We start from the raw sequence: 70,454 nt of genomic DNA on the forward strand, positions 1-70,454 counted from the left end.
GCTGAGGCTCCAGCAGCAGGAGGAGCGGCGGCGGCTGCAAGAGGCCGAGCTGCGGCGGGTGGAGGAGGAGAAGGAGCGCGCGCTGGGCCTGCAGCGGAAAGAGCGGGAGCTGCGCGAGCGGCTGCTGAGCATCCTGCTGAGCAAGAAGCCGGACGACAGCCACGCACACGACGAGCTGGGCGTGGCACACGCCGACCTGCTGCAGCCCGTCCTGGACATCCTGCAGACCGTGTCGTCTGGCTGTGTGAGCGCCACCACGCTGCACCCCCTCGGGGGCCAGCCCCCTTCCAGTGCCCCCAAGGAGACCCCGGCCCACCCAGAGGCCGACAGCGCCCCCAAAAGCGTGAACGGGAGCGTGGCCGAGGAGGCCCCGTGCAAGGAGGGTCAGAGCTCCTGTCGTGTGGCCCCCGAGGATGGCTCTCCAGAGAAGAGGTGCCCAGGCGGCGTCCTCTCGTGCATTCCTGACAACAACCAACAGGCCAAGGGCATCCCTGCCTGCGAGCAGAATGTCTCCAAAAAGGACACCCGGTCGGAACAGGACAAGTGCAACCGGGAGCCCAGCAAGGGCCGGGGCCGGGCCACCGGAGACGGGCTCGATGACCGGCACACGCGGGAGAGGAGCCGGGCCAGGCAGGCCGGCAGCAGGGAGGACGGGAGGCCACGCAAGGAGCGGCGGCCCCACAAGAAGCACGCCTACAAGGATGACAGCCCCCGCCGGCGCAGCACGAGCCCGGACCACACCCGGTCCCGGAGGTCCCACAGCAAAGACAGGCACCGGAGGGAGCGGAGCCGGGAGCGGAGAGGCAGCTCCAGCAGGAAGCACAGTCGCCACCGCCGCCGAAGTGAGCGGTCGCGCTCCCGGTCCCCGAGCAGGCACCGCAGTACCTGGAACAGGTAATGACGGACACGGCCTCCCCACGGCCTGTCCGGGAAAGACCAGGACCTGCTCGAGCGTCCTGGCCGCTCCTTGGCCGCTCTCCGTCCACCCCTGCAAAGCCAAGACCCTTCTCCAGCCACGAATGTCCGAGGAGCCCGCTGGCAGGAAGGAAGACACCATGCTTTAGAGATCCATCTGTCTCCACTCACCACAGCATACTTGGCACTTCAGTTTCAAACACGTAGTCCTTTAAAACTTGATCCGATAGCTTTAATGCGGCCAGTCCTCTCTCAGTCAGGAAAATTGCACAGACCGACAGTCGTGAGGATGGCAGAGCTGCTGCATTCCCCCACACGGGGATTTCTGTGTCTGCTTGGCAACCTCCCCACGTGCACGGCCTAGGAGGTGCACGTAACGCGGCAGGGGAGACTCATCCAAAGGTGTGGGCCACCAGAGTCACACCAGCACTAAAAAGAAAAAGCGTTGCCCTGGTGATTTCCCCCCCCCCCGTTTGTAATTTTAACTGATCGGGAAATGCAGTTTGGGTGGGATGCCGAATCGTCATGCTGACATTGAGTCACGGGTGAGGGAGGTACAAGTCCTTTAAGATCAAAACTCAAACGGGCCGTTCTTTCTAAGGTGTCGGTATGTGGGGAGTGGTACAAAATGGTCTGATGCTCCTTAACTTCAAAAACATTCACTTTTTACAACTTCAAGGAATTAAGCATAAAAAAGATTGGTTAAAAGCTTTGGTTTCTAGTAAAGGTTAGTGTGTGTGGTTTTTTTAAGAAGCTGTTTTGCTAAATTATTTTTACTTGGAATGTTTCAAACAGATTTCAGGCTGCAAACTTGTTAAGTTTTATAATCGTTTGCTTCTCCAAGTGAAGCTCAGAAATACTTAAAAATAGCTGTAACGTTTGCGTTAGGAAAGATGGTGTTTATTCCAGTTTGCATTTTTATGGTGAAATAAAATCCTTTTCCAATGAACTAAAATTTTTCACGCTTACGATTTTTGTGTTTTTATGTTCCTTGGACTGCATTATTCGGCTCAGGCTAGCCAAATGCGTGTCAAACCAGTAGAAATTGTTCGCTTTTCCTAGAACTGCTGATTCAACGATCATACATCACACAGCTCTCCCGCGGCCGTACGGTAGTAACCTTCTGAGAGGAGGATCCTGGGTCTTAAGAGGCATCTAATTTGTTTGCTGAGAACATAAACTTAGCCAAATTCCCAAAACCAATCTTTTTTAAAGCCAAGGAGCTGTTTTTAAAGCAAATTTAAAACACGGTTGTTCTTTTTTTTTTTTTTGAGATGGAGTCTTGCTCTGTTGCCCAGGCTGGAGTGCAGTGGTGCGATCTCGGCTCACTGCAAGCTCCACCTCCCGGGTTCACGCCATTCTTCTGCCTCAGCCTCCCGAGTAGCTGGGACTACAGGCACCCGCCACCACGCCCGGCTAATTTTTTTGTATTTTTTAGTAGAGACAGGGTTTCTCCATGTTAGCCAGGATGGTCTGGATCTCCTGACCTCGTGATCTGCCCGCCTTGGCCTCCCAAAGTGCTGGGATTACAGGCGTGAGACACTGCGCCCAGCCAAAGACGGTTCTTTTCCCCACCTACAGTAGTGGTCACAGGTAGTGTCGGCGCTGCCTGCTTGACCCAGGTTGGAATAGTCTGTGCCTCTGTTTAATTAAAACACAAGCCTCCTTCGGGACTGGAGGGCTGGACACGTGCCTGTCCCATCCCCAAGCTCATATCACTAGCACACAGATGAGCACTACACACACACCTGTCTCTCAAATGGCTCTGTCTGGCCTGAGACCAGCAGACAAGATGTGCCCAGACACAGTGTTTGCAAACATGGGCCTCTCAGAAGTCTGCATCTGGCCGGGCGCGGTGGCTCACTGAGCGCCTGTCATCCCAGCACTTTGGGAGGCTGAGGTGGGTGAATCACGAGGTCAGGAGATCGAGACCATCCTGGCTAATATGGTGAAACCCCATCTCTGCTAAAAATACAAATTAGCCGGGCGTGGTGGCGGTCACCTGTAGTCCCAGCTACTCGGGAGGCTGAGGCAGCAGAATGGCATGAACCGGGGAGGTGGAGCTTGCAGTGAGCCGAGATCATGCCACTGCGCTCCAGCTTGGGCGACAGAGCAAGACTCCTCTCAAAAAAAAAAAAAAGTCTGTATCTGTGTCGGTCTGTCCAGCCCAGCACTGAGCTTTTTGCCTGTTCAGTAGTTACAAGAACGTTGCCAGGGCCAGGCATGGTGGCTTACACCTGTTATCCCAGCACTTTGGGAGGCCGAGGCAGGTGTATCACATGAGGTCAGGAGTTCAAGACCATCCTGGCCAACATGGTGAAACTCTGTCTCTGCTAAAAACACAAAAAATTAGGCGTGGGGATGGGCACCTGTAATCCCAGCTACTCGGGAGGCTGAGGCAAGAGAATCGCTTGAATCTGGGGAGCGGAGGTTGCAGTGAGCTGAGATCACACCACTGCACTCCAGCCTGGGCGACAGAGCGAGACTCCTCTCAAAAAAAAAAAAAAACCAAAGTTGCCAGGACCAGATGCTGCTCTGGGCACCTGGGATATGGTGCTGGAAAAGACAGCAGTCCCTGCAACGCTGAGGAATGTGTAGATAACAGGGATGAGAAGTCCCAGTGAGAGCTTCTCGAGCGAGCTGTGTGCGCAAGACAGAAGGGTGGACGTGGTGTCTGAGGTCAAGAAGTGAACGTGGCTGGGGAAAGGAGTAGGCAGAAAAGAAGCAGGAAAGGTGGACATGGAGCTGATCGCACTCACGAGGCTGACCCACTCCAGACTTTTGGGACGAGAAGCAAGAGGGCTGTTAGCTGGGAGTGTGTTGAGTGTGGCGGCTTGGTGTGCTGGTGGACTGGGCTAGGGGGTGATGGGAGAGAAGGTGGCAGAACTTGAATGCGTGTTGCCTTGTGATGTGGGTGGGCGGTCTAGGAAAGCTGGAGAGCACCACCCCCAGGCATATAGAATTGGGTATCTGTGGAAGAGATTTAGGAATCTGAACTCCCTTACTCTGTTTTCTCTTTTCTCTATCGCTCGTGCTCTCTCTCTCCTTCCTTCCTTCCCTCCCTCCCTCCCCCCTTCCTTCTCTCCCTCCCCCCTTCCTTTCTCCCTCCCTGCTTCCTTCCTTCCTCCCCACTTCCTTCCTCCCTTTCTTCCTTCCTCCTTCCTTTCCTTCCTTCTTTCCTTCCCTCCCTCCCCCCTTCCTTCCTCCCTCCCTGCTTCCTTCCTTCCTCCCCACTTCCTTCCTCCCTTTCTTCCTCCCTTCCTTCCTTCCTTCCATCCTTTCTCTTTCCTCCCTTTCCTTCCTTCTTTCCTTCCCTCCCTCCCGCCTTTTTTCTTTTCCTTTTCTTTCCTTTTCTTTTTCTTTCTTCCTTTCTTTCCTTCTTCCCTCCTTCCTATTTCTTTCTCTTTTTTTATTTTTTGAGACGAATTCAAAAATTCTAAAATTTTTGAATTTTTAAGTAGCGGCAGGATTTCTTCATCTTGGCCAGGCTGGTCTTGAACTCCTGACCTCAGGAGGTCCACCAGCCTCGGCCTCCCAAAGTGCTGGGATTACAGGCGTGAGCCACCGCACCCGGCTGAAACTTCTCTTCTTTGCTCTAGGGGTCAGTAGCAGTAAGTAGCGGCTGATAGGTGAGAATGGAGATTAATTGAAGCAAGGGTGTCACTGATTAGATTTTATCTTTACACTTGAGCCTGGAAGGAAGAAATGAAAGCATTCAACCCGAGGAATATTGCCCCACAAATTTCTGGGGTGAGCATAGGAGATTGGTGTGTGCGTGCCCTACCCTTCTCCCTCTCTCAACCCCTCTCAGACTCTCCCGTTTCTCCCTGCTGTCTCTTCTCCGTCCTGTCTCTTCTCTCGCCCAGCTTCCCCTCTGCTTGTCCTCTCTCCCAATCTCTGTTTTTGTCTCTGTCTCTCCTCCTCTCTCTTTTTTTTTTTTTTTTTTTTTGAGACGGAGTCTCACTGTTGCTCAGGCTGCAGTGCAATGGCGCGATCTCGGCTCACTGCAACCTCCGCCTCCTGGGTTCAAGCAGTTCTCTGCCTCAGCCTCCCAAGTAGCTGGGATGACAGGCACGTGCCACCATGCCTGGCAAATTTTTTGTATTTTTAATAGAGACGAGGTTTCACCATATTGGCCAAGCTGGTCTTGAACTCCTGACCTCGTGATCCACCCGCCTCGGCCTCCCAAAGTGCTGGGATGACAGGCGTGAGCCACCGCGCCCAGCCTGTCTCTCCTCCTCTCTTAATCCTTCCTTCTCTCCTCTCGCCCAGCTTTGCCTCTGCTTGCCCTCTCTCCCTATCTCTATTTTAGTCTCTCTTTGTCTCTCTCGTCTTGTGATTTAGGGCATTTTGTGTTCAGTCCCTTTCTAGTGATTCGGATTATTATCTCATGATGGGTCATTTAAAATATCCACAGTAGGCCGGGTGCAGTAGCTCAACCCTGTAGTCCCAGCACTTCAGGAGGCCGAGGCCGGTGGATCTCCTGAGGTCAGGAGTTCAAGACCAGCCTGGACAACGTGGAGAAACCCTGTCTCTACTAAAAATACAAAGTTAGCCGGGCGTGTTGGCACATGCCTGTAGTCGCAGCTACTCAGCAGGCTGAGGCAGGAGAATTGCTTGAACCCGGAGGGCGGAGGTTGTGGTGAGCCGAGATCGCACCATTGCACTCCAGCCTGGGTGACAAGAGTGAAATTCTGTCTCACAAAAAATAAAAAATAAAAATAAAAAATCCACAAGGAATTTCATTTCCACCTGGCGGAACAGAAAAATAATGGATTTATTCCAAAATAGGAGTGAGAAAGTGTGATTCTCTCATTCATACCCCTTTATGACACTTAGTTCTGAACTGATTTGCCTCATGTGTTCAGTTGTGATCTCAGGATCTCTTTTAGGCAAAAAAATCAAACTTCCCTGTTGAGTATGGCCTGTGTCACGGTGACCATCCTGGGCTCCTTCCGTTTTTTTGTTTTTTCTTTTTTTTTTTTTTGAGACGAAGTCTCGCTCTGTTGCCCAGGCTGGAGTGCAGTGGCGCGATCTTGGCTTACTGCAAGCTCCACCTCCCGGGTTCATGCCATTCTCCTGCCTCAGCCTCCTGAGTAGCTGGGGCTACAGGGGCCCGCCACCACGCCTGGCTAATTTTTTGTATTTTTAGTAGAGATCGGGTTTCACCGTCTTAGTCAGGATGGTCTTTATCTCCTGACCTCGTGATCCGCCAACCTCGGCCTCCCAAAGTGCTGGGATGACAGGTGTGAGCCACCGCGCCCGGCCTACTTGTTTTTTCTCAAGACACAGTCTCGCTCCGTCTCCCAGGCTGGAGTGCAGTGGCACAATCTCGACAGAATCTCCACAACCTCTGCCTCCCGGGTTCAAGTGATTCTCCTGCCTCAGCCTCCCGAGTAGCTGGGATTACAGCTGTCTGCCACCACTCCTGGCTATTTTTTTTTTTTTTTTAATTTTTAGTAGAGATGGGGTTTCACCATGTTGACCAGGCTGGTCTCGAACTCCTGACCTCAGGTGATCCACCTGCCTCCCAAAGTGCTGGGAATATAGGCATCAACCACCGCACCCAGCCTCACCAGGTAAACTTTCAAGTTCAAAAGTGCAGCTTGGAATTCCAGCAGGAAGGAGGATGGGGATATGGGTACGTGTGAAAAAAGCAGCGGTGTGTCTACGATTCCACTCTCTGTGTCTACTTGGACACATTATTCAGCTCCCACTCAGAAGTGAGAACACGCTGCGTTTGACTTTCTGTGTCTCCGTGATTCAATTAAAGTAACGGCCTCCAGGGTAACAAAACCACATTTCTATGCCCTAAATCTATAATATATCAAGGTAAAAAAAAAAAAAAAAAAAAAGGGCCAGGCGCGGTGGCTCACCCCTGTCATCCCAGCACTTTGGGAGGCCAAGGCAGGCGGATCACCTGAGGTCAGGAGTTCCAGACCAGCCTGGCCAACATGGTGAAACCCCCTCTCTACTAAAAATACAAAAATTACCCGGACGTGGTGGTGCGTGCCTGTAGTGCCAGCTACTCGGGAGGCTGAGGCAGGAGAATCGCTTGAACCTGGGAGGCGGAGGTTGCAGTGAGCCGAGATCACCCCACTGCACTCCAGCCTGGGCGACAGAGTGAGATTCCATCTCAAATAAATAAATAAATAAATTAATTAAATAAAATACATTTCAAAAGTGCCAATATGACATGAACTGCTGTTAATTTGTTCACCTGTATTGTTAAAATGGATGAATATGGTTATCAGATTGCAATCACGTTCAAATTCCATAGGCCCCAGCCTTCAGGATGAAGCAACGAGCTTTTGAAAAATTATATATTCTATGTCTAAAACGGCACCATCTGCATTTTTGAAAAATTTTAGATGATATTACAAATGCGTAGGTTGGCTCATGCCTGTAATCCCAGCACTCTGAGAGGCCGAGGCAGGAGGATAGCTTGAGCCCAGGAATTTGAGAACAGCCTGGGCAACATAGCAAGACCCCATCTCTACAAAGATAAAAAAATTAATCAGGCTTGGTGGCGGGCACCTGTAGCCCCAGCTACTCAGGAGGGTGAGGCAGGAGAATTGACTGAGCCCAGGTGTTCGAGACCAGCCTGGGCAATATGGTGAGAACTTGTCTCTAGCAAACATACAGAAACTTTTAAGTTTTTAAACTAGCTGGGCGTGGTGGTGGATGCCTGTGGCCCCAGCTACTTGGGGGGCTGAGGTAGGAGGATCACTTGACCCCAGGATTTCAAGGCTGCAGGGAGCAATGATGGTGCCACTGCACTCCAGACTGAGCAACAGAGTGAGACCCTATCTCTAAAAGAGAGCCCCTCTGTCTCTGAAAAAAAAAAAAAAAAAAAAAAAAATAGGCCGGGCGCGGTGGCTCACGCCTGTAATCCCAGCACTTCGGGAGGCTGAGGCGGGCAGATCACGAGGTCAGGAGATCAAGACCATCCTAGCTAACACGGTGAAACCCCATCTCTACTAAAAATACAAAAAAAAATTAGCCAGGCGTGGTGGCGGGCACCTGTGGTCCCAGCTACTCAGGAGGCTGAGGCAAGAGAATGGTGTGAATCCGGGAGATGGAGCTTGCAGTGAGCGGAGATTGTGCCACTGCACTCCAGCCTGGGTGACAGAGCGAGACTCCGTCTCAAAAAGAGTAAAAAAATAAAAAAGTATAGAAAAACGTGCATGCATGGGGAGTCTAGGAGAGGCCCCTGCCCTTGGCCATAGCCATGGATGTCCAGGTGGTGATGGGTTGCCCTGGCCTGCTCCGCAGGCCTCCAGCATCTCCAACAGCGGCTTCCCAGGGGATGCTGAAGCTGCGACCGGACCGGCCAGCTCGGGCAGGGGTGAGCGGAGCTGCATCACCCAGGCGTCCTGTCTGGGACCTCCTCCCATGCTTCCCTCCTGGGCACCTGCCCCTCCTCACTGGCTTATCCTCCTTCCCACCTACTGGAGGACGCGCACACCCTCCTGACGGAGGACACGCACACCCTCCTGACGGAGGACACGCGCACACCCTCCTGATGGAGGACACGCGCACACCCTCCTGATGGAGGACGCGCACACCCTCCTGATGGAGGACGCGCGCACACCCTCCTGATGGAGGACACGCGCGCACACCCTCCTGATGGAGGACGCGCGCACACCCTCCTGATGGAGGACGCGCACACCCTCCTGATGGAGGACGCGCGCACACCCTCCTGGAGGCATTCTTAAGCCCCGTCCACCGGCCCAGGAGCTGGGGCATCCCGTGTTTCCCGCCTTGCTCTCCTGCTCAGCCTGACTCAGAGCGGGAGCTCGACCCCCTACCCTCCCCGCTGTACGCCGCCCCAGCAAACCTCCCCAGTTTGCACCCGGCCGCTGGATCAGCCTGCACAGGGGCTGCCGCCTCCGTCCCAGATGGCAGGGGCTTTTCCCTGCACCCCGCCTCACTCAGCTCATGCCTCTGCTCCTGGTGAAAAACTTCTCCCATCACTCCGTCCCGTCCCCTCTCTGCAGCAAATGACTTCTCCAGGCTGCCAGAGACCACCGAGGCACTCAGTCCGGAGGCCCATCTGTGCCAGGGTCATTGGGAGGTAAATGCAACAGCCTTTACCTCTCCAGGCCACCCCTGATCCTACTCCAGCCAAGCCTCCAGGTCACCCCTGTCCCTACTCCAGCCAAGCCTCCAGGCCACCCCTGACCCTACTCCAGCCAAGCCTCCAGGTCACCTCTGACCCTACTCCAGCCAAGCCTCCAGGTCACCCCGACCCTACTCCAGCCAAGCCTCCAGGTCACCCCTGGCCCTACTCCAGCCAAGCCTCCAGGTCACCCCTGACCCTACTCCAGCCAAACCTCCAGGTCACCCCTGACCCTACTCCAGCCAAACCTCCAGGTCACCCCTGTCCCTACTCCAGCCAAGCCTTCAGGCCACCCCTGACCCTACTCCAGCCAAACCTCCAGGTCACCCCTGTCCCCACTCCAGCCAAGCCTTCAGGCAGTCCCACTCACCCAAGTTATACAAAACCTCCTGGGCTTTCTGGCCAACTCTCTGACCCAAACATCCCATCCCCAAAATGGCAGCTTCTGACCGTGTCCAGACCACGCACGCTTCTCCTGAGACCATCCTCCCAGACCCTGTCTCAAGGTGGTGAGGGGGTCTGTGCAATGTCCCTGAGGGCTTTTAAAGCCACCCTGTCTCCTGTCCATCTGCCCCCTCCCCTCCCTCTGTCTTTCCAGATGCTCTGCGCACGCGGGGTTGTTGTCTCTTCTTCGAACAGCCTGGACGCACTGCCGCTACCCCACGGCCTCCGCACCTGCTGTTCCCTCTGGCAGAGATGGTCTTTCCAGGGAGCACCCACCAGATCCCTCCTGCCTCGGATTTCAAAGACTTCCACAACCACCATCACCCCAAAATCCAGCTCTCCCTCCCCTCTCCTTCTGTCCACACCCCCAAATCACCTTCTAACATCTTCAGCTTTTTTTTTCTTTTTTTTGAGATGGACTCTCCCTCTGTCGCCCAGGCTGGAGTGCAGCGGCGCGATCTCGGCTCACTGCAACCTCCACCTCCCGGGTTCAAGCGATTCTCCTGCCTCAGCCTCCCAAGTTGCTAGGATTACAGGCACGCACTGCCAAGGCCAGCTAAGTTTTTGTATTTGTAGAAGAGATGGGGTTTCACCATGTTGGCAGGCTGCTCTCAAACTGCTGACCTCAAATGATCCACCTGTCTTTGCCTCCCAAAATGCTGGGATGACACATGTGAGCCACCACACCTGGCCGAGATCTGACGGTTTTATAAGTGGGAGGTCCCCTGCTGTACCCGCCCTCTGGCCTGTCGCCAGGTAAGACATGGCTTTGTTTCTCCTTGACTGTCCTGCCGTGACTGTGAGGCCTCCCCGACCACGTGGAGAACTGTGAGTCCATTAAACATTTTTTTCTTTATGAATTACCCAGTCTCAGGTATGTCTTTATCAGCAGCATGAAAACAGACTAATACAATATGCTTGTCAGCCACGTGTGTGTCTTTTTTTGGAGGTGTCTGTTGGCCGGGCACGGTGGCTCGCGCCTGTCATCCCAGCACTTTGGGAGGCCGAGGCGGGCGGATCACAAGGTCAAGAGATCGAGACCATCCTGGCCAACACAGTGAAACCTTGTCTCTACTAAAAATACAAAAAATTAGCCGGGTGTGGTGGCGGGTGCCTGTAGTCCCAGCTACTCTGGAGGCTCAGGCAGGAGAATCTCTTGAACCCGGGAGGCGGAGCTTGCAGTGAGCTGAGATCACACCACTGCACTCCAGCCTGGGCGACAGAGCAAGACTCCATCTCAAAAAAAAAAAAAAAAAAAAATTACCCAAAATTACCCAGTCTCAGGTATGTGTTTATCAGCAGCATGAAAACGGACTAATACAATGTGTTTGTTGGCCACGTGTGTGTCTTCTTTGGAGAAGTGTCTGTTGGCTGGGTGCGGTGGCTCATGCGTGTTACCCCAGCGCTTTGGGAGGCCGAGGCAGATAGATCACCTGAGGTCAGGAGTTCGAGACCAGCCTGACCAACATGTGAAATCCCGTCTCTACTAAAAATACGAAAATTAGCCGGGTGTGGTGGTGGCACGTGCCTGTAATCCCAGCTACTGGGGAGGCTGAGGCAGGAGAATCCCTTGAACCCGGGAGACGGAGGTTACAGTGAGCCGAGATCGTGCCACGGCACTCCAGCCTGGTGACAAGCGAGACTGTGTTTAAAAAAAAAAAAAAAAAAAGCGTCTGTTCATGTCCTTTCTAAGACTCCACTCTCTAGTAACTGTGTTCCTGCCCTTCTCAATTCCTAAGGCAATCGCCTTAACTCAGATCCCTGAGAAATCCCCACAGCAGGCAGAGATTTGGCCTCCTGACATCAGCCCCTTCTGTCTCCACGTAAGGTGTCCCCAAGGACCCTTCATCGCTCTGAACGTCAAGGATTTCTCTCTTTTTCTTTCTTTCTTTCCTTTCTTTCTTTCTTTTTTTCTTTCTTTCTTCCTTCCTTCTTTCCTTCCTTCCTTCCTCCCTCCCTGCCTCCCTCCCTCCCTTCCTTCTTTCTTTCTGTATCTGTCTTTCTTTTCTTTCTTCCTTCCTTCTTTCTTTTTCTTCCTTCCTTCCTTCTTTCTTTTCCTTCCTTCCTTCCTCCCTCCCTTCCTTCCTTCTTTCTTTCTGTATCTGTCTCTCTCTATGTCTTTTCTTTCTTCCTTTCTTCCTTCCTTCTTTCCTTCCTCCCTCCCTTCCTTCCTTCCTTCTTTCTGTATCTGTGTCTTTTTCTTTTCTTTCTTTCTTTCCTTTCTTTCTTTCTTTTTCTTTCTTCCTTCCTCTCTCCCTCCCTCCCTTCCTTCCTTCTTTCTGTCTTTCTGTATCTCTCTCTCTCTTTTCTTTTTTTCTTTCCTTTCTTTCTATTTCTGTCTCTCTCTCTTCCTTTTCTTTCTTTCTTTTCTCTTCTTTCTCTCTTTTCTTTCTTTCTCTCTCTCTTTCTTTCTTTCTTCCTTTCTTTCTTTCTCTGTCTCTCTCTCCTCTCCTCTTTCTCTCTCTGTTTCTCTCTTTCTTTCTTTCTTTTTCATACAGACCTCACTATGTTGCCCAGGCTGGAGTGCAATGGTGCGATCTGGGCTCACTGCAACCTCTCCCTCCCGGGTTCAAGCAATTCTCCTGCCTCAGCCTCCCAAGTAGCTGGGATTACAGGCATGTGTCACCATGCCCAGCTAATTTTTGTATTTTTAGTAGAGATGGGGTTTCACCATGTTGACCAGGCTGATCTTGAATTCCTGACCTCAAGTGATCCTCCCACCTCAGCCTCCCAAAGTGCTGGGATTACAGACATGAGCCACCTCACCTGGCTAATTTTTGTATTTTTAGTAGAGTCGGGGTTACACCATGTTAGCCAGGCTGGTCTCGAACTCCTTACCTCATGTGATCTGCCCCACATTGCAGGGATGACAGGCTGTGTTTATATTTTTCCCCCAGAATATCACTCTGGAGGCTGGGAGTGGTGGCTCATGCCTGTCATCCCAGCAGTTTGGGAGGCCGAGGTGGGCAGATCAGCTGAGATCAGGAGTTCAAGACCAGCCTGACCAACATGGAGAAACCCCATCTCTACTAAAATTACAAAATTAGCCGGGTGTGGTGGCAGGTGCCTGTAATCCCAGCTACTTGGGAGGCTGAGACAGAAGAATCACTTGAACCCGGGAGGCGGAGATTGCAGTGAGCTGAGATTGCACCACTGCACTCCAGCCTGGGCAACAAGGGAGACACTGTTTAAAAAAAAATCACTCTGGGTGTATTACATTCCGCTTTCTATCCTGAACCTTTCCTTCACCCCCACACACGCCATGTGTCCTGAGAAATGGGGCAGAGACCTGGCATGGTCATTTTTTTTTTCCTGAGACAGAGTCTCGCTGTGTCACCCAGGCTGGAGTGCAGTGGCGCGATCTTGGCTCACCGCAAGTTCCGCCTCCCGGGTTCAGGCCATTCTCCTGCCTCAGCCTCCCGAGTAGCTGGGACTACAGGCGCCCGCCACCACGCCCGGCTAATTTTTTGTATTTTTAGTAGAGACGGGGTTTCACTGTGTTAGCCAGGATGGTCTCGATCTCCTGACCTCGTGATCCGCCCAACTCGGAGTCCAAAAGTGCTGGGATTACAGGTGTGAAGCACCGTGCTCAGCCCCTGGAGTAGGGACAGGGGTGACCTGGAGGCTTGGGTGGAGTAGGGGCAGGGGTGGCCTGGAGGTTTGGCTGAATTGCTTGAACCCGGGAGGCAGAGGTTGCAGTGAGCTGAGATGGTGCCACTGCACTCCAGCCTGACAACAGAGCGAGACTCCATCTCAAAAAAAAAAGGGTCTCACTGTGTTGCCCAGGCTGGCCTGCTGCAAAGGGTCTCACTGTGTTGCCCAGGATGGCCTGCTGCAAAGGGTCTCACTGTGTTGCCCAGGATGGCCTGCTGCAAAGGGTCTCACTGTGTTGCCCAGGCTGGCCTGTTGCCCAGTCTGGTCTGCTGGCATCTTGATGTTAAACTTCCAGCCTCCAGAAGCGTGAGACAACTGTTTTTTTGAGCCACCCAGTTTACAGAAATTCGCACGACCCCCAGAAATGAATACAGAACCTGTTCAATCCATAAGACGATTAATGAGTGCTAATGATGGGTGAGCATATTGGTTTGGGATCAGTTCTACAGCTGATGAGTCAAGGGCTCGGGGGGGCCTGATGCAGACTATTTTGGGGCTGCGGAGGGGTGCCCAGAAAGCCAGGGAATTCCCACACGCTTTGTGATCCCCTAATAAGGTTAATGAACATTTCTAGAGTGATCCGTCTTTGTTTGAGTACCGGGCAGGCAGCAGGGAGAGTCAGGCAGCAGCCGTGAGCAGGTGGCTCCTCCCCGGCTTGCCAGCAGGCTCCGTGCTCCTTGAAGCAAGCGCTCCAGAGGCTCCGGAAGCCACGGCTGGATTGGAGACAAGATGGGATCCTCAGAGGACCACGCCTATCGCCTCCTTAATGAGTACGCCAACGGCTTCATGGTGTCCCAGGTAGGATAAGCTCTGTGGGACAAGGGGGAATAGACTTCCGTTCATCACACTCACGTTCCATTGTTGGGAGTGTCAATCAAGAAAAATGACGAGTCTCCATCATTTTAGGAGGTTTATTTCCCACAGTGAAAGACGTGCACCCACGACGTAGCCTCAAGATTTCCTGAAGCCATGTGCCCAGGGTGGTTGGGGGACAGCGTGGTTCAATACATTTTACAGAGACATGAGACATCAATCAGTATATGTAAGTACATTGGGCCGGGCGTTGTGGCTCACGCCTGTGATCCCAGCACTTTGGGAGGCTGAGGTGGGCAGATCACCTGAGGTCGGGAGTTCGAGACCAGCCTGACACACACAGAGAAACCCCATCTCGACTAAAAATACAAAATTAGCCAGGTGTGGTGGCAGGTGCCTGTAGTTCCAGCTACTCGGAAGGCTGAGGCAGGAGAATTGCTTGAACCTGGGAGGCGGAAGTTGCAGTGAACCGAGATCGTGCCACTGCACTCCAGCCTGGGCGACGGAGCAAGACTTTGTGTCAAAACAAACAAACAAACAAACAACAAGAACAACAAAAAAGAAATAAAGCTTAAATGAAATACATAGGATTACAAACAAGACAATTTTTATTGAACTGCAACTGTTGAAATTTTAAAAACATTTCGTGATAGAGTGGTATATGGAGTAGGGACAGGGGTATATGGAGTAGGGACAGGGGTGACCTGGAGGTTTGGCTGAATTGCTTGAACCTGGGAGGCAGAGGTTGCAGTGAGCTGAGATGGTGCCACTGCACTCCAGCCTGATGACAGAGCGAGACTCCATCTCAAAAAAAAAAGGGTCTCACTATGTTGCCCAGTCTGGCCTGCTGCAAAGGGTCTCACTGTGTTGCCCAGGCTGGCCTGCTGCCCAGTCTGGCCTGCTGGCATCTTGATGTTGAACTTCCAGCCTCCAGAAGCGTGGTTGTTAATTAACCCAGTAAATAATTGTACTGTGCATTTATAATAGAGGAGAGTTTTTTCAGGGTTCACCCACAGGGGAGCAACACCTCATTCCTTTTTTTTTTTTTTTTTTTTTAATTTTTTTGAGATGGAGTCTTGCTCTGTGGCCCAGACTGGATTACAGTGGCATGATCTTGGCTCACTGCAACCTATGTCTCCAGAGTTCAGGCTATTCTCCTGCCTCAGCCTCCCGAGTATCTGGGCTTACAGGCACCCACCACCATGCCCAGCTAATTTTTGTATTTTTAGTAGAGACGGGGGTTTCACCATGTTGGCCAGGCTGGTCTCGAACTCCTGACATCAAGTGATCCGCCCACATTAGTCTCCCAAAGTGCTGGGGTTACAGGCGTGAGCCATTGAAATGTCCAGAACAGGCAAATCCTTCGAGGCGGAAAGTGGACTGGTGGTTTGCAGAGGCTGAGGAGGACTGCGGAGGGAGTCTTTAACGGAGACAGTGTCCCTTTTTGGGGTGATGCAAATGTTCTGGAACCCGGCAGAAGTGGTGGTTATACAACATCACAAATGTGCTAAATGCCCCTGAATTATGCTTGAAAAGGGTTAATGATGGCTGGGCTCAGCGGGGACACCTGTCATCCCAGCGCTTTGGGAGTCTGAAGTAAGAGAATCGCTTTAGCCCAAGAATTCGAGACCAGTGTGGGCAACATAGTGAGACCCCCCATCTCTACAATTTTTTTTTTTTTTTTGAGACGGAGTCTGGCTCTGTCGCCCAGGCTGGAGAGCAGTGGTGCGATCTCGGCTCACTGCAAGCTCCGCCTCCCAGCTTCACGCCATTCTCCTGCCTCAGCCTCCCAAGTAGCTGGGACTACAGTCGCCCGCCACCACGCCTGGCTAATTTTTTGTATTTTTAGTAGAGACGGGGTTTCACCATGTTAGCCAGGATGGGCTCGATTTCCTGAGCTCGTGATCCACCCGCCTTGGCCTCCCAAAGTGCTGGGATTACAGGCGTCAGCCACCGTGCCTGGCCAAAAATATTTTAAAAATTAGCCAGGGCGGGTGGTGCACACCTGTAGTCCCAGCTACTTGGGAGGTTGAGATGGGAGGATCGCTTAAGCCTAGTGAGCCGAGATTATGCCACTGCACTCCAGCCTGGGTGTCACAGTGAGACTCTGTCTCAGAACAAAAACCAAAAACCAGCATTATCGTGAAAGGGGGTTGTGTGCTGACGGTATTTTGAGACATCTGCAACCAATCTCATGTGACTTCAAAATATCTGCGGTTTCTCTCTGTCAGCAGGCCACAGGTTTTTTTGTTTGTTTTTTTCCTTTTTTTTTTTTTTCAGACAGAGTTTCCCTCTTGTCGCCCAGGCTGGAGCACAGGGGTGCTATCTCGGCTCACTGCAACCTCTGCCTCCCGGGTTCAAGCGATTCTCCTGCCTCAGCCTCCTGAGTAGCTGGGATGACAGGCGGCCGCCACCTTGCCTGGCTAATTTTTATACTTCTAGTATAAAAATTTTATACTTCTGGTAGTAGAGACGGGGTTTCACCATGTTGGTCAGGCTGGTCTGGAACTCCCAACCTCAGGTGATCCAGCTCAGCCTCCAAAGTGCTGTGATGACAGGTGTGAGCCTGAGTACAGGTTTCACCACACCCAGATAATTTAGTATTTTTAGTAGAGACGGGGTTTCTCCATGTTGGTCAGGCTGGTCTCGAACCTCTGATCTCAGGTGATCCACCTCGGCTTCCAAAGTGCTGTGATGACAGGCGTGAGCCACCGTGCCTGGCTCCTACAGGTTCCGGTATCATGGCTGTGTTTTGCAAGCACACTCATGGTTGAAGGGAATACCACATCTTAGGAAGAGGTAGTGAAAAATTAGAGTGAAGTCTCTTCTCCTTCCTAGTTTGTAGAGCCCCTGAATTTTATCCCTAGGCCCTCAAGGGTTAGAAATACCTATTCCCCAGCCACCGATACGCAGAGCAGCCTCCGCCTACCGGGTTCAAGCGATTCTCCTGCCTCAGGCTCCCGAGTACCTGGGATGACAGGTGCCTGCCACCACGCCCGGCTAATTTTTTAAAAATTATTTTTATTTATTTTTCTGATATGGAGTTTCACTGTTGTTGCCCAGGCTGGAGTGCAGTGATGTGATCTCAGCTCACTGCAACCTCCGCCTCCCAGTTTCAAGCAATTCTTCTGCCTTAGCCTCCTGAGTAGCTGGGATTTCAGGCGTCCACCACCACGCCCGGCTAAGTTTTTGTATTTTTGGTAGAGACGGGGTTTCATCATGTTGGCCAGGCTGGTCTCGAACTCCTGACCTCAGGTGATCCGCCTGCCTCAGCCTCCCGAAGTGCTAGGATTACAGGCACTCGCCAACACATCTGGCTAATTTTTCTATTTTTTAGTAGAGGTGGGTTTTCTGTTACTGTCCCAGACAACAGTAATTTGCTACCTTTGCCTCGTTTGACCACAGGCCTCCCGCTGGGGCTACTGACTGCTCATTCAAAGCCTGTCGCTGGTCAAGCGGTGTTCAGGGAGGTGGTTTGGTGGGTTCTAAATCTTGGAAGAACACTTACTTTACGGCACACGATACCATGTCATGGGAGTTGTCAGAAGTTTCACAGAACCAGAGTTAATGCAGAGTTAATACCACCTTAAGAGGATCAAACTTAGTACACCCTTAACAGAAACAATTAGCTAATGCAGCTTTCGTAGACCAAGAGTGAATATCACCTTAAGAAGATAACATTTAGTATAACCTTGGCCGGGCACAGTGGGTCACACCTGTAATCCCAGCACTTTGGGAGGCCGAGGCGGGCTGATCACAAGGTCAGGAGTTCGAGAACAGCCTGGCCAATATGGTGAAACCCCATCTCTACTAAAAATACAAAAATCACCTGGGCGTGGTGGCGGGCGCCTGTAGTACCAGCTACTTGGGAGGCTGAAGCAGGAGAATCGCTTGAACCCGGGAGGCGGAGGTTGCAGTGAGCCGAGATCGCACCCCTGCACTCCAGCCTGGGGGACACAGCGGGACCCAGTCTCAAAAAACAAAAACAAAAAAAAAAAAAGTGGGAAGTAGGGGAGGGATAGCATTGGGACAAATACCTAATGTAGATGATGGGTTGACAGGTGCAGCAAACCACCGTGGCACATGTATACCTATATAACAAACCTGCACGTTCTGCACATGTACCCCAGAACTTAAAGTATAATGATAATAATAAAAAAAACTCTTTGGGAGCAGAAAAAAAAAAAAGATCAAACTTAGCGCACCCTTAACAGAAACAGTTAATGCACCTTTCATAGACCAACAGTGAACTTAGCCATAAGAAGATGACATTTAATAGGCCCTTAAAAGAACAATTAATTGAGACAACCCCGAAAGGAATGAATACAACTTTACTGAATAAAACAGAACACAACGCTAATTTAAAAAGGTTAATACGGACCGGGTGTGGTGGCTCATGCCTGTAATCTCAGCACTTTGGGAGGCCGAGGAGGGAGGATCAGGAGGTCAGGAGATTGAGACCATCCTGGCTAACACGGTGAAACCCCGTCTCTATTAAAAATATTTAAAAAATTAGCAGGGCATGGTGGTGGGCGCCTGTAGTTCCAGCGACTCGGGAGGCTGAGGCATGAGAATCCCTTGAACCCGGGAGGTGGAGCTTGCTGTGAGCCAAGATCGCACCACTGTACTCCAGCCTGGGTGACAGAGCGAGGCTCCATCTCAAAATAAATAAATAAAAAAGAAAAAGGTTCATACAACATCAAAGAACAAGAATTAATATAGCTTTTTTTTTTTTTTGTGACCGAGTCTCACTCTGTTGCCCAGGCTGGAGTGCAGTGACAGGATCTCGGCTCACTGCAACCTCCGCCTCCTGGGTTCAGGCGATTCTCCTGCCTCAGCCTCCCGAACAGGTGGGATTACAGGCATGCACCACCATGCCTGCCTACTTTTTGTATTTTTAGTAGAGATGGGGTTTCACTATGTTGGCCAGGCTGGTGTCGAACTCTTGACCTCAAGTGATCTGCTTGCCTCGGCCTCCCAAAGTGCTGGAATGACAGGCGTGAGCCACTGCACCTGGCCTAATATAACTTTAATAGAAAAGGAGCTAATACAAGCTTAGAATAATAAACTTTATGCAGACTTACTGAAACAGTCAATGCAACCTTAACCAAACAGGAATTGATAACAGTTTAACAAAAAAGCTAATACCACCTGAATAGAGTATATCTTAATACAACTTTCATAAGAACAACAACTAATACACTTTGGGAGACCGAGGCAGGCGGATCACGAGGTCAGGAGATCGAGACCACGGTGAAACCCCGCCTCTACTAAAAATACAAAAAATTAGCCTGGCGTGGTGGCAGGCACCTGTAGTCCCAGCTACTCAGGAGGCTGAGGCAGGAGAATGGCTTGAACCCGGGAGGTGGAGGTTGCTGTGGGGCGCTATCACACCACCGCACTCCAGCCTGGCGACAGAGCGAGACTCTGTCTCAAAAAAATAATGATAATAATAATAAACAAATAAATAAAAATACAAAAAAATACAAAACATTAGCCGGTTGTGGTGGCACGTGCGTGTAATCCCAGCTACTCGGGAGGCTGGGGCAGGAGAATCACTTGAACCTGGGAGGCGTAGGTTGCAGTGAGCCAAGTTTGCACCACTGCACTCCAGCCTGGGTGACAGAGCAAGACTCCGTCTCAAAAACAAACAAACAAACAAAAAAGATAGTGGTAGGTCTAATCTGTGTTTCCGTCCCCATGCTGTTGGCATAACGCTAACTGTGAGTATCCTGGAAGACACGTGGTCTCAAGAAACCATCTTTCCCTGTGGTTTGTTTGTAACTTTCTATCAGTAAGGTTGCCTGAGCCTTGGCACCCATCCAAAACGATGTGTGCAAGAAAAGAAATGCACGGATGATTTATTCTTTTTTTTTTTTTTTTTGAGACGGAGTCTCACTCTGTTGCCCAGACTGGAGTGCAGTGGTGCGATTTCGGCTCGCTGCAATCTCCACCTCCAGGATTCAAGCAATTCTCCTGCCTCACCCTCCCCAGTAGCTGGGACTACAGGCTCACACCACCATGCCCAGCTAATTTTTATACCTTTTAGTAGAGATGGGGTTTCACCATGTTGGCCAGGTTAGCCCTGAACTCCTGACCTCAGGTGATCTGCCCACCTCGGCCTCTCAGAGTGTTGGGATTACAGGCATGAGCCACCGTGCCGATTTATTCATTTTTTATAGTTTATGTATTATTTGAAGGCATTACCTGATTACTGCTTTATTTTATTTTTATATTTATTTATTTTATTTTTATATTTATTTATTTATCTATTGAGATGGAGTTTCGCTCTTGTTGCCCAGGCTGGAGTGCAGTGGTGCGATCTCGGCTCACTGCAACCTCTGCCTCCCGGGTTCAAGCGATTCTCCTGCCTCAGCCTCCCTAGTAGCTGGTATTACAGGCGCCCGCCACCATGCCTGGCTAACTTTTTGTATTTTCAGTAGGGACGGGGTTTCACCATGTTAGCCAGGCTGGTCTCGATCTCCTGACTTCGTGATCCGCCCGCCTCGGCCTCTCAAACTGTTGGGATTACAGGCGTGAGCCACCGTGCCCAGCTCTTTTTTTTTTTTTTTTTTTTTTTTTTTCAGACAGAGTGTCGCTCTGTCACCGAGGCTGGAGTGCAGTGGCGTGATCTCAGCTCACTGCAACCTCATCCTCCCAGGTTCAAGCAGTTCTCCTGCCTCAGCCTTCCGAGTAGCTGTGATTACAGGCACGTGCCATCGTGCCCAGCTAATTTTTGTATTTTCAGTAAAGACGCGGTTTCACCATGTTGGCCAGGCTGGTCTCGAACTTCTGACCTCGTGATCTGCCAGCCTCGGCCTCCCAAAGTGCTGCGATTACAGGCGTGAGCCATTGTGCTTGGCCCCACCCTGTTTTCCATAGCGGTGCAACCTCATTTACAAATGCCTCCCGGCTGGGTGCATTAACTCATGTCTATAATCCCTGAGCTTTGGGAGGTGGGTGGATCACCTGAGGTCAGGAGTTCGAGACCAGCCTGGCCAACATGGTGAAACCCCGTCTCTACTAAAAATACAAAAATTAGCTGGGTATGGTGGCTCATGCCTGTAATCCAAGCTACTCAGGAGGCTGAGGCAGGAGCATCGCTTGAACCTGCTAAGCGGAGGTTGCAGTGAGCCGAGATCACGCCATTGCACTCCAGCCTGGCGGACAGAGTAAGACTCTGTCTCAAAAAGAGAGACGGAGGACGGGGCGCTATAGCTCACGCCTGTAATCCCAGCACTTTGGGAGGCCGAAGAGGGTGGATCACTTGAGGTCAGGAGTTCGAGACCAGCCTGGCCAACATGGTGAAACCCCGTCTCTACTAAAAATACAAAAATTCGCCGGGCATGGTGATGGGAGCCTGTAATCCCAGATACTCTGGAGGCTGAGGCAGGAGAATGCCATGAAGCCGGGAGGCAGAGGTTGCAGTGAGCCAAGACTGTGCCACTGCACTCCAGCCTGGGCGATACAGTGAGACTTCATCTCAAAATAAATAAACAAATTAATTAATTAATAAAAATAAATAAATAAATAAATATGCCTGTTTTCCATAGTGGTGCAACCTCATTTGACTCCTCTCAAAAAAAATAATAAATGAATAAGAATATAAATAAAACAATGCTTTCCTCTCCAGCCTGCCATGGTATGGGGTGTTTCTAAGACTGTGGTTCCCAGGAGGCTGAGCGCTGACCTTTTATTTCCACTCATGCTCCAAGGTTCTCTTCGCCGCCTGCGAGCTGGGCGTGTTTGACCTTCTCGCCGAGGCTCCAGGGCCCCTGGACGTGGCGGCAGTGGCTGCAGGTGTTGGGGCCAACGCCCATGGGACAGAGCTCCTGCTGGACATCTGCGTGTCCCTGAAGCTGCTGAAAGTGGAGACGAGGGGAGGAAAAGGTGAGGACACGGGCGTTTTGAAGGAGGCATTTTAAGTAGGCAGCCCACGTGTTCTGTAAAAAGCGAGACCATTTCCATCCTGGCTCACACGGTGAAACCCCGTCTCTACTAAAAAAATACAAAACATTAGCCAGGCATGGTGGCGGGCACCTGTCGTCCCAGCTACTCAGGAGGCTGAGGCAGGAGAATGGCGTGAACCCGGGAGGCGGAGGTTGCAGTGAGCCGAGATCGGGCCACTGCACTCCAGCTTGGGCGACAGAGTGAGACTCTGTCTGTATTTGCAGGTTTGGGGGTCGTGTAGTTTCTGTGGCAGCTACCGACCTCTGCCCTGGGGACGTCAAAGCTGCCAGAGTGTGAGACCCAGGCTGGCGGATTCCTTGAGCCCAGGAGTTCGAGACCAGCCTGGACCACGTATTTTTAGTAGAGACAGGAGTTCGTCATGTTGGCCAGGCTGGTCTCGAACTCCTGACCTCAGGTGATCCACCCGCCTCGGCCTCCCAAAGTGCTGAGATTACAGGCATGAGCCACCATGTCCAGCCTCAATAAGTTATTTTAGACATTCTGTGGAAAGTAATGTACGTTTCCTCTTGAGGCTCATCTGCCTTTGTACTTGCTGCACCCAAACTCCCGATGGGGATTTGTACAAACCGAACCTGACGGGGGTGCTTGCCACCCAGGGTCACCTTTGTGCCTTCCATAGAAGGCTCCACCTGTACGGGTGTTGGCGCTCCAAGGCGGGAGCAAGACCCCATCTCTAAAAAAGAGATGAGGTTGTAATCATGTTGAAATCACGATGTTGCAGAGCTGGGGAGCGTCCGCCGGCAGCAACTCGGAATCTCACTGCTTTTTCCCTTTTTTTGTGTGTGTTTCAGCTTTCTATCGAAACACAGAGCTGTCCAGCGCTTACCTGACCACGGTCAGCCCGACATCACAATGCAGCATGCTGAAGTACATGGGCAGGACCAGCTACCGGTGCTGGGGCCACCTGGCAGATGCTGTGAGGTGGGGGCCGCATCCAGGCAGATGCTGTGAGGTGGGGGCTGCACCCAGGCAGATGCTGTGAGGTGGGGGCTGCACCCAGGCAGATGCTGTGAGGTGGGGGCTGCACCCAGGCAGATGCTGTGAGGTGGGGGCTGCACCCAGGCAGATGCTGTGAGGTGGGGGCTGCATCCAGGCGGTGACCAAGTCTCAGGACTCCCCCCAGGGGCTGGTGAAGAGGCACTGGAGGAGGCCAAAGGGAAGGTTTCTTTTTCTTAGTTTTTTTTTTTTTTTGAGACGGAGTCTCGCTCTGTCGCCCAGGCTGGAGTGCAGTGGCGCCATCTCGGCTCATTGCAAGCTCCGCCTCCCAGGTTCACTCCATTCTCCTGCCTCAGCCTCCCGAGTAGCTGGCACTACAGGAACCCGCCACCATGCCTGACTAATTTTTTGTATTTTTAGTAGAGACAGGGTTTCACCGTGTTAGCCAGGATGGTCTCGATCTCCTGACCTCGTGATGCACCCGCCTACGTGGTGACAGGCACCTGTAGTCCCAGCTACTCAGGAGGCTAAGGCGGGAGAACTGCTTGAACCCAGAAGGCAGAGTTTGCAATGAGCTGAGATTGTGCCACTGCACTCCAGCCTGGGCAACAGAGCAAAAACTCTGTCTCAGAAAGAAAGAAAGAAAGAAAGAAACAGAGAAAGAAAGAGAGAAATACAGAGAGAGAGAGAAAGAGAGAAAGAGAGAAAGAGAGAGAGGAGGGAAGGAAGGAAGGGAGGGAGGGAGGGAGGGAGGGAAAGAAAGGAAATAATGGAAAGAAAGAAAAAGAAAGACAAGGAAGGAAAGAAGGAAGGAAGGAAGGAAAGAAAGAGAGAGGGAGGACCTGGACTCAATAGAAAGGAGTGTCTGGGTGGCCAGGTGCGGTGGCCCACGCCTGTAATCCCAGCACTTTGGGAGGCCGAGGCAGGCTGATCACAAGGTCAAGAGACTGAGACCATCCTGGCTAACACGGTGAAACCCCGTCTCTACTAAAAATACAAAAAATTAGCCAGGTGCGGTGGCGGGCGCCTGTAGTACCAGCTACTCGGGAGGCTGAGGCAGGAGAATGGCGTGAACCCGGGAGGCAGAGGTGGCAGTGAGCTGAGATCGCGCCACCGCACTCCAGCCTGGGTGACAGAGCGAGACTTTGTCTCAAAAAAAAAAAAAAAAAAAAAAGAAAGGAATGTCTGGGTTAAGATAGGGGGTTGTGGAGAAAAAGGTTCTTATTATGTAGATACAATTTTCAGGTAGCAGGCTTCAGAAAGAATAGACTGTTACTGTTTCTTACCCGACTTGGTTCTCTCCTGGATCAGAAAAAAGGAAGGAAAAGGAAGGCGATTCTCTCCAGAATGTAGATTTTCTCCACAACAGATAGCTTTACAGGAGTATTTCAAGCTATGGCAAAGAGAACATGTTTGGGGCTAAATTATTTTTATTTCCTTTTTTTTTTTTTTTTTTTTGAGACAGGGTTTTGCTTTGTTGCCCAGGCTGGAGTGCAGTGGTACGATCTCGACTCACTGCAACTTCCACCTCCCAGGTTTAAGCGATTCTCATGCCTTAACCTCCTGAGTAGCTGGGAGTATAGGCGTCCACCACACCTGGCTGATTGTTTGTGTTTTAGTAGAGACGGGGTTTCACCCTGTCTTTGAGGCTTGTCTCCAACTCCTGAGCTCAGGCTGTCTGCCCCCGTCTTGGCCTCCCAGAGTGTTGGGATTACAGGTGTGAGCCACCACACCCAGCCTTTTATTTTCTTCTTTATCTGTGATGTGTTGTTATGCCAGAGTCAGGTTGGAAACTGAGCTATGTAATATAGGGTTAAATAAAACCCGTGTCACGAGACTTTCTGGTTATAGAGCATTACTCCCCAGACCCCTTAGATAAGAATTTGGGCAAGGAACAAAGAGGTCAGGTGTAACAATTAAGTCCTCAGGTTTAAACAATTAAGCAACAGCTGGCCAGGCGCGGTGGCTCACGCCTGTAATCCCATCACTTTGGGAGGCCGAGGCAGGTGCATCACCTGAGGTCACGAGTTTGAGACCAGCCTGACCAACATGGTGAAACCCCATCTCTACTAAAAAATACAAAAATTAGCCAGGCGTGGTGACGGGTGACTGTAATCCCAGCTACTCGGGAGGCCGAGGCAGGAGAATCACTTGAACCCGGGAGGTGGAGATTGCAGTGAGCCGAGATCGTGCCATTGCACTCCAGCCTGGGCGACACAGCGAGACTCCGTCTCATAAAATAAAATAAGGCCGGGCGCAGTGGCTCACGCCTGTAATCCCACCACTTTGGGAGGCCGAGGCGGGTGGATCACCTGAGGTCACGAGTTCGAGACCAGCCTGAACAACATGGTGAAACCCCGTCTCTACTAAAAATACAAAAATTAGCCAGGCGTGGTGGCGGACGCCTGTAGTCCCAGCTACTTGGGAGGCTGAGGCAGGAGAATGGCGTGAACCCGGGAGGTGGTGATTGCAGTGAGCTGAGATCGTGCCATTGCACTCCAGCCTGGGTGACAGAGCGAGACTCCGTCTCATAAAATAAAATAAAATAGTTAAACAACAGCCTTCCCTCTCTTTTCTTAGAGAAGGAAGGAACCAGTACCTGGAGACGTTTGGCGTTCCCGCTGAAGAGCTTTTTACTGCCATCTACAGGTAACACCCATCACTTTGAAACCAACAACCCATATAAGATTCTGTTTATTTTTAAAGGACTTAGGAGACTCAATCCATTTACTCAAATGGCACAACCCAGGAGGAAGTTGCCATTTAATTTAAAATAACATCCCCCACCCCCACTACTACCCCAGATTTTGCTCGTCTGATGTTTAAATTGATCAGATTCCTGAGGAGGTGCAACTTGACCCTTCCTTCCAAAGGACTACTCACAAACTCAGTGTTTATGTAGAAAATGGAGGCACGGGCCGGGCACAATGGCTCACACCTGTCATCCCAGCATTTTGGGAGGCCGAGGCGGGCGGACCACCTGAGGTCAGGAGATCAAGACCATCCTGGCCAACATGGTGAAACCCCGTCTCTACTAAAAATACAAAAATTAGCCAGGCGTGGTAGCGGATGCCTGTAATCCCAGCTACTTGGCAGGCTGAGGCAGGAGAACTGCTTGAACCTGGGAGGTGGAGGTTGCAGTGAGCTGAGATTGCACCATTGCACTCCAGCCTGGGCAACAAGGGTGAAACTCCATCTCAAAAAAAAAAAAAAAAAAAGGAAAGAAAAGAAAATAGAGGCCCAGTTTTTGATTTGTTCAGAGGTGAAGGTGAGGCCAGCTGAGACCTCAGCTCTTCACTTTGCTTTGTGGACGTGGGCACAGCTTTGGCCTTTGCCTGAAGCTCTTACCTAGAATTCCCAGATGGAGGTGAATTGATGGGCCCGTCCGGTGTTCCAACTGGCTGAGGCACGGAGTAGGGAAGGGTATGAAGGACAAGGAGATGGCTGAGTGGTTTGCCTGCCCCCGAACCTCTCCTCTCCTCCCCTCCTCTCCCCTCCCCTCCCCTCTCCTCTCCTTCCCTCCTGTTCCCTCTCTTTTCCTCTTCCATCCTCCTCTCTTTCTCTCCTTTTCCTTCTCTTCTCTCCTGTCTTTTCCTCTCCACCTTCCCCCTCCTCTCTCCCATCTTCCCTCTCTTGTCTCCTCTCTCTTCTCTCTCCTTCCCTCTCTCCTTTCCTCTCCTCTCCTTTTCCCTCCCATCCCCTTTCATCTTCCTTCTCCTCTTTTCCTCTTCCTTTCTCCTCTCTTTCCTCCTTTCTTTCTCTTCCCTTCTCTCCTCTCTTTTCATTTCCACCTCTCCCTTCCCCTCACTTTGCCTACCTCCTCTCCCGTCTTCTCCTTTCTCTCATCTCTGTTTTCATGCCCCGTGTTTCCCCTCCTTTTCTCCTCCTCTCTTCTCCTTGGTCTGCTTTCCTTTCCCCCTTTTCTCTCTTTCTTTCTTTCTCTATCTTCCTTCCTTTCTTTCTTTCTCCTTCCTTCCTTCATTCCTTCCTCTTCCTTCCTTCCTCTCTCTTTCTATCTTTCTTGCTTGCTTGCTGTCTCTTTTTTCCTACCTTCCCTCATTTCTTCCTTCCTCCCTCCCTCTCTCCTTCCTTCCTTCCCTCCCTCCCACCCTTTCTCCTTCCCTCCCTCCCTTCATTCTGTCCCTCTGTCCCTTGGTCCTTCTTCCTTCGTCCCTCCAACCCACCCTCTTTCATTTCCTCCCTCCGTCACCCATCTCTCCCTTCCTTCCTTCCTCTCTTTCTTTCTTTCTTTCTTTCTTTCTTTCTTTCTTTCTTTCTTCCTTCCTTCTTTCCCTCCCACCCTCCCTCCCTCCTTTCTTTCTTTCTCTTTCTTTCTTTCTTTTTTCTTCCTTCCTTCCTTTCTTTTTTGTCTCTCTTTCTTTCTTTCTCTGTCTTTCTTTCTTTCTTTTTTCTTCCTTCCTTCCTTTCTTTTTATATATATATATATACATGTGTACGTATATGTGAATATATGTATCTGTTTAGTGGGCACAAGTACCCGGGTCTTCCATGCTTACATGTTGCAGCGTGGAGCCTGGGCTTTTAGTGTACCCATCACCTGAATAGTGACCCTGGTACCTGAGAGGCAGTTTTTCAGCCCTCGCTACTCTGAGGCAAACCCCTGCAGCAGAGAGGACAGGAGGAGAGAGGGAGCTGTGGGGAGGAGGAGCAGGAAACGCTTCCAGCACCAGAGCCCTGTCCACCTCCGTCTGCACCTTTCCCTCTTGGCCTCTTCCCCAGGATGTGTGCACCTCCCACCCCCTTCCTGGATTTGTCCTCTGGAGCTGGGCTCTGTGGATGGGGAAACATGTTATTGACCTTCTTCTTAGAAAACATCTAAACTCCTCTTCGGATAGAAATCCCTTCCCATTCAGCGAACAATCGTCCGTTCTGAATCAACTCCAGGTTTCCCAGAGCTGGGTACACTTTGCTGGCTGACCTACGGTTCCCCCATCCCGAATGACTTCCTGTTCCATTTCACAAATGCAAGCCTTCCAGGTGCACCTGTGGGGTAGAGCTCCGTTCTCAACAGGGGGTTATGTACGCCCTTGCTCTGGACGCTTCCCCGGATCCTCACCCTCTTGACAAGCGTGGTTTTGCACGCCAGGTCCGAGGGCGAGCGGCTACAGTTCATGCTGGCTCTGCAGGAGGTCTGGAGCGTCAACGGGAGAAGCGTGCTGACCGCCTTTGACCTGTCAGTGTTCCCGCTTATGTGTGACCTCGGTGGTAAGTACCCCTCACCCCTAATACCTCGGAGGTGTGGCTCCTGTTCTGTATGGGGAATGTGTTATAAATGCCTTTTATTTTCTCAATTCTGATGCTTGGTAAGTACCCCCTGCCCCCAAAACCTCAGAGCTGTGTCTCCTGTTCTCTATGGAGACTGCGTTAGCAATGTCTTTTTTTTTTTTTTTTTTTGAGATGGAGTCTGGCTCTGTCGCACAGGCTGGAGTGCAATGGCACGATCTCAGCTCACTGCAATCTCCACCTCCATCTCAAAAATAAATAAATAAATAAATAAAAGGATGTGTTCATGTCCTTTGCAGGGACATGGATAAAGCTGGAAACCATCATTCTCAGCAAACTATCGCAAGGACAGAAAACCAGACACCGCATGTTCTCACTCATAGATGGGAAATGAACAATGAGAACACATGGACACAGGGAGGCGAACATCACACACCAGGGACTGTCGGGGCCTGGGGGGCTGGGAGGCTGGGGGAGGGAGAGCATTAGGACAAATAGCTAATATAAATGAGGAGTCGATGGGTGCAGCAGACCACCATGGCACGTGGATACCTATGTAACAAAACTACATGTTCTGCACATGCAACCTAGAACTTAAAGTACAATAAAAAGAAAAAGAAAAAAGACCAGACAGGGTGGAAGGACCCAAGTTCCTGGGTTGGACCCTTCACGGGACAATGGTGTGTGGAGGGTGAGCGACGTCTCTCAGGTTCATCTCTGAGGGTCAAACAAGCTGTGTCCCCTTCCAGGTGGGGCTGGAGCTGTGGCTAAGGAATGCATGTCTCTGTACCCTGGATGTAAGGTCACCGTTTTTGACATCCCAGAAGTGGTGTGGACGGCAAAGCAGCACTTCTCATTCCAGGAGGAAGAACAGATTGACTTCCAGGAAGGTGTGTTTGTGTCTGTGGGGAAGCAGAGACGTGTCTCACGGCTTCTCCAGGGGGGCTGGATGCTTCTGGGAAATGATGAGGATGTGATGTGGTTTCCTTCTCGCTCCTGACAATACCCTCAAGTCAACACTGTCTGTTATTCATGGTGGATGGAAAGCTGGGTGTAGGCATAGTTTTCTTACAATTATCATTATTATTAGTTTTGATACAGAGTCTTGCTTTGTCGCCCAGGCTGGAGTGCAGTGGTGCAACCTCAACTCACTGCAACCTCCATCTCCTGGGTTCAAGCAATCCTTGTGCCTCAGTCTCCAGAGTAGCTGGGATTACAGGCAGCCACCACCACGCCCGGCTAATTTTTTATTTTTACTAGAGACGGAGTTTCACCATGTTGGCCAGGCTGGTCTAGACCTCCCAACCTCAGGTGATCCGCCCATCTCGGCCTCCCAAAGTGCTGGGATTACAGGCTGTAGTGCAATGGTGCAATCTCAGCTCACTGCAACCTCCCCGTCCCGGGTTCAAGCAATTTTCCTGCCTCAGCCTCCCAAGTAACTGGGATGACAGGCACCCGCCACCACGCCCGGCTAGTTTTGTATTTTTAGTAGAGACGGGGTTTTACCCTGTTGGCCAGGCTGGTCTTGAACTCCCAACCTCAGGTGATCTGCCCACCTCGGCCTCCCAAAGTGCTGGGATTACAGGCATGAGCCACTGTGCCCGATCGGGTAAATTCTTTAGTGGTGAATTCTGAGATTTTGTTACACCTGTCTCCCGAGCAGTGTGCACTGTACTCAATGTGTAGTCTTTTCAAAAACTTATTTTATTTTATTTATGTATTTTTGAGACAGAGTTTGCATCGGTCGCCCAGGCTGGAGTATAGTGGCACAATCTCGGCTCACTGCACCCTCCATCTCCCCAATTCAAGCAATTCTCCTGCCTCAGCCTCCTGAGTAGCTGGATTACAGTGCCTGCTACCACACCTGAGTAATTTTTGTATTTTTTTAGTAGAGACAGGGTTTCATCATGTTGGCCAGGCTGGTCTCGAACTCCTGACCTCAGGTGATCTGCCCACCTCAGCCTCCTAAAGTGCTGGGATTACAGGCGTGAGCCACCGTGCCCGGCCTTTCTTTTTCTTTTTCTTTTTTTTTTTTTTTTTGAGAGTCTTTTTTCCCTCACCCACCTCCCACATTTCACCCTGAGTCCCCAAAATTCACTGTATTATTCATACACCTTTGCATCCTCATAGCTTAGTTCCCTCTTATAAGTGAGACCATCTGATACTTGGTTTTTCATTCCTGACTTACTTCACTTAAAACAGCGGCCTCCAACTCCATCCGAGTTGCTGCAAAGGGCATTATTTCGTTCCGTTTTATGGCTGAGTTGTATTCATTCCATGGAGAAAACACCAGATGTAAATAGCTTGCTCATGGGAGGCTGAGATGAGATCTGAAGGATGAGAAGAACCCGGTTTGTGTGAAAGAAACAACCTTGTTGGCTGGGCACAGTGGCTCACACCTGTAATCCCAGCACTTTGGGAGGCCAAGGCAGGCAGATCACAAGGTCAAGAGATCGAGACCATCCTGGCTAACACGGTGAAACCCCGTCTCTACTAACAATACAAAAATTAGCTGGATATGGTGGCGCGTGCCTGTAGTCCCAGCTACTTGAGGCTGAGGTAGGAGAATCGCTTGAACTGGGAGGCGGAGGTTGCAGTGAGCCGAGATCCCGCCACTGCACTCCAGCCTGGCGACAAAGTGACACGCCATCTTAAAAAAAAAAAAAAATAGAGCATTGTTTTAGGAACAGTCAGTGCATGCCGAGGTCCTGAGTTGGAAAACGCTTTAAGATTTCCTATTACAGCGTCTATTGTCCTGTCTTCATGCTACTCTCTAAGAGTGTTACGAGTTAAGGTCCAGGCCCGGCACGGTGGCTCACGCCTGTAATCCCAGCACTTTGGGAGCCCAAGGTGGCGGATAACGAGGTCAGGAGATCGAGACCATCCTGGCTAACACGGTGAAACCCCGTCTCTACTAAAAATACAAAAAAAATTAGCCGGGCGTGGTGGCGGGCGCCTGTAGTCCCAGCTACTCAGGAGGCTGAGGCGGGCGAATGGCGTGAACCCGGGAGGTGGAGCTTGCAGTGAGCCGAGATTGCACCACTGCACTCCAGCCTGGGTGACAGAGGGAGACTCCATCTCAGAAAAAAAAAAAAAAAAAAAAAGAGGTAAGGCCCAGTGCAGTGACTTGTTTGTCATCCAAGCACTTTGGGAGGCTGAGGTGGGTGGATCACTTCAGCCTAGAAGTTCAGCACCAGCCTGGGTAACATGGTGAGAACCTGTATCTACAAAAAAAAAAAAAAAAAAAAATTAGCCAGGTGTAGCAGTGCACACCTGTGGTCCCAGGTGTTCGGGAAGCAGAGGTGGGAAGATTGCTTGAGGCTGGGAGGTGGAGGCTGCAGTGAGCCATGATCGAGCCACTGCACTCCAGCCTGGGCGACAGAGTGAGACTCTGTCTCAAAAATAGAAAAAAAAAAAAAGAGTTTGTAGCAGGGCTTGTTGGTTGGATAGGACCTGAGAGAAAATGTTTTTTTGTTCATGGTTTTGCAACCTCAACAACTGTTAGGATACCTTATGGTTTAAAGGGAAGCATCCAGGCTTGAAATCTGGAAGCCTGTATGTGACTTCCGTTTACCATGAGACTCCAGGAAAACTGCCTAACTTCCGTGACACACAGTCATATCATTTCCTTTTTCTTTCTTTTTTCATTTTTTTTTGAGACTGAGTTTTGCTCTTGTTGCCCAGGCTGGAGTGCAATGGAGGGATCTTGGCTCACTGCAACCTCCACCTCCCAGGTTCAAGAGATTCTCCTGCCTCAGCCTCCTGAGTAGCTGGGATTACAGGCATGCACCACCACATCCAGCTAATTTTTTTTTTTTTTTTTGAGATGGAGTCTCACTCTGTTGCCCAGGCTGGAGTGCGGTGACAGATCTCGGCTCCCTTCAAGCTCCACCTCCCAGGTTCACGCCATTCTTCTGCCTCAGCCTCCCAAGTAGCTGGGACTACAGACACCCACCACCACACCCAGCTAATTTTTTGTATTTTTAGTAGAGGCGGAGTTTCACTGTGTTAGCCAGGATGGTCTCGATCTCCTGACCGCGTGATCCGCCCACCTCAGCCTCCCAAAGTGCTGGGATTACAGGTGTGAGCCATCGTGCCTGGCCTTTTTTTGTATTTTTACTAGAGATGGGGTTTCACCATGTTGACCAGGCTGGTCTCAAACTCCTGACCTCAGGAGATCTGCCCGCCTTGGCCTCCCAAAGTGCTGGGATTACAGGTGTGAGCCACCACACCCAGCCTTTTTGTATTTTTAGTAGAGATGGGGTTTCATCATGTTGGCCAGGCTGGTCCCAAACTCCTGACCTCAGGAGATCTGCCCGCCTTGGCCTCCCAACATGCTGGAATTACAGGTGTGAGCCACTATGCCCAGCCTTTTTGTATTTTTAGTAGAGATGGGGTTTCATCATGTTGACCAGGCTGGTCCCAAACTCCTGACCTCAGGAGATCTGCCCGCCTTGGCCTCCCAACGTGCTGGAATTACAGGTGTGAGCCACTATGCCCAGCCTTTTTGTATTTTTAGTAGAGATGGGGTTTCATCATGTTGACCAGGCTGGTCCCAAACTCCTGACCTCAGGAGATCTGCCCGCCTTGGCCTCCCAACGTGCTGGAATTACAGGTGTGAGCCACTATGCCCAGCCTTTTTGTATTTTTAGTAGAGATGGAGTTTCATCACGTTGGCCAGGTTGGTCTTGAACTCTTGACCTCAGGTGATCCGCGTGCCTCAGCCTCCCAAAGTGCTGGGATTACAGGCATGAGCCACCGCGCCTGGCCTTTTTTTTGTATTTTTAGTAGAGATGGGGTTTCACCATGTTGACCAGGCTGGTCTCAAACTCCTGACCTTAGGAGATCCACCCGCCTCAGCCTCCCAAAGTGCTGGGATTACAGGTGTGAGCCACCGTGCCCAGCCAGTCATATCATTTCTGCAGTGAGGGGTGTGGCCAGGGTCTCCACGACTACCTTCAGTTTCAATAATTCACTAGAAGGACCCACTGAGCTCAGAAAAGCCATCCTACTCATAGTTATATTTATGACAATGAAAGAATACAGATGCATATCAGCAAAGGAGAAAGGAGCATGGGATAGAGTTCGGGAGAAATAACACGTGAGCTTCTGGTTGTCTTCTCCCAGTGGAGCTGTGGACAGCAATTAATTCCCCCAAAAACAAGGTTTGACGACACACACCACTCACTGCCAGCCTGAAGAGCCTCCGTAAGCCCTGACATCCAAGGTGATCCTGTTGCTCAAAGCTCCTATAGTAAACCCCACTGTTAGTACAAACTATCCTGGGTGGCCCAGAGACCCAGCTGAACAAAGATACCCTTGTGGGGTAGGACATTCTTAGAGATTAGACTTGCCAATAAAATGCCAATCCTCTCTTTAGAATGTGGAGGGTTTGGACAACACAGGCCTGCTGAGTTAACCCCCGCCCCCCTTTTTTTTTTTTGAGATGGAGTCTCGCTCTGTCACCCAGACTGGAGTGCAGTGGCGTGATCTAAGCTCACTGCAACCTCTGCTTCCCAGGTTCAAGCAATTTTTTGCCTCAGCCCCCTAAGTAGCTGAGATTACAGCCGCCCATCACCATGCCTGACTAATTTTTTGTATTTTTAGTAGAGACAGGGTTTCACTATCTCGGCCAGGCTGGTCTTGAATTCCTGACCTCGTGATCCACCTGCCTTGGCCTCCCAAAGTGCTGGGGATTACAGGGGTGAGCCACCGTGCCTGGCCTGAGTTAACTCTTTTTTTTCTTTTTTCTTTTTTCTTTTTTTTTTGAGATGGAGTCTCGCTCTGTCGCCAAGGCTGGAGTGCAGTGGTGCGATCTCGGCTCACTGCAACCTCCACCTCCCGGGTTCATGCCATTCTCCTGCCTCAGCCTCAAGAGTAGCTGGGACTACAGGCGCCCGCCACCATGCCTGGCTAATTTTTTTGTATTTTTAGTAGAGACAGGGTTTCACCGTGTTAGCCAGCATGGTCTCAATCTCCTGACCTCGTGATCTGCTTGCCTCAGGCTCCCAAAGTGCTGGGATTACAGGTGTGAGCCACTGAGCCCGGCCTTTTTTTTTTTTTTTTTTTTTTTGAGACGGAGTCTCGCTCTGTTGCCCAGGCTGGAGTGCAGTGGCATGATCTCAGCTCACTGCAACCTCTGCCTCCTGGGTTCAAGCAATTCTCTGCCTCATCCTCCCAAGTAGCTGAGATTATAGGCGCCCACCACCATGCCCAGCCAATTTTTGTATTTTTAGTATGGATGGGGTTTCACCATTTTGGCCAGGCTGGTCTTGAACTCCCGACTTCGTGATCCACCTGCCTCGGCCCCCCAAAGTGCTAGGATTACAGGAATGAGCCACCGCGCCTGGCCTGAGCTAACTATTTACTGCACAGAGCTCACCAAGATCTCTCCCAAGACTGGCACCTTATAATTTTGCGGGAAAACTATGACGAGACTTGAGTGTTTGACATTGCACACACATAAAGGGTCAGTCTTGCGTATTTACTTTAAATGTGGAGAACAGGTCTTGACTGTAGGTTCAGTTCAACTCATCAGTTAGGAGCTGTTTACCGAATTCCCAGGGACTCCTGGAATCCGCAGCTTTGGGTGATATCAGCAGCTGTACTTTTGCAGGGGACATCAGAAAGAAAGAAAGAGATAACATGGGCCAGGCACAGTGGCTCACGCCTGTAATCCCAGCACTTTGGGAGGCTGAGGCGGGCAGATCACCTGAGGTTGGGAGTTCGAGACCAGCCTCAGCAACATGGAGAAATCCTGTCTCTACTAAAAATACAAAAATTAGCTGGGCATGGTGGCACATGCCTGTAGTCCCAGCTACTCAGGAGACTGAGGCAGGAGAATCGCTTGAACCCAGGAGGCGGAGGTTGCGGTGAGCAGACATAACACCATTGCACTCCAGCCTGGGCGACAGGAGCAAAACTCCGTCTCAAAAAAGAAACAAAAAACAAAAAGAAAGAAATCATATTATGATTTTTTTTTTAGAGGAGAAGGAGAGAAAGAGGCCACACTTATCATTCAGTATTTTCTTATCTTTCTCCTGAGCCTTTTTGTTTTTCAAGTCTAGGTCTGCAGGTCACTAGCCTGGAAAACCTGGGAAAGGTTTGACCCATTCAGGTGACCTTTTGTGCCTGGAATAGGTTTAGTCAAATGGGATTGGATTGCAGGCTGACCTCAGGGTGCCTGCCCTGTGTTCCAGGGGATTTCTTTAAAGACCCTCTTCCGGAAGCAGATCTGTACATCCTGGCCAGGATCCTCCATGACTGGGCAGACGGAAAGTGCTCACACCTGCTGGAGAGGATCTACCACAGTTGCAAGCCAGGTAAGTTGTGGGGTTTGCATTTCAGCGTGTGCTTGTGACTTGGGGCAGAATTGCAGGAGTCACATTCAGAAGGCAGACACTGAAATCATCCCAAAGGTAAGTGTAGACATCCTGCCCAATGGCTTTCCTTTTAGATAACGACCTGCAATAAATAGGGTCCTAATTTCTATTCTATTGATAAAACCACATAAAGATGGAAAAAGTGAAAGGTCCTCTGAAACTTCAGTGGCCTCATTTTGATGAAATTCTTTCAGAATTAGGCTAGTATTTGTGTGTGTGATGAGGACAGTGCCCCACTGACTTCTGAGGTCCACTCATCCTGATGGTTCATGAGGATGTGGGCACAGCCTCTGTGTGTGTGTTGTGGACAGTGTCCCAGTTCTCCTGTGAGGTCCACCCATCCTGATGCTTCATGAGGATGTGGGCACAGCCTCTGTGTGTGATGGGGGCAGTGTCCCAGTTCTCCTGTGAGGTCCACCCATCCTGATGCTTCATGAGGATGTGGGCACAGCCTCTGTGTGTGATGGGGGCAGTGTCCCAGTTCTCCTGTGAGGTCCATCCATCCTGATGCTTCATGACGTTGTGCACACAGCCTCTGTGTGTGTGATGAGGACAGTGTCCCAGTGTGCTGTGAGGTCCACCCATCCTGATGGTTCATGAGGATGTGGGCACAGCCTCTGTGTGTGTGTTGTGGACAGTGTCCCAGTTCTCCTGTGAGGTCCACCCATCCTGATGCTTCATGAGGACGTGGGCACAGCCTCTGTGTATGTGTTGGGGACAGTGTCCCAGTTCTCCTGTGAGGTCCACCCATCCTGATGCTTCATGAGGATGTGGGCACAGCCTCTGTGTGTGATGGGGGCAGTGTCCCAGTTCTCCTGTGAGGTCCATCCATCCTGATGCTTCATGACGATGTGCACACAGCCTCTGTGTGTGTGATGAGGACAGTGTCCCAGTGTGCTGTGAGGTCCACCCATCCTGATGGTTCATGAGGATGTGGGCACAGCCTCTGTGTGTGTGTTGTGGACAGTGTCCCAGTTCTACTGTGAGGTCCACCCATCCTGATGCTTCATGAGGACGTGGGCACAGCCTCTGTGTATGTGTTGGGGACAGTGTCCCAGTTCTCCTGTGAGGTCCACCCATCCTGATGCTTCATGAGGATGTGGGCACAGCCTCTGTGTGTGATGGGGGCAGTGTCCCAGTTCTGTGAGGTCCATCCATCCTGATGCTTCATGACGATGTGCACACAGCCTCTGTGTGTGTGATGAGGACAATGTCCCAGTGTGCTGTGAGGTCCACCCATCCTGATGGTTCATGAGGATGTGGGCACAGCCTCTGTGTGTAATTGGGACAGCATCCCGGTGTCCTGTGACGTCCATGCATCCTGATGGCCCATGAGGACGTGGGCACAGCCTCTGTGTGTGTGATGGGGACAGTGTCCCAGTTCTCCTGTGAGGTCCACCCATCCTAATGGTTCATGAGGACGTGGGCACAGCCTCTGTGTGTAATGGGGACAGCATCCCAGTGTCCTGTGAGGTCCATGCATCCTGATGGTTCACGAGGACATGGGCACAGCCTCCATGTGTATGTTCGTGATGGTGTCCCAGTTCTGCTGTGAGGTCCACCCATCCTGATGGTCCATGAGGACATGAGCACAGCCTCTGTGTGTGTGTTGGGGACAGTGTCCCAGCTCTCCTGTGAGGTCCACCCATCCTGATGCTTTATGGGGACGTGGGCACAGCCTCTGTGTGTGTGTGATGGGGACAGTGTCCCAGTGTCCTGTGAGGTCCATCCATCCTGATGGTTCATGAGGACATGGGCACAGCCTCTATGTGTGTGATGAGGACAGTGTCCCAGCGTCCTGTGAGGTCCACCCATCCTGGTGATCCATGAGGACGTGGGCACAGCCTCTGAGTGTGTGATGGGGACAGTGCCCCGACTGTCCTCTGAGGTCTGGCTGTCCTTATGGTTCACTGGGACTTTGGCACAGTCTGTCTGTGTGTTTGTGTGTGATGTGGACTGTGCCCCTCCCTTTCTAGGTGGTGGCATTCTGGTAATTGAAAGCCTCCTGGATGAAGACAGGCGGGGTCCTCTGCTCACGCAGCTCTACTCTCTGAACATGCTTGTGCAGACGGAAGGACAGGAGAGGACCCCCACCCACTACCACATGCTCCTTTCTTCTGCTGGCTTCAGAGACTTCCAGTTTAAGAAAACAGGAGCCATTTATGATGCCATTCTAGCCAGGAAATAACTTTTTCTTGTGATCTGGAACTACCGTCAAAGCACACAAGACATAATAATAAAGAGATGTATCTCCAGTGGCTTCTTGTTCTTGGTGTTCACACAATAAGTGACTGGAGGCTTCTGTGCACAGGGTTGGACTGCTTCTACTTTGTAGATTATTTCCCAGGCTTTACTGAGGACCACGCTGATGGGGGTGTGAGCTCAGCTTTGACATTGACTGTAGGCAAAGTTTTGGTCCTCTTCATGCAGTAACATGGGACTGCAGTGTTCACCTTGAGGAGTGTCTGTTAGAAGCTTCACCCGGAACAGAACTTTGGCACTGGTTTTGGACGTAGCAACTATAGGTGTCTATGAAATATGAGGTTCTCCTTTCAGGCTGCCTTGCACAGCTCTGTGACTCATTAGTGATGCCATTTCAACAGTGAGAAAGGTGAGGCTTTCTGTCTCTCTCTCTTTCTGCCTCAGACAGTCCCGTCTGTCTCTCCTGTATGGATCTGTACTCAGATATTTTCATGTAGCCACCATGAGAACACAGCCATTTGCCACCAGATTAGATCACGCCCCATCTGTGGATACAGAGAAATCAGCAGAAGATGCTACAGAAGAGGAAAATATTTCCCTCCTACCAATCTCATACCCATTTCTCCCTGGGCCTCTTCCACGATATCAACAAGGTTTTCTACTTCTTGTTTTCCTCTAGTGTACATTTTAGATTATTTTGGTACTTTCTTTACTCTCAGTCTAAACATTTTTTTTCAACTAAAAAGATGAGAAAACACAACAAAATGGAATAATCGTCAAAGCAAGTTGTTGTGGGTTGAATTCTGTTCCCCAAAAGATATGTCCAGGCTGTGGCCCCTGGAACCTGTGAATGGGATCTTATTTAGAAGTAAGATCTTTGCTGATGAAATCAAGTTAAGATGAGGCCATTAGGTTGAGCTCTAAATCCAATATGACTGATGTGCTTATAAGAAAACAAGAGACACAGAAACACACAGAAGAGAGGGGAAAATGCCACATGAGGACACAGACACAGGTGAGAAGGCCACATGGAGACAGAGGCAGAGACTAGAGTGATGCGGCCACAAGCCCAGGGACACCTGGAGCCCCCAGGAACTGGGAGGTGCAGGAAGAGTCCTCCCCTAGAGCCTCTGGAGGGAACATAGCTCTGAGACATCTTGATCTCGGAATTCTAGTTTGCAGCACTGGGCAAATTTATTATTATTATTATTGTTATTATTATTATTATTATTAATTATTTTGAGATGGAGTCTCGCTCTGTTGCCCAGGCTGGAGTGCAGTGGCGTGATCTCGGCTTGCTGCAAGCTCCGCCTCCCAGGTTCACACCATTCTGCCTCAGCCTCCTGAGTAGCTGGGACTACAGGCACCTGCCACCACACCCAGCTAATTTTTTGTATTTTTAGTAAAGACACGGTTTCACCATGTTAGCCAGGATAGTCTCGATCTCCTGACCTCATGATCCTTCTGCCTCAGCCTCCCAAAGTGCTAGGATTACAGGCGTGAGCCACCGTGCCTGGGCAGCACTGGGAGAATACAAATTCCTTCTCCTTAAGCCCAAAGTTTGCAGTCATTAGCTATGGTGGTCCTAGCAAACTCATCTACAAGAAAGGTAAGGAATGGTGTGCACATTTCAAATTTTAAGTTTGGAAAAACACAAGAGAATCTGCTTCTTTTTGCAATGTCTAATCTGTTTAAAAGGCATCTTTCACAGAAGAGAGAGAGAGTGATTCGGGAATATTTGCAGAGTTGCATGACACCTTTTAAAATTAGATTAAACAGGAAGAAAAGAGACTCAGGGACATCTTAATTCTCTATTGAGGAGTTCTCATAAACTAAACGGTCTAATTTCAAAATGTTCAAGCTGAAGTTTGGAAATGAACTCTTTAGAAAAACATGCTTATGTCAGTTGCTGGGAGTTGCAGCTTGTGGTCATCCCCAAGAATGTCCATTCACCACAAGTCCATGGAGGCCTGATTCATGCCAAGAGTAGTAGAGTCCAGTCCTTCAGGGTGCCCTGTGTGCCCTGCTGCAAATAGGACTTTTTCCTGGGTATTCGATGATGCACAGGCAACTAATTATAGGGGAACCCTTATTTAATAAGGAATGAAGATTTTATCTTCTTATTTATTTTTCAGAGATGTGGTCTTGCTCTGTTTCCCAGGCTGGAGTACAGTGGTACAGTGATAGCTCACTGCAGCCTCCAACTCATGGGCTCAAGAGATTCTCCTGCCTCAGCCTCCCTAGTAGCTGCGACTACAGGCTCAACTAATAATTTTTTTTTTTTTTTTAGAGACAGGATCTTGCTATGTTGCCCAGGCTGTTCTCAAACTCTTGGCCTTGAGTGATTCTCCTGCCTCAGCCTCCCAAAATGCTGGAATTACAGGCATGAGTCACTGCACCTGGCCTATTTCATCTTTCTAATTCTTGCCCCATCAACGCCCTGTCAAATTTTCTTCACCCCAAGTAACAGAACTTTATTTATTACCACAATTATCTGATCTAATGGAGTTCCCAAGCCCCTATCAGCTTTTATTTTTTATTTTTTTATTTTTATTTTTATTTTTTGAGATGGAGTCTCACTCTGTCGCCCAGGCTGGAGTGCAGTGGCATGATCTCGGGTAACTGCAAGCTTCACTTCCCGGGTTCATGCCATTCTCCTGCTGAGTAGCTGGGACTACAGGTGCCCACCTCCCACACCCGGCTAATTTTTTTTGTATTTTTAGTAGAGACAGGGTTTCACCGTGGTCTTGATCTCCTGACCTCATGATCTGCCCACCTCGGCCTCCCATAGTGCTGGGATTACAGACGTGAGCCACCATGCCCGGCCCCAAGCCCCTATCAGCTTTTATTTTTTATTTTTTTATTTTTATTTTTATTTTTATTTTTTGAGATGGAGTCTCACTCTGTTGCCCAGGCTGGAGTGCAGCAGCATGATCTCGGATCACTGCAAGCTCCACCTCCCGGGTTCATGTCATTCTCCTGCCTCAGCCTCCCAAGTAGCTGGGACTACAGATGCCCGCCACCGCGCCTGGCTAATTTTTTTGTATTTTTAGTAGAGACAGGGTTTCACTGCGGTCTCGATCTCCTGACCTCATGATCTGCCCACCTCGGCCTCCCAAAGTGCTGGGATTACAGGCGTGAGCCACCATGCCTGGCCCCAAGCCCCTATCAGCTTTAAAGAAAACTTCAGTTTTTAAAACTAAGATCCTGACTTTCCTGCATGGTGAGTGCCGAGACATTCCTCCCTGACGGCTGATCCATGGAGGAAGGGCTAGGGTCTGACTTGGGAACTGCCTCCCTGTCTGGGCAGAGAGGAGGACCAGAGCAGGCAGGGTCTTCCATCCCAACTGAAGGGGTTAGAGGTGGGAGATGGTCTCTGTCCAGACTGACCCTTTTGATGCTGGAGCCTGGCGGGTTTTCCAAGTCCCCATCCATGTGGTAGACATGGCTATGGTGGGCATTGTTCATTGCCATCCTGTCTTCCTTCATATTCAGGGATCCTCTTAGAGACAGCCAAGGAGTCTCCATTAGTATTTCTGGAGTGGTCATCCCTTGTGCTTGGCTGGGAGCCACCTCATCAGCACCACTGTCCTGCCTCTCCATTCACTGTGAGAACCTCAGGGGCTCCTCTTCCAAGTTCAGGAGCCAGATGGTTCTAGAAGGTGCCCATTATACCATCACTCCCCATTGGACCCTCTTTGCCCCAGGTCAAGTAGGCACAGGGAGTTTTCTTCCTAACCAGAAACTTAGCAGAGAAAGACAGCTCCTATTCTCTTCTTGCTGGCTCCCATCAATCTTTATGAGTGGTTTTCTGAGATTCCTTTCTCTTGGCTGGGAGGAGACCCCCAGCTTCTCTTTCCTGAGGCAGAGCATTCAGACAGATGCTAATTCCTTCCCACCCACCCAAAGTTCTTTGTCACTTATGCCACTGGGCTGGGGTTCCTGGGAGTGGGAAGGTATATATATTTGGGATTTTTTTTTCCCTTTTGTCCTTAAATCCCAAGTCCTGGTGAGTTAATTGAGGACATAATGTACCAAAATCTATTTTTTCCTCCTCTTTCTTCCTCTCCTTCCTTCCTTCCTTCTTCCTTCTTTCTTTCTCTCTCTCTCTCTTTTTTTTATTTTTTTATTTTTTGAGATGGAGTCTCGCTGTCTCCCAGGCTGGAGTGCAATGGCGTGATCTCGGCTCACTGCAAGCTCCACCTCCTGGGTTCATGCCATTCTCCTGCCTCAGCCTCCTGAGTAGCTGGGACTATATAGGCACCCGCCACCATGCCCGGCTACTTTTTTGCATTTTTAGTAGAGACAGCATTTTGCCGTGTTAGCCAGGATGGTCTTGATCTCCTGACCTTGTGATCCACCTGCCTCAGCCTCCCAAAGTGCTGGGATTACATGCATGAGCCACCAAGCCTGGACTCACTCTTTCTCTTTCTTTTCTTTCTTTCTTTCTTTCTTCTTTCCTTCCTTCTTCTTTCCTTGTTTCTCTTTCCCCCTTTACCTCTTTCTTCCCTTTCTTTTCTTTCCTTTTTTCCTTTCCTTTCCTTTCTTTCTTTCTCTCTTTCTCTCTCTTTCTCTCTTTCTCTCTCTCTTCTTTCTCTTTCTTTCTCTTTCTTTCTTTCTTTCTTTCTCTCTTTCTTTCTTTCTTTCCCCTTTCTGATTTTCTATCTATCTAAGGCTCTAAGTCATAAAAAGAAGAAGAAACGTGAGCATTTGCCACTGCTTTTTCTTCTTGCAGACAGTTTCATTGGGTGGTTGTATTTGGCTGGGTAGCAACCTGTAGCTATTAGTGACCTGCAGCTGCTGTAACAAGTTATCACAAATGTGGTAGCTGAAAACAACACAAATGAACTGTCTTACAGTTGTGAAGAACAGAAGGCTGAAGTCAGTTTCCCTAGGCTAACATAAAAGTGTTGGCAGGACTGGTTTATTCTAGAGGCTTTGGAGGTGAATCCATTTTCTTGCCTTGCCAGCTTCCAGAAGCTGCCTGCTTTCTTTGGCTCATGGTCCCTTCCTCCACTTGCAAAACCCACACCCACATCACTCTGGGCTCTCCTTCCATTGTCACCTCTTCTATAACTTTGATCCTCTTGCCTCCCTCTCATAAGGAGCCTTCTGATGACAGACGGCCAACCCAGAGAATCCAGGACAGCCCCCCATCTCAGGATCACTAATTAAACCACAGTTGCAAAGTGTGTTTTTCCAGGTGAGGTCACATAGTCACAGGTTCTAGAGATTGGGATGTGGACAGCTTTGGGGGATATTATTCACCTACCATATGGGGAGTGGGATGTATAAATCTTTGGGGCCTTTATTCTGTCTATCACATGGGGATTTGGGTGTTGATAACATTTTTAGGGTTATTATTCTGTCCACCACGTGGGGATTAGGATGTGGACATCTTTGGGGGCCATTACTCTTTCTACCACATGGGATTACAATGTAGACATCTTTGGGGCCATTATTCTGTCTCCCACATGAGATTAAGATGTGGACATTTTTGAGGCCATTATTCTCTCTACCACACGGGGATTAGGATGTGGACATCTGGCCGGGCGCGGTGGCTCACGCCTGTAATCCCAGTACTTTGGGAGGCTGAGGCAGGCGGATCACGAGATCAGGAGATCGAGACCATCCTGGCTAACATGGTGAAACCCCATCTCTACTAAAAATACAAAAAATTGGCCAGGCGTGGTGGCGGGCGCCTGTAGCCCCAGCTACTTGGGAGGCTGAGGCAGGAGAATGGCGTGAACCCAGGAGGCATAGGTTGCAGTGAGCCAAGATCGCGCCACTGCACTCCAGCCTCGGCGACAGAGCGAGAGTCCGTCTCAAAATAAATAAATAAATAAAATAAAAGTGTGTGTATACGTTCATATATACAGATGGTTTCCAGCTTACAGTGGTTGGATTTACAACTTTTCAGCGTTACGATCAGTGTATCAAGATACTAAATGCATTTTTAACTTAGGGTATGTGGACCCACGCGGAACTTGTGGGGAGGTAACCCCACTGTAAGTCAAAGGGCATCCCTCTGTGTGTATATAGATTCTCCCACCCCCTAAAAAAATTATAAGCACTGTGACCACCCCTAAAGTGGCTCAGGCTCATGCATGCAGCCCGCCTGGGCTTGAATGCTCTTTGCAAACATATGTTAGATCTGGACAGCCCGGTTCTTCAGGGAAACCCTCTTGTTGCCATGGCAACATGTGGTCCATTCCAGAAGAGCGTGAACCGGTGCCTGCCAGCAGGTGGCAGCATGAGGCAGCTGATGGAACCCGGCTCCGTTAGCTCCAAGATTGCACCTGTCAGAGGCAGTCAGGGCTGGGGTGACCGTGAATGGAGAAAAAGCAACCCCCTACCCCAACTTTATTGCTTTGCCGCTTTTTTTTTTGAGATGGAGTCTCGCACTGTCGCCTGGGCTGGAGTGCAAAGGCATGATCTCGGCTCACTGCAACCTCCACCTCCTGGGTTCAAGCGATTCTCCTGCCTCAGCCTCCCGAGTAGCTGGGGTTATAGGCACCTGCCACCATGCCCAGCTAATTTTTTTTGTATTTTTAGTAGAGACAGGGTTTCACCATGTTGGCCAGGCTGGTCTCGAACTCCTGACCTCGTGACCCGCCCGCCTCGGCCTCCCAAAGTGTTGGGATTACAGGCGTGAACCACCGTGCCCATTCTGCTTTGCTGTTTTAAATGTTAGGTTTCACTAAAAACAATCCCACATCCAAAAGGATTTTTCATTATTTTCCCCCATCAAGGGCAGATACACTAAAACTTCACAGGCTGGCCTGGTGCAGTGGCTCATGCCTGTAATCCCAGCACTTTGGGAGGCTGAAGGTGGTATATCAGTTGAGGTGAGGAGTTTGAGACCACCCTGGCCAACATGGTGAAACCCTGTCTCTACTAAAAAGCACAAAATTAGCTGGGCATGGTGGTGGGAGCCTGTAATTCCAGCTACTCGGGAGACTGAGGCAGGAGAATTGGTGGAACCCGGGAGGTGGAGGTTGCAGTGAGCCGAGATCACGCCACTGCCCTCCAGCCAGGGCAACAAGAGCAAAACTCCGTCTCAAAAAAAAAAAAAAAACCAAAAAAACCACAAAAAACAAACAAACAAACAAAAAATCAGAGGCTTACATTTTCTCTTGTCAAAAAATGAGGGGAGGGATATTTTCCCACTTTCCACCCCGCACCCCTCCTCAGCAAACTGGTAGCTGCAAGTTCTTTGTCTGCCTTTTTCAAACGTGTGTAAATCTTTTAAAGAAAGCCGCACCACAGCTCAAGAATGTTTCCTGCAGTGTCTGAGAGGAATCTCTTTGAAATGTGATCCCCAAGGGGGAGGAAAAAAAGCCTCATCCCCCAGGGTCCACAGAGGAGAAGAGCTTAATTTAAGCTGTCACCTGACTCCAAATTGCAAAGCCTACACCTCCAGTCAAAATGAGTCCTTGTTTAGTTTCAGAAAGTGAAAGGAAAGGGCTGTCTCCACTTTGCTGCGTAAAAGGATGAGATTTCGTTCTTTCTTCTCCTTTTTTTTGAGACGGAGTTCTGCTCTTGTTGCCCAGGCTGGAGTGCAATGGCGCGATCTCGGCTCACCGCAACCTCCGCCTCCCAAGTTCAAGCGATTCTCCTGCTTCAGCCTCCCAAGTAGCTGGGATTGCAGGCACGCAGTACCATGCCCGGCTAATTTTTAGTATTTTTAGTAGACACAAAGTTTCTCCATGTTGGTCAGGCTGGTCTCGAACTCTCAACCTCAGGTGATCCACCTGCCTCGGCCTCCCAAAGTGCTGGGATGACAGGCGTGAGCCACCGCACCCGGCCCATAAAAGGATGAGATTTCTTTCTGTGTTTCTGATCCCTTTCACGGATGGCCTGGGATGTACATCACATTCGAATTTAATGCTTGTTCCGTAGAAAAATGGTTTTCTTTTTCTTCTACCCTTGAGGAGGGGGGTTCCTGGATTGGAAGGAGGAGGAAGGAGTTCTTGGATTGGGAGGAGATTTTTTTTTTTTTTTGAGACAGAGTCCCTGTCACTCAGTGTGGAGTGCCCTGGACTATCTCGGCTCACTGCAAACTCTGCCTCCAGGTCTCAAGCGATTCTCCTGCCTCAGCCTCTCGAGTAGCTGGAATTACAGTTGTGCACCATCATCTCTGGCTAATTTTTGTATTTTTTTTTTTTTTTTGAGATGGAGTTTCTCTCTTGTTGCCCAGACTGGAGTGCAATGGCGTGATCTCAGCTCACCCCAACTTCTGCCTCTCAGATTCAAGCGATTCTCCTGCCTTAGCTTCCCTAATAGCTGGGATTACAGGCATGTGCCACCACGCCCAGCTAATTTTTGTATTTTTAGTAGAGACGAGGTTTCACCGTGTTGGCCAGGCTGGTCTCGAACTCCAGACCTCAGGTGATCCACCTGCCTTGACTTCCCAAAGTGCTGCGATTACAGGCGTGAACCACCGTACCCGGCCAATTTTTGTATTTTTTTTGGTAGAGACAGGGTTTCTCTATGTTGGTCAGGCTGGTCTCCAACTCCTGACCTGAAGTGATCTGCCCGCCTCAGCCTCCCGAAGTGCTGGGATGAGAGGCATGAGCCACTGCACCTGGCCTTTGCTTGTTTTTTTTTTTTTTTTTTTTTTTTTTTTTGTTTAGAGACAGAGTCCGTGTCACTCAGTCTGGGGTGCCGTGGCTGATCTCGGCTCACTGCAACCTCTGCCTCCAGGATTCAAGCAATTCTCCTGCCTCAGCCTCCTGAGTAGCTGAGATAACGGGCGCCTGCCACCACGTTTGGCTAATTTTATATTTTTTAGTAGAGATGGGGTTTGACCATGTTGCTCAGGCTGGTCTCGAACTCCTGACCTCAAGTGGTCCGCCCGCCTCGGCCTCCCAAAGTCCTGGGGTGAGAGGCATGAGCCACCGCTCCTGGTAGAGATTTTGCTTTTTAATTCTGTTTCCTTAACACCTTGAACATGTATGGCTTGGGCTGTTCCTCATCTCAGCCTTAATGTTTTGATTCGATTGCCTTCCAATGAGCACCTTATTATTTAAAAGTGCACTTCAAGACGGGACTGTACCGTTTCCTTTTCTATCACACTTCACTGTTGGACCATGAACTCTATTATTATTATTATTATTGAGAGAGTTTCACTCTTGTTGCCCAGGCTGGAGTGCAATGGTGTGATCCCAGCTCACTGCAACCTCTGCCTTCCAGTTTCAAGCGATTCTCCTGCCTCAGCCTGCTGAAGAGCTGGGATTACAAGAGCACACCACCATGCCTGGGTAATTTTTGTATTTTTAGTAGAGATGGGGTTTCACCATGTTGCCCAGGCTGGTCTCGAACTCCTGACCTCGTGATCCACCCGCCTCGGCCTCCCAAAGTGCTGGGACTACAGGCATGTGCCACCACACCCAGCTAATTTTTGTATTTTTAATAAAGACAGGTTTTCACCACGTTGCCCAGGCTGGTCTCAAACTCCTGACCTCATGATCCGCCCGCCTCGGCCTCCCAAAGTGCTGGGACTATAGGCATGCGCCAGCACACCCAGCTGATTTTATATTTTTAGTAGAGATGGGGTTTCGTCATGTTGCCCAGGCTGGTCTCGAACTCCTGACACCATGATCCTCCCGCCTCGGCCTCCCAAAGTGCTGCGATGACAGGTGTGAGCCACCACGCCCGGTCACCATGAACTCTAATGTCAGAAATTACCGAGGTGCTCTTTCTGCATTTTTTTCTGGTATGGATCCTGGTAAGCCACATCCAGAAGAGATTTCTCTGGAAGAACTTTGCCTTGAATGGAAGCAATTGTCCTGATGGCCACTAGGGGAAGCAAGCATCCTTTTCTCTCTTCGAATTGTAATTTGAGAAGGATCTGAGGCAGGTGTCCCTCAACTGAGGAAGTTGACTTTGCCAGGGTTGAGGACACCATGACATAACCTCAGGAGGTCTTGATGACATGGGCCCAAGGTGTTGGGGTGTAGCTTGCTTTTATACATTTTAGGAAGACTTGAAGCATCAATCAATACATGTAAGATGTACGTTGGTTCTATCTGGAAGGGCAGGATGACTCAAAGTGGGGTTACACTTAAACATATTCTGGGCCGGGAGTGGTGGCTCACACCTGTCGTCCCAGCACTTTCGGAGGCCGAGGTGGGTGGGTCAACTGAGGTCAGGAGTTCGAGACCATCCTGGCCAACATGGTGAAACCCTGTCTCTACTAAAAATACAAAATCAGGCCAGGCACAGTGGCCCACGCCTGTCATCCCAGTACTTTGGGAGGCCACGGCGGGCAGATGACGAGGTCAGGAGATGGAGACCATCCTGGCTAACATGGTGAAACCCCGTCTCTACTAAAAATACAAAAAAAATTAGCCTGATGTGGTGGCGGGTGCCTGTAGTCCCAGCTACTCAGGAGGCTGAGGCAGGAGAATGGCGTGAACCCGGAAGGCAGAGTTTGCAGTGAGCTGAGATTGTGCCACTGCACTCCAGCCTGGGAGACAGTGTGAGACTCTGTCCAAAAAAAAAATTAGCTGGGCGTGGTGGTGCGAACCTGTCATCTCAGCTACTTGTGAGGCTGAGGCAGGAGAATCGCTTGAACACTTGAGACCAGGAGTTTGAGATCAGCTTGGCCAACATGGCGAAACCCGGTTTCTACTAAAAATACAAAAAAATCAGCACAGCGTCGTGGCACACGCTTGTAATCAATGAGATTACAATGTAATCTCATTGTAAGCAATGTAATCTCAATGTAAGCAATTCTCATTCAAGCAATGAGAATTGCTTGAATCCGGGAGGTGGAGGTTGCAGTGAACCAAGATCACGCCACTGCACTCCGGCCTGGGTGACAGGTGGAGACTCTGTCTCAAAACAAACAAACAAACAAACAAAAATATCCTCATTGGCAATTGGTTGAAAGAGTTATTATCCGTAGTAAGGAATGTCTGGCTTATGATGGTGTTATAGAGACCGAGGTTTTATTATGCAGATGAAGCTTCCCAGGTAGCAGTCTTCTGAGAGAAGAGACTGCAAATGTTTTCTCTTTTTTCTTTTCTTTTTTTTTTTTTTTGACAGAGTTTCACTCTTGTCATCCAGGCTGGAGTGCAGCGGCACAATCTCAGTTCATTGCAACCTCCACCTCCCGGGTTCAAGTGATTCTCCTACCTCACCCTCCTGAGTAGCTGGGATTACAGGCATGCACCACCACGACCAGCTAATTTTTGTATTTTTAGTAGAGACGGGGTTTCACCATGTTGGCCAGGATGGTCTCAATCTCTTGACCTCATGATCCGCCCGCCTCGGCCTCCCAAAGTGCTGGGATGACAGGCGTGAGCCACCGCACCTGACCAGAGACTCCAGATGTTTCTTACCAGACTTAAGGTCTGTGCTGATGTTCATGCTGAGAATATCAGAGGTGTTTGAACCAGAGCAACTCCATCTTAAATAGAGGCTGGGTAAAATGAGGCTGAGACCTGCTGGGCTGCATTCCCAGATGGTTAAGGCATTCTAAGTCACACGATGAGATAGGAGGTCGGTACAAGACACAGGTCATAAAGACCTTGCTGATAAAACAGGTTGCAGTAAAGAAGCCGGCCAAAACCCACCAAAACTAAGATGGCGACAAGAGTAACCTCTGGTCGTCCTCACTGCTACACTCCCACCAACAGCCCCACCAACACCATGACAGTTTGCAGATGCCATGGCAACGTCAGGAAGATACCTTATATGGTCTAAAAAGGGGAGGCATAAATAATCCATCCCTTGTTTAACATGTCATCAAGAAATAACCATAAAGGCCAGGCGCGGTGGCTCACGCCTGTCATCCCAGCACTTTGGGAGGCCGAGGCGGGCGGATCACGAGGTCAGGAATTCGACACCAGCCTGACCAACATGGCAAAACCCCATCTGTACTAAAAATACAAAAATCAGCCGGGCGTGGTGGCGAGCGCCTGTAGTCCCAGCTACTCAGGAGGCTGAGGCAGGAGAATCGCTTGAACCTGGGAGGCAGAGGTTGCGATGAGCCGAGATCATGCCACTGCACTCCAGCCTGGGTGACAGAGCAAGACCCCGTCTCAAAAATCAAAAAAAAAAAAAAAAAAGAAAAGAAAAGAAAAGAAAAGAAAGAACGAACCATAAAAATGGGTAACCAGCAAACTTGGGGACTGCTCTGTCTACGGAGTAGCCATTCTTTTATTCCTTTACTTTCCTAATAAACTCGCTTTCCCTTTGCTCTACGGACTTGCCCTGAATTCTTTCTTGCGTGAGATCCAAGAACCCTCTCTTGGGATCTGGATGAGAACCGCTTTCTGGTAACAGAGGGGTGTAGCGAGACCTGGCCAACCTCCACTTCCCAAGATGGCATGAACTTTTAAATTGAAATTGAAATAATTTCATGTTAAATTTTAAAATGTCCTGGCCAAGGAGGGAGTCCATTTAGATTTTTATTTTTGCTTTATTTATTTATTTTTTATTTTTTTGAGAAGGAGTCTCGCTCTTGTTGCCCAGGCTGGAGTGCAGTGGCATGATCTCGGCTCACTGCAACCTCTGCCTCCCGGATTCAAGCGATTCTCCTGCCTCAGCCTCCCAAGTAGCTGGGACTACAGGCTCCCGCCACCATGCCTGGCTAATTTTTTAATTTTTAGTAGAGATGGGGCTTCACCATGTTGGTCAGGCTGGTCTTGAACTCCTGACCTTGTGATCCGTCCACCTCAGCCTCCTAAAGTGCTGGTATTACAGGCATGAGCCACCACGCCCGGCCTATTTTTGGTTTATTAGAGGAGCTGCTGATACCTGGAGATTTGATACCCACAAGCTCCCCTTAGCCACGGTTCAAAAACAGGAAATGGCTCGAGACCGCGTCTGGGGAGGAGGGGGAGACAGGATAATTCAGGCCTGCTGGGGGCACCCAGGGGCTGTAGATGTGTAAAGCCAGAGAACTGGGACCACATTCTGCTGTTTCATTTTGCCCAAGACTTTCTGTGGGCCTCCTGCAATAAGGCAGACCAGCTGATGGTTCTTTTTTTTTTTTTGACAGAGTCTCACTCTGTCGCCCAGGCTGGAGTGCAGTGGTGCGATCTCGCCTCACTGCAACCTCCGCCTCCCAGGTTCAAGCGATTCCCCTGCCTCAGCCTCCTGAGTAGCTGGGATTACAGGTGCCCACCACCATGCCTGGCTAATTTTTTAATTTTTAGTAGAGACCGGGCTTCACCATGTTGGTCAGGTTGGTCTTGAACTCCTGACCTTGTGATCCATCCGCCTTGGCCTCCCAGAGTACTGGGATTACAGGCATGAGCCATTGCACCTGGCCCAGGTGATAGCTATTATAGCCAGAGTGATTTTAGAGTGACTTTCACATATCGTGACCGGTGAATGAGTTTCCTGGGTGTGATGGTTAATACTGAATGTCAACTTGATTGGATTGAAAGATCCAGTCAAAGCGTTGTTCCTGGGTATGTCTGTGAGGGTGTTGCCAAAGGAGAATAACACTAGAGTCAGTGGACTCAGAGAGGCAGAACCCCCCTCAATCTGGGTGGGCACCATCTCATCAGCTGCCAGTGTGGCCAGAATAAAAGCAGGCAGAGGAGCGTGAAAAGGTTAGACTGGCTTAGCCTCCCAGTCTCCATCTTCCTCCCTTGCTGGATGCTTCCTGCCCTGGACCATTGGACTCCAAGTTCTTCAGCCTTGGGACTCAGACTGGCTTCCTGCCTCCTCAGCTTGCAGATGACCTATGTTGGAACCTCACCTTGTGATTGTGTGAGTTAATACTCCTTAATAAACTCCCCTTCATATATATATATACACATACATATATATGTATGTGTATATATATGTGTGTGTGTGTGTGTGTGTGTGTGTGTGTATCTTCTATTAGTTCTATTCCTCTAAGGAACCCTGACTAACACAATCTTTATGGTCTAAAAAGAGTATACATGAATAATCCACTTCTAGTTTAGCCTATCATCAAGAAATAACCATAAAAATGGGGGCCAGGTGCGGTGGCTCACGCCTGTCATCCCAGCACTTTGGGAGGCTGAGGCAGGTGGATCGCCTGAGGTCGGGAGTTCGAGACCAGCCTGGCCAACATGGTGAAACCCCATCTCTACTAAAAATACAAAAAAAATTAGCCGGGCATGGTGGCAGTTACCTGTAATCCCAGCTACTCGGGAGGCTGAGGCAGGAGAATCACTTGAACCTGGGTGGCGGAGGTTGCAGTGAGCCGAGATCATACCACTGCACTCCAGCCTGGGCAACAGAGTGAGACTCCATCTCAAAAAAAAACAAAAGATTGTATTCTTTTGAGTCCTTGATAGTCTTTGACTGAATACATCATTTACTAGTTTGGTGTAGAAGTAATGGAGTGAAAACAAAAACAACAAAACAACCACAACAACAACAACAAAAAAACACCCAGGCACAAAAGTGCAAAATGGCACAATATCATTTGCATGAAGTGTCTAGAATAAGACTGTTTGCAGAGTCAGAGAGCAGATGGGTGATTGCTTAAGGCTGAGACCAGGGAGATTGGGGAGTGACAGTTTAATGGGTATGGGGTTTTTTTGGGGGTTATGAAGGTGTTCTGGAACTAGATAGGGCTGGCGGTTGTGTCAAATGCTCAGTGCACTAAATCGTCTGTTCATCGTGCAATTTTTAAAATGGCAAACTGTGTGTGATGTGCATTTTCCCACAGTAAGAAACAGCAGCACAAAGGGAGGTGATAACTCACATTATATCACACCCTGCAGGCCCCATCACCCTTCCTCCTTCCTCTGTTCAGCTCCTCCTCCCTTTCCGGGCTCTGCAGACGAGCCCGGGCAGCCCTCCCCTCACCGTCTGGACCCAGGCCTGCCTGTCTTGGGTGCATTTTAGGACATTAAGTCTGTCTGGAACCTGAGAGCATCAGCCGTGCGGTAAGTCCCCACGTCCCTCCAGCAGTCTGGGTAGGGAGCTCTCTCCTTTGCTTTTGCACACCCTGGATAAAATTATCAGGCAGCAGACATGAAGAGCCTCTGAGGAGATTCAGTGAGGGCTGGCAGGCGGGTGTCCAGGAGGCTGAGTGACTCACGAGAGAAAGGACGTATTCCTTAAAGACAAATTCATCAAGGGATTGGTTTAAATAATTCCTGCTCAGCACATCCCAAATTAAGCTTCATCATCAGACACTGCATCTGTTGCCTTTTCTAGAAACAGGAGCTCTCAACTCAGTGATACCGTCTGTCAGGGTTTCAATGTTTCACCCCCCCGGGGGAGCCGGTTTCCATACACCAAAGCTCTCCAAGGTCCAGTTCTGAGGACGGGGAACACTGGCTGTCTGGTGACGGCCTTTCCAAAGCTGCCCTGTCCTCTTGCATTAAGAAAGATTAGTTTGTACTCTGGGAGGAGAGGCGCAGAAGGTTAACAAGATTAGAGAGAGCTCCTGAGACCTGCCGTGAGATTCCCTGAGGGATGTGGCTAATAAAACTGTAAAAACAACGCAGGCGGTGCCTCTCACAGCCAGGTCCTGATTTCAGAGCCGGAAATGTCTAGCTCTTCTAGGCAGTTTGCTACCTCAATAATTTAGGTCGTCAGTTGTGGTATCCAAGCCCCAGCACACTTCATTTTGTTTGTTTGTTTGTTTTGCAGTTTGCAGGTGATACTTAGTGTTTTTCTATTTTTTTTCTATTTTTCTATTTTTCTGAAGGTGTGTTTTTTTATTTTTCTTTTTTCTTTTCTTTTTTTTTTTTTTTTTTGAGACGGAGTCTCACTCCAGCCCAGGCTGGAGGGCAGTGGCACAATCTCCACTCACTGCAACCTCCGCCTCCCGGGTTCACACCATTCTCCTGCCTCAGCCTCCCGAGTAGCTGGGACTACAGGCGCCCGCCACCACACCTGGCTAATTTTTTGTATTTTTAGTAGAGATGAGGTTTCACTGTGTTAGCCAGGATGGTCTCGATCTCCTGACCTCATGATCTGCCCACATCGGCCTCCCAAAATGCTGGGATTACAGGCGTGAGCCACCGTGCCCGGTCTACTTTTCTTAACTAAGAAATGTGTATGTGTGTGCATATGGTTGTCTGGCTGGTAGAGGTGGAGAGCTTCATGAATGTGTGTATGCGTGTGTGTTTCTGCGTGTGTCTGTGTGTGTATGTGTGTGTGTGTTATCTGTGCTTGTGATTATGTTTGTGTCTGTACATATGCGTGTGTCTTTGTGGATGTGTGTTTGTATATGTATGGCTGTTGTGTGTTTGCCTGTTTGTGTATGCATGTGAATGTGTGTGTTTGTGTATTTGTGTCTGTGTGTGTATGTGTATTATGTATTTGTACATGAGTGTGTTTGTACATGTGTATATTTGGGTGTGCATGTGTATGTGTGTGCGTGTGTGTGTATATGCATGCTAGTGTGTGTGCAGTTGTGTATGCATTTGTGCATATGTGCATGTAAGCATTTGTGTGTGTAGATATGGATACGGATGAGCATGTATGCCTGTTAGTGTCTGTATGCATTTGTGTGAATGTGTTTGTGCATGTGTATATTTGGGTGTGTAGATATGGATATGTATGAGCATGTATGTCTATTAGTGTCTGTATGCATTTGTGTGTGTGTGTTTGTGCATATGTGCATGTGTGCCTTTGTGTGTGTAGATATGGATATGTATGAGCATGTATGCCTGTTAGTGTCTGTATGCATTTGTGTGTGTTTGTGCATGTGTATATTTGAGTGTAAAAATATAGATATGTATGAGTGTGTATGCCTGTTAGTGTCTGTATGCATTTGTGTGAGTATGTGCATGTGTATATTTGGGTGTGTGTAGATACGGATATGGATGAGCATGTATGCCTGTTAGTGTCTGTATGCATTTGTGTGTATGTGTTTGTGCATATGTGCATGTGTGCATTTGTGTGTGTAGATATGGATATGTATGAGTGTGTATGCCTGTTAGTGTCTGCATTTGTGTGTGTTTGTGCATGTGTATATTTGAGTGTGTGTAGATATGGATATGTATGAGTGTTTATGCCTGTTGGTGTCTGTATGCATTTGTGGGTATGTGTGCATATGTATATTTGGGTGTGCATGTGTGTATGTGTGCGTGTGTATGCATGCTAGTGTGAATGCAATTGTTTGTGTATGTGTGCATATGTGCATGTGTGCATTTGTGTGTGTATATATGGATATGGATGAGCGTGTATGCCTGTGTCAGTATGCATTTGTGTGTGTTTGTGCATATGTGTATGTGTGCATTTGTGTGTGTAGATATGGATATGTATGAGCGTGTATGCCTGTTAGTGTCTGTATGCATTTGTGTGTATGTGTTTGTGCATGTGTATATTTGTGTGTGTGTAAATATGGATATGTATGTGTATGCCTGTTAGTGTCTGTATGCATTTGTGGGTATGTGTGCATGTGTATATTTGGGTGTGCATGTGTGTATGTGTGCGTGTGTGTATGCATGCTAGTGTGTATGCAATTGTGTATGTGTGCATATGTGCATGTATGAATTTGTGTGTATATATGGATATGGATGAGTGTGTATGCCTGTTAGTGACTGTATGCATGTGTGTGTTTGTGCATATGTGCATGTATGTGTGTATATATGGATATGGGTGAGCGTGTATGCCTGTGTCTATGCATTTGTGTGTTTGTGCATATGTGCATGTGTGCATTTGTGTGTGTAGATATGGATATGTATCAGTGTGTATGCCTGTTAGTGTCTGTATGCATTTGTGTGTGTTTGTGCATATGTGCATGTGTGCATTTGTGTGTGTAAATATGGATATGTATGAGTGTGTATGCCTGTTAGTGTCTGTATGCATTTGTGTGTGTGTGTTTGTGCATATGTGCATGTGTGCATTTGTGTGTGTAGGTATGGATATGTATGAGTGTGTATGCCTGTTAGTGTCTGTATGCATTTGTGTGTGTGTGTTTGTGCATATGTGCATGTGTGCATTTGTGTGTGTAGATATGGATATGTATGAATGTGTATGCCTGTTAGTGTCTGTATGCATTTGTGTGTATGTTTGTGTATGTGAATGTGAGCATTTGCATATGTGTGTGTATATGTCTGTATGTGTGCATCTGTATGTGTGTGTGTGTATGTGCATGTGCGTATGTGTATAGGCACATGCTGATTTGTGTGTGTGAGGGGAGGGGGCACGGGCAGACCCTCTCTGTGTGGTCCCAGGTGGGGCCTGGTGGCAACGAACCTGGTGCGTTCAGCCCTGGGTGGATGTGGTAGCGGAGGGAACAGCAGGGCAGAGTCCGAGGTGTGAAAAAGCACAACCTGCCCCGAGAGAGTCCAGTACTCTGGGCCATCTTTGCTTCTCAGGCTACAGGTGCATTCCTCACAGGTGACCTGAGGGTGGAGGAAAGGCCGTCTCTGCAGGCCAGGGGGCTCGCTGGTTAGTGCTCACACCCAGTGTGCACCCGGACGGCACCAGAGAACTTCCTACCTCCCAGGAGCCAATGCACGATCTCCGGGAATCTGGCCCTCGTCACCCCCAACCTCGGGCACCACGAGACTCCATTTACAGACGGGAAGCGGCTTGGGGCTGACCTTGCTAAAACCCCTGTCCGGCCTCGATGGGTCTGAGCGGCAGGTGCCATTGTCTTCCCAACAGCGGCCTGTGACCCAACACGAGTTCGGGAATGAGAACATTCTCCTCTCGGAGCTTCGCAAGCTGTTTTAGCACAAACTCACTGCTCAGCAGACTTCTTTGAACAAGGAGTCTTCTTAAAAAATGACACTTAAGCCTATCATCCTAGCACTTTGGGAGGCCGAGGCGGGCGGATCGCTTGAGGTCAGGAGTTCGAGACTAGACTGGCCTACATGGAGAAACCCCATCTCTACGGAAAAATACAAGAATTAGCCAGGATTGGTGGCGCACGCCTGTAATCCCCGCTACTCAGGAGGCCGAGTCAGGAGAATCGCTTGAACCCGGGAGGTGGGGGTTGCAGTGAGCCGAGATTGCACCAGTGCACTACAGCCTGGGCAACACAACGAGGCTCTGTCTCTAAAATAAAATAAAATAAGATAAAAAAGTAAAATAAAGTAAAATAAAATAAAGTAAAATGAAATATAATCTAATAATAAAAATAAAAATAATAAAATATAATAATATAATAAAATAATAATAATATCTGCCTACATAGGTCAGTGTACAGGCGGCGAATTGACTTCTTGCTCTGTGGCGTCAGAGCCTTGGAGAAAAGGACGGTCACTGAGAAAGGGGGTGCAGGTCAAGTAAGAAGAAAACGCCAGGGATGCTGATGCAAATCCCAGACCTCAAGGAGCAAGGGAGGGGCTGTTCTATCAAGTCCTGACGCCCACGGCTAAAAGTAGAGAAGGAATCCATTCTTTGCCTTCTCTCTCTTCCCGCCCCCTAGCCCCTGCACCTGCTCCCCATTGGCTAAGCCCAGCTGAAGTCACCCAGCCAGGGTGATGTCAATCAGAGCCAGGCAGATGTCAATTACACAGGGCCTTCTCTCTCTCTCTCTTCCCGCCCCCTAGCGCCTGCACCTGCTCCCCATTGGCTGAACCCTGATGAAGTCACCCAGCCAGGTGATGTCAATCAGAGCCAGGCAGATGTCAATTACACAGGGCCGTCTCTCTCTCTCTCTTCCCGCCCCCTAGCGCCTGCACCTGCTCCCCATTGGCTGAACCCTGATGAAGTCACCCAGCCAGGTGATGTCAATCAGAGCCAGGCAGATGTCAATTACACAGGGCCTTCTCTCTCTCTCTCTTCCCGCCCCCTAGATCCTGCACCTGCTCCCCATTGGCTGAGCCCTGATGAAGTCACCCAGCCAGGGTGATGTCAATCAGAGCCAGGCAGCTGTCAATTACACATGGCCTTCTCTCTCTTCCCGCCCCCTAGCTCCTGCACCTGCTCCCCATTGGCTGAGCCCAGCGGAAGTCACCCAGATAGGGTGATATCAATCAGAGCCAGGCAGATGTCAATTACACAGGGCCTTCTCTTCCCGCCCCCTAGCTCCTGCACCTGCTCCCCATTGGCTGAGCCCAGCTGAAGTCACCCAGACAGGGTGATGTCAATCAGAGCCAGGCAGATGTCAATTACACAGGGCCTTCTCTCTCTCTCTCTTCCCGCCCCCTAGCGCCTGCACCTGCTCCTCATTGGCTGATCCGTACTGGAGTCACCCAGCCAGGTGATGTCATCTGTCTGTCTGCCAGGCCGATGTCAATTACACAGGGCCTTCTCTCTCTTCCCGCCCCCTAGCCTCTGCGCCTACTCCCTATTGGCTAAGTCTAGCTGAAGTCACCCCGCTATAGAGCCAGGCAGCTGTCAATCACACAGGGCCCGCAACAGCCCAGAGATGGGTTGAGTGCGAATCTGGCGGACCCTGTGAATCACGTCAGCGCCTGCACAGTGGGAAGGGGTCCCCCCTGGCACGTTGCTGCCAAGTTTCAACAGCGCTTAGAGGGGAAGCGGCAGAGGCAGTTCGACTTCTCGATGGGCTTTGCCCCGGCGTGCACTTGCACGAAGCATTGGCAGGAAGGAAGCTTACAAATTCATTTGGGGCCGCCAGCTCCCGGGGATCCGGTGAGATGCGGGGCATGGAGGGTTTGTGAAAACAGCAGAGTGAGTTCTGTGTCATTTACTGCTGTTCTCTTCGGTCACATAGTTCTTTTGTCTTTTGTTTAAAAATAGATGACTTTTAGGCCGTACGCAGTGGCTCACGCCTGTAACCCCAGCACTTTGGGAGGCCGAGGCGGGAGGATCACCTGAGGTCAGGAGTTCGAGACCAGCCTGGCCAACATGGTGAAACCCTGTGCATAATAAAAATACAAAAATTAGCCTGGCGTGGTGGGGAGTGCCTGTAATCCCAGCTACTCAGGAGGCTGAGGCAGGAGAATCACTTGAGCCTGGGAGGTGGAGCTTGCAGTGAGCCGAGATAGGGCCACTACACACCAGCTTGGGCAACAGAGCAAGACTCCATATTTAAAAAAAAAAAAAAAAGTGACTTTTAGGCCATATACAGTGGCTCACGCCTGTAATCCCAGCACTCTGGGAGGCAGAGGTGGGAGAATCACTTGAGCCCATTAGTTTGAGACCAACCTGGGCAACATAGCAAGACCTCATATCCATTTATTAGATTAAAAAAAGAATAAGTGACTTTTATTTCTCAGAATGAGTTATACAAATTCTGTGCTTCTTAAAAATTTTATTTTATTTTATTTTATTCTTTTATTTATTTATTTATTTTTGAGACAGAGTCTCGCTCTGTCGCCCAGGCTGGACTGCAGTGGTGCAATCTCGGCTCACTGCAACCTCCACCTCCCAGGTTTAAGCGATACTCCTGCCTCAGCCTCCTGAGTAGCTGGGATTACAGGCAAGCGCAACCACACCCAGCTAATTTTTTTTGTATATATATTTTTTTTAGTAGAGACGGGGTTTCACCATGTTGGTCAGGCTGATCTCGAACTCTTGACCTCGTGATCTGCCTGGCCTCCCAAAAGTGCTGGGATTACAGGCGTGAGCCACCGCACCCGGCCTTATTTTATTCTTTTTAATTGAGAAAAATTGCACATATTCACGGGATACACAGTGATGTTTCTATCCATATAGTGTATAATGATCAGATCCTTATGGCGTATAATGATCAATGTATAATTAATGATCAGATCCATATAATCTATAATGAGATGATTGATAGCACATCCATCATGTCAAACTGCCTTTCCTTCCTTCCTTCCTTCCGTTCTCTCTCTCTCTCTCCCCCCCTTTCTTTCTTTCTCTCTTTCTTTTTCTGTCTCTCTCACTTTCTCTCTTTTGGTCTCTCTCTCTTTCTCTCGCTCTTTCTTTCTGTCTTTCTTTCTTGTCTCGCTCTCTCATCCAGGCTGCAGTGCAATGGCATGATCTTGGCTCACTGCAACCTCCACATCCAGGGTTCGAGCAATTCTCCTGCCTCAGCCTACCAGGTAGCTGGGATTACAGGCATGTGCCACCACAGCCAGCTAGTTTTTATATTTTTAGTAGTGACAGGGTTTTGCCGTGTTGGCCAAGCTGGTCTGGAACTCCTGACCTCAGGTGATCCACCTGCCTTGGCCTCCCAAAGCGCTGTGATTACAGGCTTGAGCTACCATGCCCAGCCTATCATTTCTTTGTGTAGGGAACATTTAATATCCTCCTTCCAACTATTTGAAACTGTAGAATATATTATTGTTAACTATCATCATTCTACAGGGCTTTAGAACACTAGAATTTATTCTACCTGTCTAGCTGTAATTTTATATCCTTTAATAATTGTTTTCATATGGACACAATAGCTCTCTGGGAAGAAAAAAATATAAAACAATAAATGTCACTCAGAACAGTAATCAGTAATGCTATCAAAACTTTATTCAGGCTGTGTGTGGTGGCTCATGCCTAAAGAGTTAGGCTCATACCTAAAGAGTAATTCCAACTCTTTAGGAGGACGAGGCAGGTGGATCACTTAAGGTCAGGAGTTCAAGACCAGCTTGGCCAACATAGTGAAACCCTGTCTCTACTAAAAATACAAAAAAAATTAGCCGGGCGTGGTAGCAAGTGCCTGTCATTGCAGCTACTCGGGAGGCTGAGGCACCAGAATCACTTGAATCTGGGAGGCGGAGGTTGCAGTGAGCTGAGATGGCGCCATTGCACTCCAGCCACTGCACTCCAGAGACAGACTCTCTCTTTTTTTTTTTTTAATTTTTAAAAGGCAGGCGGATCACCTGAGGTCAGGAGTTCGAGACCAGCCTGGCCAAAATGGTGAAACCCCGTGTCTACTAAAAATACAACAATTAGCCGGGTGTGGTGGCGGGCACCTGTAATCCCAGCTACTTGGGAGACTGAGGCAGGAGAATCGCTTGAACCCGGGAGGTGGAGGTTGCAGTGAGCCGAGATTGCACCACTGCAATGTAGCCTGGGCAACAGAGAGAGGCTTTGTCTCAAAACAAACAAAAAATTGATACTATGCACAGTATTTAATAAATTACATGTGACAGTCAATACTGTATTCTAAAATAGTCTTTGCGTTAGGTGATTTTGCTCAACTTTAGACAAATGTGAGTACTGTGTTTAAGGCAGGCTAAGCGATGATGTTTGGAAGGCTAGCTGTATTAAATGCCTTTTCAAGCAAGGATCTTTTCAACTTAACAATGGGTTTATCAGGACGTAAGCCTTTTTAGGTCAAGGAGTATTTGTGTTTTGCTTTGATGAGCATTTGACTATTCAATCCTTTTAAAGTGGTGCATTCATGTGGCAGTTTGAGAGACATTAAAAAAAGAAATACAACACCTCCAGCAAGTACCAGAAAGATCACCCGTACAACTTCAGATTTGATAAAGCAGGCTTTTAAAAAATACTCTAGGGAATTGGAGGTCAGGTTAACAAAAACACATATTCAAATATCACAAATACAGCTATTAACATTAAAGCTGGCAGGGCACGGTGGTTCACAGCTGCAATCCCAGCACTTTTGGAGGACAATGTGGGTGGATTGCTTGAGGTCAGGAATTCAAGACCAGCCTGGTCAACACGGTGAAACCCTGTCTCTAGTAAAAATCCAAAAATTAACCGGGCATGGTGGCAGGTGCCTATAATCCCAGCTACTCGGGAGGCTGAGGCAGGAGAATCGCTGGAACCCAGGAGGCGGAGGTTGCAGTAAGCCGAGATCGCGCCACTGCACTCTAGCCTGGGCAACAAGAGCGAAACTCCATGTCAATAAAACAAACAAACAAACAAAACCCTCCAAAACACAAGGATGATGGAGTTTGTCAAGACAAGGACCCTTTGTGTCTTTGGACTTGAGGGAATGGTCCCTCGCAACCTCTAAAAGTCAATACATTTCATGTTTTCAAGGGTAGGTGGTAATCTTGCGATAATCACTGACTTCAGAGCTATCGTTCATCCCTCGGATTGGGGTATGGGGGTAGGGAAAATAACACTCATGATCATGGCCACATCCTAATTCCTGGATCCCTGTACCTGTGAACCTGTGACCTCACATGGCAAAATGAATGTTGCAGGTGCGATGAAGCTAAGGATCTGGAGATAGGACATGATCCTGCATGCTTGGGTGGGCCCAGTGTCTTCACAGGGTTCTTACAAGAGGAGGTAGCATGGTTAGAGTCAGAGAGATTGGAAGAGGCTATGCGGCTGGATTTCAAGATGCAGAGAGGGACCGTGCATGAAGCATTGCCACGTAGCTTTTGCTGGACTATAGTTCAATCCACTTCAGTTGCATCCAGTCCCTTTTGAAAGCTCTAGATGAAGGTCCATCGTGCCTCTCCCAGCTGCTGGGGGCTCCAGGTGTCCCTGGGCTTGTGGTCGCATCATTGCAGTCTCTGCTTCCGTCTCCACATGGCCTTCTCCTCTGTGTGTCTCCTCTTCTGTCTGTCTCTTTTTTTTTTTTTTGAGGCGGGGTCTTGCTCTGTTGCCCAGGCTGGAGTGCAGGGGCGCGATCTCGGCTCACTGCAAGCTCCGCCTCCCGGGTTCACGCCATTCTCCTGCCTCAGCCTCCCAAGTAGCTGGGACTACAGGCGCCCGCCACCACGCCCGGCTAATTTTTTTGTATTTTTAGTAGAGACGGGGTTTCATCGTGTTAGCCAGGATGGTCTCGATCTCCTGACCTCGTGATCTGCCCGCGTCGGCCTCCCAAAGTGCTGGGATTAGAGGCGTGAGCCACCGCGCCCGGCCTCCTCTTCTGTCTCTTGTGAGGAAAGTGGTCATTAGATTTATGTCCACTGTCCTACAGGATGATCTCATCTCAAGCTCCTTGAATTAATTATGTGTGCAGACACCCTATTTCCAAATAAAGCATCACTGACAGGTACTAGGGGCTTAAGGCAACAGAAACTCATTCTCTCTCACTCCTAGAGACCAGAAGTCTCAGAACAACGTGTCTTAGGGTTGTGCTCCCTCTGGAGGCTCTAGGGGAGGATCCTTCCTGCTTCTCCCAGCTCCTGGGGGCTCCAAGTGTCCCTGGGCTTGTAGCCACATCACTCCAGTCTCTGCCTGCGTCTCCACGTGGCCTTCTCCTCTGTGTCTGTGTCTCCTCTTGTGTCTTTTATGAGGACCATGGTCATTAGAGTTAGGGTCCACTGTTCTCCAGTATGATCTCATCTCGAGCTTTTGAATTAATTATATCTGCAGAAACCGCATTTCCAAATAAAGTCTCACTGACATGTACTAGGGGCTTGAAACAACAGAAACTCATTCTCTCTCAGTCCTGTAGACCAGGAGTCTGAGATCCAGCTGTCTCAGGGCCACACTCCCGGTGGAGGCTCTAGGGGAGGATCCTTCCTGCCTCTCCCAGCTCCTGGGGGCTCCAGGTGTCCCTGGACTTGTGGCTGCATCACTCCAGTCTCTGCCTCCGTCTCCACGTGGCCTTCTCCTCTGTGTCTGTGTCTCCTCTTCTGTCTGTTAAAAGGACACCTGTCATTGCATTTAGGGCCCACCCTACTGCAAGATGATCTCGTCTCCAGATCCTTAATATAATTACATCTGCAGAGACTCCTATTTCCAAATATGGTCCCATTTACAGGTTCTCATGTTTAGATGCGGACTCATCTTCTGGGGGACACCATTCAGTCTCTTATAGTTATATTCAGCTCTCTCCAGAAGCTGCAATGGAGGGTCCTTTCTGCCTCTCCCAGCTCCTGGGGGCTCCAGGAATCCCTGGGCTTGTGGCTGCATCACTCCCATCTCTGCCTCTGTTTCCATGTGGCCTCCTCCTCTGTGTCTGTGTCTCCTCTTCTGTTTCTTAGGAGGACACCTGCCATTGCATTTACGGCCCACCCTGCTCCAGGATGATCTCATCTCAAGATCCTTAACTAATTACATCTGCAATGACCTTATTTTCAAATAAGGTCCGGTTTACAGATTCTGGGGGTTAGGACATGGACATATCTTTTGGGGATCACCATTCAAGTCTTTGCAATTGTGTCCGGTTCCCTCCAGAGGTTCTAGGGGAGGGTCATTCCTGCCTCTTCCGGCTCCTGGGGGCTCCAGGTGTCCCTGGGCTTGTGGCTGCATCACTCCCGTCTCTGCCTCCATCTCCACGTGTCCTTCTCCTCTGTATCTGTGTCTCCTCTTCTGTCTCTTACAAGGACATCTGTCAGTGGATTTAAGACCCAAGTTAAATGCAAGATGATCCTATTTCAACATCCTTAACTATATCACATGTAGAAGGACCCTACTTAAATTAAGGACACACTCTGAGGTTCTGGGGAGATGTGAATTTTTTTTTTTTGTAGGGTGAGGGGGGGGCATGTTTTAACCCAGTACGGGGACCTAACCCAAGACAGTGCCTTGATTAGGAAAGAAAATGGGGTCATGTCATTCATAGAATCATGAATTGATCATTCCTGCTGTTTATCAAGCATTCTCTAAAATGTTCCCGGGCCGAGTGCAGAGCTCTGAGAACTCTTGAACAAACCTGTCCATAGTGGTTTCTGCCTTCTGTACTTTATAATTTAGAGAAATTCGGCTGGGCGCGGTGGCTTATGCCTGTAATCCCAGGACTTTGGGAGGCCGAGGCAGGTGGATCACCTGAGGTCAGCAGTTCGAGACCAGCCTGACCAACATGGAGAAACCCCATCTCTACTCAAAATACAAAATTAGCCAGATGTGGTGGTGGGCACCTGTAATTCCAGCTACTCAGGAGGCTGAGGCAGGAGAATCGCTTGAGCCCAGGAGGTAGAGGTTGGGGTGAGCCGAGATCACGCCATTGCACTCCAGCCTAGGCAACAAGAGTGAAACTCCATCTCAAATAATAATAATAATAATAATAATAATTTAGAGAAATTCATTATTTCTGTGCCTGGTGAATTGGCATGCTTTTGCTGGTATGGATTACAGGATTTTTTTCTTGCTTGAGACATCTCCAGGGATGAAAGTCAGGTCCTGGACTTTTTTTTTTTTTTGAGACGGAGTCTCCCTCTGTCACCCAGGCTGGAGTGCAGTGGCACGATCTCGGCTCACTGTAACCTCTGCCTCCCAGATTCAAGCAGTTCTCCCACCTCAGCCTCCCGAGTAGCTGGGATTACAGGCATGTGCCACCATGCCCAGCTAATTTTTTTGTATTTTTAGTAGAGATGGGGTTTCACCATGTTGGCCAGGCTGGTCTCGAACTCCTGACCTTGTGATCCACCCACCTGGACCCCCCAAAGTGCTGGGATTACAGGCGTGAGCCACCTCGCCCGGACAGGTCCTGGACTTTTAAAATCAAACACCATGATGTTCGATGACCATTAGAGAGAAAGATGAAAGCTGCCACAAGGTTCCCTTTGTCTAATTGAGCATTTGCAGGCTGAGGAGTGGAAAGGCTGTTTCTGATGTCCGCAGGGGCCCGTTTTACACCTGAAGCCTGACATTTCATTCACCGCAGCCTGGGGCCGCCAGTGACTTCACTTTTCACCCCCTCTGGCTCCTCTTTCTTTGAAGCTAAGAGAGATGATTTTCATTTCCAGCAAAGTTAATGAGGCTTTCTGGGCACTCGCCTGTGAGCAGGAAAAGGCTAAGACAGGCATAACCTGTCTTTGGGACAGGCTGTCTTTGGGAGGCTGAGGCAGGCGGATCACCTGAGGTCAGGAGGTTGTGACCAGCCTGGCCAACATGATGAAACCCCATCTCTACTAAAAATACAAAAATTAGCCGGGCGTGGTGGCGGGCGCCTGTAATCCCAGTTACTTGGGAGGTTGAGGCAGGAGAATCGCTGGCAACCGGGAGGCAGAGGTTGCAGTGAGCTGAGATCGCACCACTGCACTCCAGCCTGGGTGACAGAGTGAGACCCCATCTCAAAAACAAACAAATAGCCAGGCGCGGTGGCTCACGCCTGTAATCCCAGCACTTTGGGAGGCTGAGGCGGGCGGATCACGAGGTCAGGAGTTCGAGACCAGCCTGGCCAACATGGTGAAACTCTGTCTCTACTAAAAATACAAACAAATTAGCCAGGCATGGTGGCAGGCACCTGTAGTCCCAGCTACTCGGGAGGCTGAGGCAGGAGAATGGCGTGAACCCGGGAGGCAGAGGTTGCAGTGAGCTGAGATCGCGCCACTGCCCTCCAGCCTGGGTGACAGAGCGAGACTCTGTCTCAAAAACAAAAACAAAAAAAACAAAGAGGGGCCGGGCGTGGTGGCTCACGCTTGTAATCCCAGCACTTTCGGAGGCTGAGGCAGGCAGATCACGAGGTCAGGAGTTTGAGACCAGCCTAGCCAACATGGTGAAACCCTGTCTCTACTAAAAATACAAAAAAATTATCCAGGCATCATGGTGGGCGCCTGTAGTCCCAGCTACTCAGGAGGCTGAGGCAGGAGAATGGCGTGAACCCAGGAGGCGGAAATTGCAGTGAGCTGAGATTGTGCCACTGCACTCCAGCCTGGGCGACAGAGCGAGACTCCGTCTCACAAACAAACAAAGAGGAAAGAAAAACAAAAACAATTCAGAGACATATATCATTATGTTTTCTTTCATTTCTATGGGGAATCAAACATCTTATGACTCTGGCTTACTAGGGGTGGCTATTGTTTAAGTGACTATTTGGTTGTTTACTGTGTTATTCATTCACTCCCTGAATGGCTGGTTGCACGGCTAGCTAGGTGCCCAGAATCTCTCTTGAAGAAACTCACAGTTTTTATTTCCGTGCCTGGGAGGTGGGGGGTTGGCAGGACCTTCAGAGGGGTGTCTGCTCCTTCTCAGCCACTTGTTTTTTTTTGTTTCTGTTTTGAGATGGAGTCTCACTCTGTTGCCCAGTGTGGAGTGCAATGGTGTGATCTCGGCTCACTGCAACCTCCGCCTCTGGGTTCAAGCGATTCTCCTACCTCAGCCTCCCAAGTAGCTGGGACTGCAGGCGCCCGCCACCACGTCCAGCTATTTTTTTTTTTTTTTTTGTATTTTTAGTAGAGATGGGGTTTCACCATGTTGGCCAGGCTGGTCTCGAACTCCTGACCTCAGGTGATCCGCCCGCCTCAGCCTCCCAAAGTGCTGGGATGACAGGTGTGAGCCCCTGAGCCAGGCCCTTCTCACCCACTTTAAGCTTTCTTCCATCCCTAAACTCCTCTGTGTATCCCCTTCCAACTTCATGTTACTGCTTAGGGATGCATTTGCTTCTCAAAGTCTTTTTCTTACAAACGGTGCATTTCCAGCTTTTCAGGCGTCCCCAGGTGTCTAGGACAGCCGAAGACCCGACACTGCTCTTTAAAATCTCCATATGTGTTGTTTTCCACGCCACTTGGGCAGCTCCTTTGTGGACTGATTGTCAGGCCTCAGAGCCCAAGCTAAACCATCGTAACCCCTGCGACCTGCACATATACATCTAGATGGCCTGGAGCAACTAAGAACCACAAAAGATGACGTTCTACCATTGTGATCTGTTCCTGCTCCACCCTTACTGATCAGTTGATTTTATGACAATACGCCCTCCCTGCCCTTGCAATCATGTACTTTCTGATATTCCCCGTGAATGTACTTTGTACGATACACCCTCCTCACCCTTGGGAAGGTACTTTGTAATATCCTCCCCCGCCTTTAAGAAGGTACTTTGTAGGCTGGGCGCGGTGGCTCACGCCTGTAATCTCAGCACTTTGGGAGGCCAAGGAGGGTGGATCACGAGTTCAGGAGATCGAGACCATCCTGGCTAACACGGTGAAACCCCATCTCTACTAAAAATACAAAAAAATTAGCCCAGTGTGGTGGCGGGCACCTGTAGTCCCAGCTACTCGGGAGGCTGAGGCAGGAGAATGGAGTGAACTCGGGAGGTGGAGGTTGCCCATAAAAAATTGCTCCTAACTCCACCGCCTATCCCAAACCTATAAGAACTAATGATAATCCAGCCACCCTTTGCTGACTCTTTTTTTTGGACTCAGCCCGGCTGCACCCAGGTGAAATCAACAGCCTTGTTGTTCACACAAAGCCTGTCGGTGGACTCTCTTCACACGGACGCGTGTGACACAGATGTGTGTGAGCAAGAGATTTAGAAATTAAGAGGCAGGAGAGAAGGAAGCTGAGAGCTTCTTATTTCTGTGAACACTGGTCGTGATTGTACTGGGCCCCGTTACAGTGGACCCTAGCTCAGAGGAGACATTTGATAACTGTGGGAAAAGGAATGAATGAAGACGCTAAATTTCTTGCGAGCACTGATGTCTAACTTTTACTCATTTATTTATTTTAGACACAGGATCTTGCTCTGTTGCCCTGGCTGGAGTGTAGTGCTGTAATCCTAGCTGACTGCAGTCTCAAACTCCTGGGCTCAGGCAATCCTCCTGCCTTAGCCATCTGAGTAGCTAGGATTATAGGTCTGTGCCACCATGCTTGGCTAGGTGGTTTTAAAATTTTTTTGGCTGGGCGCAGTGGCTCATGCCTGTAATCCCAGCACTTTGGGAGGCTGCGGTGGGAAGATCACTTGAGCCCAAGAGTTCGAGACCAGCCTGGGCAACATGGCAAAAACCTATGTCTACAAGAAACACAAAAGTTAGCTGGGTGTGGTGGCGTACACCTGTGGTCCAAGCTACTCAAGAGGCTGAGCTGGGAGGATCACCTGAGTCCGGGACACCGAGGCTGCATTGAGCCAAGATTGTGGCATTGCACTCCAGCCTGGGTGACAGAGCAAGACCCTGTCTGAAATGAAATTTCAATAAAATAAATAAAATAATTTCTTTATAGACAGCATGTCAGTATGTTGCTCAGGCTGGTCTCAAACTTCTGGCCTTCAAGTGAGCCTCCCACCTCGGCCTCCCAAAGTGCTGAGATTGCAGGTGTGAGCCAGCATGCTGGCCCTGAGTCCTAACTTTCATAAAAACAATTCTTTTGTGTGTGTGTCTGTGTGTGTCTTTGTGTGTGTGATGGAGTCTCGCTCTGTCGCCCAGTGTGGTGTGTGTGGGTGTGTGTGATGGAGTCTTGCTGTGTTGCCCAGGCTGGAGTGCATTGGCACCATCTAAGCTCACTGCAACCTCTGCCTCCCGGGTTCAAGTGATTCTCCTGCCTCAGCCTCCCAAGTAGCTGGGGTTACAGGCGTGCACCATCACGTCCAGCTTATTTTTTGTATTTTTAGTAGAGACAGGGTTTCGCCATGTTGGCCAGGCTGGTCTCAAACTCCTGACCTCAAGTAATCCGCCCACCTCAGCCTCCCAAAGTGCTGGGATGACAGACGTGAGCCTCCATGCCTGGCCTTTCATAAGAATACTTCTTAGTAGAATCCTGCCTACTGCAGAATTGCCTCACCTCTCCCCTCACTTTGTGTCCAAAGGGAATTCACAGACTCCATTCCAGGGTTTGAGCTCAGGCTGAGATGAGATTCAGCTCTACTGGGGACTTGCAAATGCTTTGAAAAGATATGAAAGGGGTTGGGCATGGTGGCTGACACCTGTAATCCCAGCAGTTTGGGAGGCCGAGGCAGGCAGCTCACGAGGTCAGGAGTTCAATACCAGCCTGGCTAACCTGATGAAACCCTGTCTCTACTAAAAATGCAAAAATTATCTGAGCGTGGTGGTGCGCACCTGTAATCCCAGCTACTCAGGAGGCTGAGGCAGGAGAATCTCTTGAACCTGGGAGGCGGAGGTTGCAGTGAGCTGAGATTGCACCACTGCACTCCAGCCTGGGCGACAGAGCGAGACTCCTTCTCAGAAAACAAACAAACAAAAAACCAAACCAAAACAACAACAAAAACTAAAAACAAAAAAAACAAAAAACCCCACAAAAGTATGAAGAGGAGAGGTGCATTCTGAGTATAATATTCTCAATGAACACCAGGAGGCAGTGGTGAGGCGCCAGCCACACAAGGCGTCTTGAAGCGTGAACTGCCCGAAACGGTGAATTTGGTGCCCACAGTACCTGGTGTGTGCTCAGATACTGGGCTACATGGTGCTGTGAAGCTATCTTTCAGATGAGATGAACATTTTGTTCAGAGTTTGAATGAATCAGGTGACCACACACAATGAGGGTGGGCCTCGTCCGATCAGTTGAAGAGGTCTTAAGAGCAAAGACCAAATGTTTTCCAGGACAAAAGGATGCTGCCTCCCGGGATTCAGGTTCCAGCTGCAGCATTAACTCTTCCCGAGGTCTGCAGCCTGCTGGTCTACCTGAAGAATTTAGTGTTTCCCCTCCAGAATCATTGAGCCAATTCCTTAAAATCTTCCTTTCTTAGATATCTATATACACATGCATAAAACCAAAATACACCTCCTTCATAGCCAATTCCTTAAAATCTCTCTCTCTCAAATATCTATATGCACGCATAAAACCAACATACACCTCCTTCATAGCCAATTCCTTAAAATCTCTCTTTCTTAGATATTTATATATGTATGTGTAAAACCAACATATACCTCCTACTTAGACAATTCCTTAAAATCTCTCACTCAAATATCTATATATGCATGCATAAAATCAACATAAACCTCCTACTTAGCCAATTTCTTTCTTTCTTTCTTTCTTTTTGAGACAGAGACTTGCTCTGTTGCCCAGGCTGGAGTGCTATGGCACGATCTCGGCTCACTGCAAGCTCCACCTCCCAGGTTCATGCAATTCTCCTGCTTCAGCCTCCCGAGCAGCTGGAATTACAGGCGCCCGCCACCATACCTGACTAATTTTTGTATTTTTAGTAGAGACAGGGTTTCACCATGTTGGCCAGGCTGGTCTCAAACTCCTGACCTCAGGTGATCTGCCCGCCTCAGCCTCCCAAAGTGCTGGGATTACAGGCATGAGCCACCACGCCCAGCCTTAGCCAATTTCTTAAAATCTCTCTCAAATATCAATATATGTATGTATGAAACCAACATATACCTCCTACTTAGACAATTCCTTAAAAATCTCTCTCAAATATCTATATGCTTGCATAAAACCAA

The 70,454-nt window shown here is 49.5% G+C and overlaps 2 protein-coding genes across 5 annotated transcripts in view; both read left to right on the top strand.

Annotated features, from left to right (window-relative positions):
• The window catches only part of LOC100457067 (A-kinase anchor protein 17A), a 10,883-nt gene extending 9,013 nt beyond the window's left edge, over window positions 1-1,870 (top strand). For both annotated transcript variants that reach the window (XM_009234560.3, XM_063721212.1), the window contains exon 5: window positions 1-1,870. This exon is cut by the window's left edge and continues 38 nt beyond it. In XM_009234560.3, coding sequence (XP_009232835.3) covers window positions 1-898 — 898 coding nt within the window. In that variant the 3' untranslated portion in view covers window positions 899-1,870.
• An 11,853-nt stretch (window positions 1,871-13,723) lies between these two features.
• LOC129047217 (acetylserotonin O-methyltransferase) lies at window positions 13,724-37,736 on the top strand. 3 transcript variants are annotated; one of them, XM_024241564.3, is made up of 9 exons: window positions 13,865-13,933; window positions 21,664-21,838; window positions 22,711-22,840; window positions 25,436-25,504; window positions 27,963-28,081; window positions 28,399-28,480; window positions 28,847-28,989; window positions 35,299-35,421; window positions 37,458-37,736. In XM_024241564.3, the coding sequence occupies exons 1-9, from the start codon at window positions 13,865-13,867 to the stop codon at window positions 37,667-37,669; spliced, it is 1,122 nt and encodes a 373-aa protein (XP_024097332.2). In that variant the 3' UTR covers window positions 37,670-37,736. The 3 variants fall into 3 exon arrangements, with proteins under 3 accessions (XP_024097333.2, XP_024097334.2, XP_024097332.2); XM_024241565.2 differs by lacking the exon at window positions 28,399-28,480 and having other exon boundaries at window positions 13,724-13,933; window positions 28,849-28,989; XM_024241566.3 differs by lacking the exons at window positions 28,399-28,480; window positions 28,847-28,989 and having other exon boundaries at window positions 13,798-13,933.
• The last annotated feature ends 32,718 nt before the right edge of the window (window positions 37,737-70,454 follow it).

This window comes from Pongo abelii, chromosome X, assembly GCF_028885655.2.
Source record: "Pongo abelii isolate AG06213 chromosome X, NHGRI_mPonAbe1-v2.0_pri, whole genome shotgun sequence".
NCBI classification, from domain to species: domain Eukaryota; kingdom Metazoa; phylum Chordata; class Mammalia; order Primates; family Hominidae; genus Pongo; species Pongo abelii.

Coding starts and splice junctions, on each gene's coding strand:
- LOC129047217 (XM_024241564.3), top strand. CDS start 13,865: ATGGGATCCTCAGAGGACCACGCCTATCGCCTCCTTAATGAGTACGCC. Junction 28,082..28,398: donor GCTTATGTGTGACCTCGGTG/GTAAGTACCCCT, acceptor TGTCCTTTGCAG/GGACATGGATAAAGCTGGAA. Junction 35,422..37,457: donor CTACCACAGTTGCAAGCCAG/GTAAGTTGTGGG, acceptor CTCCCTTTCTAG/GTGGTGGCATTCTGGTAATT.